The 72089-nt window shown below is 36.2% G+C and overlaps 3 protein-coding genes and 1 non-coding gene across 4 annotated transcripts; all 4 read left to right on the top strand.

Moving 5' to 3' along the window:
- Window positions 1-44309: 44309 nt before the first annotated feature.
- On the top strand, window positions 44310-45346 carry LOC126064010 (olfactory receptor 1094-like). The gene has a single exon (XM_049862567.1). The coding sequence runs from the start codon at window positions 44402-44404 to the stop codon at window positions 45344-45346; it is 945 nt and encodes a 314-aa protein (XP_049718524.1). The 5' UTR covers window positions 44310-44401.
- A 6968-nt stretch (window positions 45347-52314) lies between these two features.
- LOC126063998 (olfactory receptor 8J2-like) lies at window positions 52315-53256 on the top strand. The gene has a single exon (XM_049862557.1). It carries the CDS (start codon window positions 52315-52317, stop codon window positions 53254-53256), a length of 942 nt encoding a protein of 313 aa, XP_049718514.1.
- A 9223-nt stretch (window positions 53257-62479) lies between these two features.
- LOC126063992 (olfactory receptor 8J2-like) lies at window positions 62480-63427 on the top strand. Its single transcript, XM_049862551.1, has one exon. The coding sequence runs from the start codon at window positions 62480-62482 to the stop codon at window positions 63425-63427; it is 948 nt and encodes a 315-aa protein (XP_049718508.1).
- A 210-nt stretch (window positions 63428-63637) lies between these two features.
- On the top strand, window positions 63638-63744 carry LOC126064451 (U6 spliceosomal RNA). Its single transcript, XR_007514526.1, has one exon. It is a non-coding gene; the product is annotated as a U6 spliceosomal RNA (small nuclear RNA).
- The last annotated feature ends 8345 nt before the right edge of the window (window positions 63745-72089 follow it).

The following is a 72089-nucleotide window of genomic DNA, read 5'->3' as shown; positions in this document are numbered from 1 at the left end:
ATTGTGTAGAGTTTATTATCTTTAATATGAAACTATCAACATTAAACATCACTTCTTTTCATATTTCTATTTAGTGGAGAGAAGGTGTTATTAGACCAAAAACCTCATCTCGTATTAAGTGTAACATTCCTCAAGATAAAAAACCATACTTGCTGCAAAAAAGACACAGAAAACCATTAATAGTCATGTGAGTTATTGCTGTGTATGTATAATGCTACTACCATGCAATGGCATGAGTGAGAGTAGTGTGGCAGGTGTTGTAAGGACAGTGTCTAGAAATAAAATGAATATATGACATTTTCAGGAAGGTCAGATATAAGCCACAACCAAGAACTCTGAGACTCACATGAATGAGTCAATTGTTAACTTTAGTCATAAATAAACAGATTAGCTAAAGGTAGGGAAGATAAAATACGTGATGGACATTTCTAATCTCAAAAGACAAAATTAGGTATAATTTAATCCTGTCAGTTTTTATCTTTTTCATGTTAATCGTTAATGTGTTTTTGTTTTTACTTTATTCAGGGTGTGTTTGGCTTCAGCACCTTACAATTACAAGAGTATGTTTCCCATTAGAAAGCTATTTTCTTTGGGTATGGCAAGATGTAGAGAACTGGGATGAAAGGCTAAACTCACATTGCAACATTTCCAATGCTATTTGTAATAAATGAATGAATAAACAAATAGTTGTCTTAGAGTGATTCCTATGCATCGCAACCCCATGTGTGTTAGAGTAGAACTTTCCCAGAAGGTTTTCGATGACCTTTCAGAAGTAGATCCTCAAGTCTTTCCTCTAAGGCACCTCTGGGTAGATTCAAACCACCAAACTTTCAGTTAGCAGTCAAGTACTTAACAATATACAAAATCCAGGGACTCTATCCAATGCAATACACTGGAATACATACAGTTTGGTTGATTGGTAAACATTTTTTTTAAATGAATAAAAGTCAAAATGAGTTTAGTGTTTTTCTACCTTTTAATTTGGTCCACATATATGTATTTCCTAAAAATAATTATGCTATTTTTATATTGCTTTCCTATTGCTTGCTATAACAAATTTAATGTCTAAAAACAACACAAATGTATTATCTCAGTTTTGACAGTAAGAAGTCCATAATGAGTCTAATTGCACTAAAATCAAGGTGTTAGCTAATTGTATTCCTTCAGGATGCCCTAGAGGAAAATGTTTCCTGCCTTTTTCACCTTCTAGAGGCTACAAATATTACTTGGATAGTGGCCTCTTCCATATATCAATCCTATCCCTCTCACTTCTGCTTCCACCTCCTTCTTGGATTCTCCTGCATAACTTTGGTCTTCTAAGAACTCGAGATTAAATTGGGCCCACCTGAACAATCCCTGAACACATTATATCAGCAAAGTCTCTTTTGTCAAGTAGGTAATATATTCACAGTTTCTGGGAATTAGGATTTGGGTATCTTTGAGGCTTCATCAAACTGTCTTCTATATTACATTGAAATGTTTTGTGAAATTAGACAATGTAAAATCTCGCGCCTATCTCATTTACTAGAGCTCAATAAAATAATACCACTAAAATGTACACAATATATATCTGTTTTACTTTATTTAGCTACAAAATTTGTTCTATACAAACTATACACAAAGAACTCTCTGAATTAAGAATGAACAATAACAACAACAAAAAATTTGGCTCAAAGATTGCAGAAAGTGTGTACCCAGATAAACACACACTCACATATCATTTGTTACACGTCTATGGAGAAATTCTGCATCAAGTCAGTTAACCAACCAAGCATATTGGTCAAGTACACATTTTTAACAAAGTAAGATATGAAAAACAATTAATCTCTCAACTCCAGTCTTCTATGGTCAAAGTTCACCCCATGGGGCATTAATACCTACACACTTCCAAGATTCACCTATCTGGGTGCCAAGGCAGTTTCATGGGATCTTGTGCCTGAGCAGGCATAGTAAAACCATGGAGAGGGTGAGGCGAGACATGGGATACATGGCAGTCATGAAGCAATTCACTATCTGGGCAAAGGTGTGAAAGTTAGGAAAGGCTTCAAACAACTGCCAAAGGAGCCCACAGTCTGTACTGCAGGAGAGGCTAGACTCTCACTCAATTTCATAAGGTAGGCCTGCCTGGTCAGACAGCATGGTGAGTGTATAAATCTTGGGTGGAGCATATAATGAATCCCTCCAAGACCCTGAGAATAAGATATTGATATCTACACTCTTTAAAGTTTAAATATTTTGTTTTGACGTTAAGTTCTTCATCAAACAGATAGTGATTTTTATATTATATGGAAAACACATCTATTTCAACTTCAACTATAGTGCCAATTATATTATCAATTAAGATGTCTCTCAGACTCTATTTTCCACTCATCATTGCGTTCTGTGTTGGTGGTATTTTGCTCTGCTACTTTACGCACAGTAGGAACTTATAACCCCTCCTGTGCAATCAATGAAATTAGACATACTTTGTGTAATATCCCTCTGCACTTTGCTATGTCGTGTTCTGACACTCACATCAACCACCTTCTACTCTTCTACTTTGTGAGTTCTCTAGAGATATTCACCACCCTGATTGTCCTGATATTATGGTTTCATTTTGTTGGCCATTCTGAAAGTTCCTTCAGCCAATGGGAGGAGAAAAGTGTTTTCCATTTGTGACTCTCACCTAACTGGAGTGTCAGTTTACCATGAACAATCCTCTTCATGTATGTGAGACCAAGTTCCAGCTACACTTTGGTCATGCCATGATAGTGTCAGTATTTGGCACTGTTGTGACAACCATGCTGAATGCCATTACCTACAGTTTGAGAAACAAAGATGTAAAAGAAACAATAAAAAAATGTGTTAGAGTGAAACAAACAATGAAGCATATTTTTAGCAATAAAAATTAAAAAAGAATCCAGAGTCCAGATGTATGTCTCAATATGAAGAAGATATGACAAAAATGAAATTTTTTTTTAGTTTATTAGTATCTTTCTATTCTTCTTGAACATTTGAAATAAAGACGAGTCAACTCTCAATGTATGCTATTTTAAAATATGTGCAGAAAAACTATGCCATGAATTTGCTTCTTTCTGTGTTCATACTGAGATATATACATGTGTATTTATGCATATATATGTGTATATAGAGATATGTACACACATATAATGGTTCTGATAGACATATATACACACAAAGACATAGAGGTGTATGATCTTTTCTCAGAATATTGTACATTTTTGTTCTCTCATAAATATATACTTGGAAATGAAAAAAATAGTAAAACATTTAGTGTGGTATAATTTAAAACATAAAAATTGGGTATAAAGTTTTAATAAATTTTAACAAATAAATCAGGAGTTGTTTGAGCAGAACCTGTTTTCTTTTTCTAATGAATTTTATATGTGCAGCAAAATCAGTGGACAAGATATAGCTAAATAAATCAATGCGGATAAATCCACAAGCATATAGCTGAATGAAAAAGAATTGCAGAATAAGACACTCAGTATTATGTAAAGTAATTAAAGATATCTTCAAAATTATGTTTTCATGGGTACATAAATACGTATTAACTAATGTCAACAAGAATATCAATAAAAGTTGTGCATAAGGGTTACCTCTGGATAAGGAGACTCTGGGTGGATAATGACAAAAGCTGGTGGTTTGAATCCAACTAGAAGCACCTTGAAAAATCTGCTGAAACTTTGTAGCTTTTGAAAACCGTATAGAACACAGACCAAATCTGTCACATGTAGGGCCAACATAAGTCAAAATTGGCTGGATGGAAACTGGTTGTAGATATTAGGAATACCAAAATGAAGAAGGAAGAGTTGTATCCTGCACTACAGTAATGAATGTCTTAGAGAATGAGATACGACTTGTCATGGTTTCTTTGTCAAAGTTAAAATAATATTAAAGATTGATTATAGCATCAGAAAAAAAAAAATCCTGATGTTTAATTTGACATTTTAGGATGGATATTTCATTCACTCATTCCATCGGTCAGTGAGTTGGATAAAAAATATATTTTGAACATCTACTGTATCCTGGGTATTATTTTAGAAGCTGGTAATAAAAAAGTAAAATAATCAGACATATCCCTTCCTCTTATAAACACTATAGGCTAGAAATGCCCCCGAGAAAGTAAGAAAGAATTGGTGATGACCTTTCATTGCAATATTTATTCATTCTTTGAAAGATGATTTCAGTCTGATGTGAAAAAAAATGCATTTTTTACTCAAATTAATTGAATATAAAAACTGGAAATGATACCAGATATGATTTATACTTCAATGATTTTAATAAAAACTGATATTTAGCCTCTATACGAACTTCCCATTTTGCATTTGGTGTATAGCATCTGGTTTTTACAGTGAATACACCAGAGCTTGACACTGGAAGGGAGGTTTTGTGTTCAGTTCTATCCTCGATATTCACATTAAAATTGCCCATTAGGGTAGAATTTTGTGTGGAACTTTGCTTAAGGAGCATTCAATTTGTCTTTCTTTCCCTGGGGATTCAGACCTTTATCTGGGAAGTCTAGTCCTCATGTTCAGGGACTGGAGCCTAGAAATAGTCATATGTTAGTGTTAGGGTCTTCAGGAACTTCAGATCTTTGTAAAACTCTCCAGCATGCTTCGTGGAGTAAACTTAGGAGTGGATCTCAGCAGATCTCTCGGCACAGGTAAGTTAAACCCAATGTTTTCCCTGTTACGAGGTCTAGATGTGAGGACTAAGTGTCTTGAAAGCTCTATCAATTCAAATCAAACTCAGAACTGAAATGATTCCTTCTCTGTCTTCTTTTCCAAGTGACTACAATCCTTTCCCACTGGTGGCTAAGTTGCAGTGACAGTCGTGTAATGACTTAAGCGTCTTAATAAATTAATAACTGTCTTAATAACTACTGATAAGTGAGATAGAGCATTTTTAAAGAAGATGTGAAAAAAAAATAAAATCAATGACCAGAGTGGGTTATCTAAGAGAATGGAGAAGGTTTAGCATACTGCTTTTTATATATGATGAATTTGATATTTTTAGGGAAGCAAATAGTTACCAGATAGTGTTAATCCAGGTAGAGTTACTGCTAAAAATATCAGCTGTAAATGGTTGCGACAGTGCCATGTAGCATTTGGAGCACAAAATGCAAAGACAATAAACCTTATCTTCTACAAAGAGATTAAGGATAAATTGAGAATTTCATATTATCTTTGTGCAAATGTCAATGTGGAAGAATTTCTTGAGCATTTCTGAAATTCTAGTTAATTATACCCTACATTAGCCACATCTTACACTTGTGTTATTAGCAATTACACGTACAAAGAATGGGAGTAATCATGTGCCCTAATTTCTCCCTTGTGGACAAAAGCCAGGGAGATACGATGATATGGTATAGAAAAAATCATAAACTTTATTCTTATTCACAATCTAAAGCAGTGAATAAGATATTAATTGATAGCACAATGATAACTTTTGAAAATGAATATACATACATATATGTAAAATCTAATACTTAAACTGTGTTTAATAGTGGATAAATAAATAGCTTAGACAAACAATCCAAAAAACCAACCTAAGTCTTTAGTTGTTCTCTGTTCAGTTTGTATTTCTGAAATTCGTGAAAAAGCAGGGAGAAAAACAATTAAGTTCTGGAAATCCTAGGTGTTTGTGAACAAAAGTAAAATGATTTTAAATAAATATTTGACAAGGAATAACCTTCAAAGTACAAAATTTATTTTATCTTCTATTAATCCCTTTCTGTTTTTCCCATTTAAAGACGAAAGCAACACAATAAATGGCTCCAGGAAATCTCACGTGGGTGACTGTTGCTGCAAATTGCGGATTCGAGCCTCCTGCCACAAACCAGTAGTGAGACAAGAGGAGATAAGCAGCAAGAGGGCTTTATTGAACACTGTGTTCAAGAGACAGAGGGGGCAAAGTTTTCCCCAGATTCTGTCTGCCCCAAGAAGGCTACAAAAGGGTTTTATAGGGAGAGGGTCAGGGTTTAGAAATTCCCAGGAATGTTGACTCTTCTTTGAGGGGGACGTAATGATGAAGTGACTTATTGTTGACGTCTTGCAGGCCTCTTTACACCATCCTGGTTTCGGTCACTGGATGGGTCCGGGTTTTGCTCAGTTATCTCGGGTGCTGATGGTATCGCTCATTGTTTTTGTCACCTCGGAGAGAAACATGGTTTAATCAACAACAAAAATCTTGATTGCATTGTTTTTCTACAATGGAATTTGTTTTTCTACTTTGGAACAACCGTGAGACAGATTCCAGAGCAAATAATCGACGTTTTTAAAGACTAAAGATTTTAGTCACAGCTTACACAGCTAAACTAGAAAATATATTCTCTCGTTTTTTTTTTTTTTTTTTTAACACTACAGAGAGTGTACTTTCTCTATTTCATGACTGAGTTCATTCTTATGGGAATCTCAGGCTGTCCTGAGCTTCAGCTCCCCTTTTCTATGTCTACCTGGTGATCTATGGGCTGACTGTGGCTGGGAATCTGTGTATCATCGCCCTTACCAGTGTCGACTCTCGATTTCAAACCCCCATGTACTTTTTCCTCCGACACTTGCCTCTCATCAATCTTGGCAATTCTACTGTCATTTCGATGGCAGTGGGCTTTTTCCCCTAAAATGCTGGTCAGCTTCTTGTTTAAGAAGAAAACTTCCTGTTACTACTTTTGTGCAGCTCAACTTGGCGGAATTTCAGTTTTCATTGTGGCCAAGATTTACATGCTGGCCATAATGGCCCATGACTGTTTTGTGGCCATTTGCAACCTCCTTCTCTATATGGTGGTAGTATCTTGGCAAATCTGCCTTCTGATAGTATCCCTCATATACCTTTACAGTCTGACCACAGCACTGACTGTTCTTGTGTGTTTTCGGTATCATACTGTTCTTCCAATATAATCAACCATTTTTACTGTGAGAATGTCACTTTGTTAGCCTTGTCCTGTCCTGATACTTACATTCCAGAAATAGTAGCGTTTACATTTTCAGGGATCAGTTTGTTTTTCTCCATGATCATTGTTCTAATATCCTACTTTAACATTATCCTTGCCATTTTGAGGATACAGTCCTCAAAGCAGAGACAATAAGTTTTTTCCACCTGTGCTTCTCACATGATGACAGTCACTGTGTTCTATGGACCCTCCTTTTCATGTATTTGCAACCCAGGACCAACCACTCATTAGATTCTGATAAAATGGCCTCAGTCTTTTACACCCTAGTGATACCAATACTGAAACTCTTTCATTTACAGCTTAAGAAACAAAGATGAGAAGGATGGTCTGAAGACCTTCCTGAATAAACCATGCCAATTGCTCAAACTAATGTAAATATATAACTACAACTCTCTTCTTTTAAGAGTCTTAATTTGCTCCTGAAAAACCTGCTGTTAAATGAAGGGTATTAAATGGTTAAAAAAAACTATTATTTTAGTGGACAAAATATTGATACATTTTATCTCAATTCAAAATACTATTCCTATATAGAAAAAATGCTTCAATTACACAATGAAAACAAATTTACATTTTTAACAAAAAACAATTTGAAAGTGAATAAATGTGTATTATAAATAGAATACAAGCTATTAAAATATTTGTTTCTTACACTCTCTAAATAAGGTATTAGGTGGTGCAAATAACGTGTGCTTAATCTACAGTTTAGTGGATTGAGCCCCCCCCCATGGTATCAACGAAAAAAAGATCTGCTGGTGTTTTTCCTTTAAGATTACAGCCATTAAAACCATATAGAACAGTTCTGCTCTGTACACTTGAGGTTGTCAACAGTTAGAATAGATTTGACATCAACTAACAACAACATCATAGTGTCTAAACAGGGAAGAGAAAGCCTGATAATGGGTGGCGGAGATATATGAGAATCATTGCTTGTAAGATGATAGAAAGTCAGATGATAGAAAGTCAGATCACTCTCCTTGGTACACCCACCTGTTATCCAATGACTAGACATTTTTATTATAATTTTATTTTTTCTTGTTTTTTTATACCATATTCTCCATTCATAACCTTTTGCACCATTTTCTCCATCTATCGCTTTTCTTTTTTTAATCCAGTGTTGTCTTGCACTTAAAACAAATTTATAATCCAGAAAACTAAACATGTGGGGGAATAAACACTAAGCCTAGAGTGCTTTGAAAGAGGACAAGTGCCACAGAGGATTGAAATAAGCATATAGCCATTCTACCTTTTTCTTCCTCTCTCTCAACACATGTACACAAAGCAAAAATTAATGTTGAGCTAATCATGACATAAAACTAAAAGTTCTCCAGAGGATATTCTCATACTGAAAACAGTTGTGTAGAGTTTATTATCTTTGTAATAAAACATAACATTAAACAAAACTTCTTAGCACATTTTATTTAGTGTGTTTGTGGATGAAAATACTATTAGACCAAAAATGTCATGTCTTAAAAGATAACAATTCTCAGAAACCCATCACAAAAAATAAATAAATAAATAACACTCATTGGTGTTATACCTATATATATACAATCCTACTAAGATGTGATGGAGTGAGGCCGAGTGAGTATGGCATGTAAGGTACAGGCAGTGTCTGGAAATAAAGTAATATGACATTTTCAGGAAGGTCAGACATAATTCAAAACCAGGAACTGTGAGACTCAAATACGTGAATCAGTTCCCAATTTTGGTCATGAATAAGCAGAACAGCTTAAGGCGAAACCTGAGCCTAAGAATGCCGGTAAATTTCTCTTAGTCCTTAAACTAGGCCAAGCCAGATTTGGTCCACCCCACATGTGCAGAAAGGCCAGATGTGACCATTAATTGACCTCAACAGAGAATGAACGCAGCAATAGGTGGAATGAATCAGAAGGAAAATGATCCCCCAGACCTTATTCCAAGGCCAAAGGTCTGACAAGAACCACGTCATCTCCTATTTCCTGGTCATCTTCTAGAATTCTCCCTCCCCATTATGCCTGCATGGCTGCCATCTTGCAGCCCTGCTTCCCCATAGTTCAGGGAGTCGGTTCTAAGGTGCTTCCCCCAGTTCCTTGCTCTGTGCATTACAATAAAGTTACTTTCTCTTTCTCAAAGACCAGTGTCCAGATCTTTGGCAAGCCTGAGTACACCAGGCAAAGACCCACCTTTCCGAGTTCAGTAACAAATAGACACAAATAAAAATTTGTGATGGATATTTCTGGTCTCAAGAGACAAAATCAGCTATAATTTGATCCCAATAGTCTCTAAGTTTTTTATGTTACTTGCTGATGTGTTTGTTTTTATATTATTATGGGTGTGTTTGACTCTACCAGCTTGCAATTAAAGAGTTTTGTTTCCCAGTAGAAAACTATTCTCTTTGGGTCTGGCTAGAATAATAAAATTGGAGCAAAAGGGTAAACTCACATTACAACATTTCCAATGCAAATAAAAATAAATGAATGGGTAACTAAATAAATAAACAAACAAGTTGTCCTCAAGTGAATTTCAACTCATTGTGATCCCAGATGTGTCAAAGTGGAACTTCCTCAAAGGGTTTTCTATGACCTCTAAGAAGTAGGTCACTAAGTCTTTCTTCTAAGGCACCTCTGGGTACATTCTAACCACCAACCTTTCAAATAGCAGACAAGTGTTCAACCATTTGCACCACCCAAGGACTCCTTCCAATGCAATACATTGCTATATGCTATACGGTTTTGTTCAATGCTAAATATTTTGTTAAATTAATTAAGGTCAAAATGAGAACTGTAGTGTTTTCAACCTTTTAATTTGGTTTACACACGTGTATTTTCTATAAATAATTATGTTGTCTCTTATGTTCGCTTCCTATTGTAACAAATTATCACACATTTAATGACCAGAAACAATGCAAATGTATTATCTCACAGTTGTGGAAATCAGAAGTCCAAAATGAGTCTCATTTCACTAAAAGCAAGGCGTCAGCTAATTGTGTTCCTTCTGGATACCCTAGAGGAGAATGTTTCTTGCCATTTTCAGCCTCTAGAGGCTACAAATATTCCCCAACTAGCAGTCCCCTACAGTCATCTACTGTATCACTTTCACCTCTGATTCCATCTCCTTCTTGAATTCTCCTTCATGCCTTTTAGCCTTCTGAGAGCTCTTCTGATTACATTGGACTACCTGGATGAGCCTTGAACACAGCATATCAGAAAAGTCCCTTTTGCCATATACATATTACCAGTTTCTGGGAATTAGGGTTTGGAAATCTTTGAGTGTTCATGAAATTTTCTCCCACATCACATTGGAATATTTTGTGAATTACCCACCCACTGCCGAATTAGACAATGTAAAACCTTGTACCTGTCTCATTTATTAGACATCAATACCATAGTCTTATTAAAATGCTCACAATTTATACCTAGTTTACATGATTTAGCTATGAAATTTGTTCTATACAAACTATACACAGAGATCTCTTTGAATTAAGGATGAACAAAAATGTATTCGACTCAAAGATTGCAGAAAGTGTGTACCTAGATAAAGATACACTCACATATCATTTGTTACACTTCTATTGAGAAATTGTGAATCAGGTCATTTCAACATCTAGGCATATCTGTCAAGCACACATTTTAAATGAAGTAAGATATGAAAAATAGTATCTCTCTAATCTCCAGTCTTCTTTGCTCAAAGTTCACCCCATTGGGCATCAATGCCTCCAAACATCCGGGTAATTCCTCTCTGTGTGCTGACGTGGTGCCGTGGCATCTTGTGCCTGAGCAGCCATAGCAAAAGCATGGATGCATTCAGGCAGGATAGGAGATACATGGCAGTCATGCAGCAAGTCACCATCTGGGCAAAGGTGTGAATGCTAGGAAAGGCTTCAAACAGCTGCCACAGGAGCCCACAGTTTGCACTGCAAGAGAGGCCAGAAGTCTCTCACCCAGCTCTACCAGGGCTATCCTGGTCAGACAGCATGGCAAATAAGTAAATCTTGGGTGGAGAACACATTGAATTTCTCCAAAAGCCTGAGAATAAGGAAAGTCAATAAACTTTTCCTGATTCAGAAGAATCATAATTATCATTATACAACCTTACAAGCTAAACCCATTTCATTGAAAGTCCCTGTTGTGTTCACTAAAGATTCCTTGAGATATTCATTTGCTTCTGAAAGACTATGATCATGTATGTCATTATTATACATGTATCCCAATTCTCTCCAGTTTTAAGGACTTTTCTACTGCATCAATAACTTAAAAAGAGGGAGAAAGCAGTGAACATGATTCAGCATTATTTTAATCAAAAGCAAAATCAAGGAATTGGAGGGTCTTGTAATTTCTCTCTATCATGATAGAGATGTTCTTGTCCCTTAACGTCTAGATAGGCTTGAGGAGCCTCATCTCGCACAATTGTATATTCCTAGGTAAAAACAACTGTATTAACAATTTCTTAAAAAGTTATTCTAATCATAAAAGCAGTTTGAGCAATAATGGTCAAATTCTTAATGAGTGAAAATAGCATGGTTTCTAATACAGATATATTTCAAAGATTTAATAGAATTTTTTACTGAATAGTAATGGTTATTAATGTTTACCCAATCGTAGATATTATTGATTTAAGACCTGGACTCATGAGATTTTGTATGCAAATTAAACCCTTATGAATTAGCTAAGTAAGATATTTTGATGGTAAGACTGAGATGTTTAAAATATTACTTCTTGGTCACCGAATAATCAATACGGCTACAATCAGTTCTTTCTTGCTGTGGTATTTTCTATTGTAATTATTTTTCTCATTGTTTGATCCTCTCTCATGATTATTCAACATTATATTATGTCCTCTTCTCTATATAGCTAGAATATTTTTGTGTTTCTTATCACTTGAATGATATATGACTTTTAATAAACTCAGAACATACCCCTTATTTACTTCAAACACATTTTAATTTTAGCAACATAGAAATACCACGAATATGGATACCTATAAACCCTTGTGCTATATTCTGGAATTGATATATCACAGTTCCTCTTCCTGTATTTTACCATACGTGTTATTTTTTGCAATATAAAATGGGTTATATTGCCAGTATGAGGACACTGGGTCTCAGAGAAGCCAAGTGCTATCTTACAATTTATTATCTCACGTTAAAGCATATTTTTTCCCTAAGGTGTCATTTTAAATCAGACTCCAAGAACTGTATTCAGTCAACAAATGTCAAGATTTGGTATATTATTCAAGTACAATTTACTTCATTATCATTGAGGAAATCATTATGTTGCTATTTTGAACCAGAAGACAATTGGGGAATATTCCCCTCTGGGAACCTCCTATGGGTTTCATTAACAGCCAAGCAAGTGGATATAAAAAATGTAAATAAAACATTTTCCTGGTGTAGCTAAACCTGCATTTGCTATTCTACAGGTAAGAGGAACTATCAGATCATTTGCAGAATATTTAGGAGATAGAATATTAAGGTAGAATATGGTGTGAAGTCCCCAGTTTTTAAAACTTTATTTCTTCCCTATTGCATTGGTGATTATTACATATCTGTCAAAATCTGATTTATTCAAATTTCTACCCAATAATTTAAAATCCATACTTCCTAGAAAAAAACAGAGAAAATATGAACTATAAGCTTATAAAGGTAAATAAGAGACTCCCAATTGAATGTATGCTTTAATTTTCCTGTTGGAAGAAAGTAGCCCAGTTCAAATAAGAACAATGAGAAGAAAGGTCCAAATTTAATATGTCAATAGAAAGCAGGAATATTTGAATTATTTGACTGTCTGCAGGGTTATATTTGGATATAAATAATGAGGGGGAAATAAATAATTGACTTTATTTTGCTTGCTCTTAAATCTAGAAGTCACTTCATATTATTACTTCATAATATTTCTCTGGTATTGATGACCTAAAAGATACCCAAACACTGCAAGAATGGTGTTTGGCTTTATTTATCATGGCGGAAAGGGCTGTTGCAGAATTAAGACACAGTGTAATAGGAGGCAGTATAAAACCAAAACCAAATCCATTGCCATTGAGTAGATTCAGACTCATAGAGACCCTATAGGACAGAGTGGAATTGCCCCATAGGGTTTCTAAAGAGCAGCTGATAGATTTAAACTACTGTCCTTTTGGTTAAGATCTTTAAGCACTTCCCCACCAGAGATCCAAGAGGCAGTCTAGAAAGTTGGAAAGCACATACACTCTGGGATCAGGGAGAGCTGGGATTGAATCTTGGTTCTGGGACTTATTTGTTGTGAGGATTGCTGTAAACACACTATAAAGTAACATGCAGAAAATTCCATTCTCACATCAAGTGCCCAACAAATATAGTTGTTATTATTTCTCTCCTTTGCATTATAAGTGTTTCAATGTTGGCCCTAAGATATGTAGAATTATCTTCTTTCTCTTAAAATGGTATTTATGGAAGTGACTTTACATTCATTTCTTAAAATCGAGCCTATTTAACTCTTCAAAAATCATAATCGCTTTTTCTTTACCACTTTAACTCCTTTTGAAATGTACTAACATAGACTTAGTCATACTCAGTGTAATTTTTCTTTTGACATATAGCAGAAAAGCTAGTTTCTAGAGAAGTTTAACTCAAGCGCTTAGTATTTCTTCTTCTTCTTTTTTTTTTTTTTTTTTGCTTTTTCATTATCACCCAGAAACCCAGTGGCCTCGAGTCGACTCCTACTCATAGCGACCCTATAGGACAGAGTAGAACTGCCCCACTGTTATGTGACAAATCTAGTTGTTGTAATCTGTGTCAGTTTTATTCTTACCAGTGGACCACACAATTCACAAAATTCCTACTCTCTAAAGAATAAGCTTTTCATATTTCTGAAACTTTACTAATAAAAATTGTACCTTTTTTGATATGAAAAGGCAGAAGAACATGACTAAATCTACCATTAGAGCTCTTTTTAATCATAATATGATTCATTTGGTTTGATCCTGACAAAATAATATTTGAGTGCATATTGATATTAAAAAACAAAACAAAAAATTGATATTACATGTACTTAAATCCCTAGTACATACACTTGTCAATGTTTTTATTAAAACGTGAATTTTGTGACCCAAATTTAATTTTTAAAATAAATACAACTGAAGACAAAATTTCAATTATATTTATCTGTTTCATTTATAACCAACAATTCAAATATTTAAAGGAAATTGTTCTTCATGTGTTTGTGTGTGTGTGTGTTTGTGTACACATATAAAAATTTTGTCTGAATAGCTTGGTCATTAAACTTTTTCACGAATTTAAAGAGGAGTAAGCTTTAGAGAGAAAATCTAACATCACACACAGCTTCTAATCAGAGAACCAAGTGATAAGGGTGTATTTTCAGATTCTAAATCCTATGTTATTCACCTTGTAGCATTGTGAATTCAGGCACAGAGTTGAAGTGATGTCAAGGGTTGTATTAGAAATCACCTTTTTCCTTAGACTCATAATAACATTTTAAAAAATATAATGGATTGATTTCATTCATCATTCATCAGTGTTTGTATTTGATTTTTATTGACTATTTTTATCTTATTTACATACTTTTGTCTCAATATCCCTTTCTATGTGGGCAATGACATTTCTCAAAGAAATCTTTTTAGGAATTTCTAGGTCAGTGAAACAGGTTTTTAATAAAATGATGTATTTATAAACATTTTTGATGCTATAATAGTCATTCAAAAATATTAAGATATTTAAAATAAATGGCTTAGGACTTCTAGTCCGTTTTTTGCCTTAAATTTTTATTTTCAGTAAAGATAATTCAATCTAAAATATATTATCTTCTCCATCAAATTATTTGAGTATTTTTTCCTCTGAATTTATTCTTTATAAAATTCTTAAGGAAGTATCTCTAAATACTGACAATTTTTCAAGAAAATTCTGACATTATTTTTCCAATAATACTGTAGATACAGAGATTTGTTCTCCTTTAATCACTCTAATCTAAATGGTTCTATCTCTTAGAGATCATTATCAATGTGCTAAAACTGGAGCTTGATTTAGATTATTAATTTAAATAGTTTACAGATTATTATTTGTAGCAGATTATGTACCCAGGAGACTGAGTCAAAATTCCTGATCAGTAAGTACAGTAACTTAAGATGAAGTGTGGAGAGAATATGAAAAATAAAAATTGCAATAAAATAGCTTTATACTATATGTCCTCCTACCAGGTAACTCCTTCGCTTCTTATTTGTTTAGCCTTGGGAACTTTCAGGAACTAATTAATTTATTCTTTCCACAATTCATCACTTTCTTTTTAATCTTAAATACTCTCTTATATCTGTATGAATGATCTTTGAAAATATTTTTTTATTAACTTTTATTGAGCTTCAAGTGAACGTTTACAAATCAAGTCAGTCTGTCACATATAAGTTTACATACATCTTACTCCATAATCCCACTTGCTCTCCCCCTAATGAGTCAGCCCTTCCAGTCTCTCCTTTCGTGACAATTTTGCCAGCTTCCCACTCTCTCTATCCTCCCATCCCCCCTCCAGACAGGAGATGCCAACACACTCTCAAGTGTCCACCTCATATAATTAGCTCACTCTTCATCAGCATCTCTCTCTCACCCACTGTCCAGTCCCTTTCATGTCTGATGAGTTGTCTTTGGGGATGGTTCCTGTCCTGTGCCAACAGAAGGTCTGGAGACCATGGCCACTGGGATTCCTCTAGTCTCAGTCAGACCATTAAGTATGGTCTTTCTATGAGAATTTGGGGTCTGCATCCCACTGATCTCCTGCTCCCTCAGGGGTCCTCTGCTGTGCTCCCTGTCAGGGCAGTCATCGATTGCGGCCGGGCACCAACTAGTTCTACTGGTCTCAGGATGATGTAAGTCTCTGGTTCATGTGGCCCTTTCTGTCTCTTGGGCTCTTAGTTGTCATGTGACCTTGGTGTTCTTCATTCTCCCTTGCTCCAGGTGAGTTGAGACCAATTGATGCATCTTAGATGGCTGCTTGTTAGCATTTAAGACCCCAGACGCCGCATTTCAAAGTGGGATGCAGAATGTTTTCATAATAGAATTATTTTGCCAATTGACTTAGAAGTCCCCTTAAACCATGGTCCCCAAACCCTTGTCCTTGCTCCGCTGACCTTTGAAGCATTCAGTTGATCCCAGAAACTTCTTTGCTTTTGGTCCAGTCCAATTGAGCTGACCTTCCATTTATTGAGTGTTGTCTTTCCCTTCACCTAAAGCAGTTCTTATCTACTAATTAATCAATAAAAAACCCTCTCCCTCCCTCCCCCCCTCATAACCACAAAAGTATGTGTTCTTCTCAGTTTTTACTATTTCTCAAGATCTTATAATAGTGGTCTTATACAATATTTGTCCTTTTGCCTCTGACTAATTTCGCTCAGCATAATGCCTTCCAGGTTCCTCCATGTTATGAAATGTTTCACTGATTCGTCACTGTTCTTTATCGATGCGTAGTATTCCATTGTGTGAATATACCACAATTTATTTACCCATTCATCCGTTGATGGACACCTTGGTTGCTTCCAGCTTTTTGCTATTGTGAACAGAGCTGCAATAAACATGGGTGTGCATATATCTGTTTGTGTGAAGGCTCTTGTTTCTCTAGGGTATATTCCGAGGAGTGGGATTTCTGGGTTGTATGGTAGGTCTATTTCTAACTGTTTAAGATAACGCCAGATAGATTTCCAAAGTGGTTGTACCATTTTACATTCCCACCAGCAGTGTATAAGAGTTCCAATCTCTCTGCAGCCTCTCCAACATTTATTGTTTTGGTTTTTTTGGATTAATGCCAGCCTTGTTGGAGTGAGATGGAATCTCATCTTGGTTTTAATTTGCATTTCTCTAATGGCTAATGATCGAGAGCATTTTCTCATGTATCTGTTAGCTGCCTAAATATCTTCTGTAGTGAAATGTGTGTTCATATCCTTACCCACTTCTTGATTGGGTTGTTTGTCTTTTTGTGGTTGAGTTTTGACAGAATCATGTAGATTTTAGAGATCAGGCGCTGGTCGGAGATGTCATAGCTGAACATTCTTTCCCAGTCTGTAGGTGGTCTTTTTACTCTTTTGGTGAAGTCTTTAGATGAGCATAGGTGTTTGATTTTTAGGAGCCGCCAGTTATCGGGTTTCTCTTTGTCATTTTTGGTAATGTTTTGTATTCTGTTTATGCCTTGTATTAGGGCTCCTAAGGTTGTCCCATTTTTTCTTCCATGATCTTTATCGTTTTAGTCTTTATGTTTAGGTCTTTGATCCACTTGGAGTTAGTTTTTGTGCATGGTGTGAGGTATGGGTCCTGTTTCATTCTTTTGCAAATGGATATCCAGTTATGCCAGCACCATTTGTTAAAAAGACTCTCTTTTCCCCAATTAACGGACACTGGGCCTTTGTCAAATATCAGCTGCTCATATGTGGATGGATTTATATCTGGGTTCTCAATTCTGTTCCATTGGTCTGTGTGCCTGTTGTTGTACCAGTACCAGGCTGTTTTGACTACTGTGGCTGTATAATAGGTTCTGAAATTAGGTAGAGTGAGGCCTCCCACTTTCTTCTTCTTTTTCAGTAATGCTTTGCTTATCCGAGGCTTCTTTCCCTTCCATGTGAAATTGGTGATTTGTTTCTCTATCACCTTAAAATATGACATTGGAATTTGGATTGGAAGTGCATTATATGTATAGATGGCTTTTGGTAGAATAGACATTTTTACTATGTTAAGTCTTCCTATCCATGAGCAGGGTATGTTTTTCCACTTAAGTATGTCCTTTTGAATTTCTTGTAGTAGAGCTTTGTAGTTTTCTTTGTATAGGTCTTTTACATCCTTGGTAAGATTTATTCCTAAGTATTTTATCTTCTTGGTGGCTACTGTGAATGGTATTGATTTGGTTATTTCCTCTTCGGTGTTCTTTTTGTTGATGTAGAGGAATCCAAGTGATTTTTGTATGTTTATTTTATAACCTGAGACTCTGCCAAACTCTTCTATTAGTTTCAGTAGTTTTCTAGAGGATTCTTTAGGGTTTTCTGTGTATAAGATCATGTCATCTGCAAATAGGGATAATTTTACTTCCTCCTTGCCAATCCGGATGCCTTTTATTCCTTTGTCTAGCCTAATTGCCCTGTCTAGGACTTCTAGCACGATGTTGAATAAGAGCGGTGATAAAGGGCATCCTTGTCTGGTTCCCGTTCTCAAGGGAAATGCTTTCAGGTTCTCTCCATTTAGAGTGATATTGGCTCTTGGCTTTGCATAGATGCCCTTTATTATGTTGAGGAATTTTCCTTCAATTCCTATTTTGGTAAGAGTTTTTATCATAAATGGGTGCTGGACTTTGTCAAATGCCTTTTCTGCATGAATTGATAAGATCATGTGGTTTTTGTCTTTTGTTTTATTTACGTGATGGATTACATTAATGGTTTTTCTGATATTAAACCAGCGTTGCATACCTGGTATAAATCCCACTTGGTCGGGGTGAATTATTTTTTTGATATGTTGTTGAATTCTATTGGCTAGAATTTTGTTGAGGATTTTTGCATCTACGTTCATGAGGGATATAGGTCTGTAATTTTCTTTTTTTCTAATGTCTTTACCTGGTTTTGGTATCAGGGAGATGGTGGCTTCATAGAATGAGTTGGGTAGTATTCCGTCATTTTCTATGCTTTGGAATACCTTCAGAAGTAGAGGTGTTAACTCTTTTCTGAAGGTTTGGTAGAACTCTGCAGTGAAGCCGTCCGGGCCAGGGCTTTTTTTTGTTGGGAGTTTTTTGATTACCGTTTCAATCTCTTTTTTTGTTATGGGTCTATTTAGTTGTTCTACTTCTGAATGTGTTAGTTTAGGTAGGTAGTGTTTTTCCAGGAATTCATCCATTTCTTCTAGGTTTTCAACTTTGTTAGAGTACAATTTTTCATAATAATCTGATATGATTCTTTTAATTTCAGTTGGTTCTGTTGTGATGTGGTCCTTTTCGTTTCTTATTCGGGTTATTTGTTTCCTTTCCTGTATTTCTTTAGTCAGTCTAGCCAATGGTTTATCAATTTTGTTAATTTGTTCAAAGAACCAACTTTTGGCTTTGTTAATTCTTTCAATTGTTTTTCTGTTCTCTAATTCATTTAGTTCAGCTCTAATTTTTCTTATTTGTTTTCTTCTGGTGCCTGATGGATTCTTTTGTTGCTCACTTTCTATTTGTTCAAGTTGTAGGGACAGTTCTCTGATTTGGGCTCTTTCTTCTTTTTGTATGTGTACATTTATCGATGTAAATTGGCCTCTGAGCACTGCTTTTGCTGTGTCCCAGAGGTTTTGATAGGAAGTATTTTCATTCTCATTGCTTTCTAAGAATTTCCTTATTCCCTCCTTGATGTCTTCTATAACCCAGTCTTTTTTCAGGAGGGTATTGTTCATTTTCCAAGTATTTGATTTCTTTTCCCTCGTTTTTCTGTTATTGATTTCTAGTTTTATTGCCTTGTGGTCTGAGAAGATGCTTTGTAATATTTCGATGTTTTGGACTCTGCAAAGGTTTGTTTTATGACCTAATATGTGGTCTATTCTAGAGAATGTTCCATGTGTGCTTGAAAAAAAAGTATACTTTGCAGCAGTTGGGTGGAGAGTTCTGTATAAGTCAATGAGGTCAAGTTGGTTGATTGTTGTAAGTAGATCTTCCGTGTCTCTATTGAGCCTCTTACTGGATGTCCTGTCCTTCTCCGAAAGTGGTGTGTTGAAGTCTCCTACTATAATTGTGGAGGTGTCTATCTCACTTTTCAATTCTGTTAAAATTTGATTTATGTATCTTGCAGCCCTGTCATTGGGTGCATAAATATTTAATATGGTTATGTCTTCCTGATCAATTGTCCCTTTTATCATTATATAGTGTCCTTCTTTATCCTTTGTGGTGGATTTAAGTCTAAAGTCTATTTTGTCAGAAATTACTATTGCTACTCCTCTTCTTTTTTGCTTATTGTTTGCTTGATATATTTTTTTCCATCCTTTGAGTTTGTTTGTGTCTATAAGTCTAAGGTGTGTCTCTTGTAGGCAGCATATAGACGGATCATGTTTTTTTATCCAGTCCGAGACTCTCTGTCTCCTAATTGGTGCATTTAGTCCATTTACATTCAGGGTAATTATAGATAAATAAGTGTTTAGTGTTGTCATTTGGATGCCTTTTTATGTGTGTTGTTGACAATTTCATTTTCCACATACTTTTTTGTGCTGAGACGTTTTTCTTAGTAAATTGTGAGATCCTCATTTTCGTAGTGTTTGACTTTATGTTTGTTGAGTCGTTACGTTTTTCTTGGCTTTTATCTTGAGTTATGGAGTTGTTATACCTCTTTTTGGTTACCTTATTATTTACCCCTATTTTTCTAAGTAAAAACCTAACTTATATTGTTCTATATCGCCTTGTATCACTCTCCATATGGTAGTTCTATGTCTCCTGTATTTAGTCCCTCTTTTTGATTATTGTGATCTTTTACATATTGACTTCCATGATTCCCTGTTATGAGTATTTTTTTTAATTAATCTTAATTTGTTTTGTGATTTCCCTATTTGTGTTGATATCAGGATGTTCTGTTTTGTGACCTTGTGTTGTGCTGGTATCTGATATTATTGGTTTTCTGACCAAACAATATCCTTTAGTATTTCTTGTAGCTTTGGTTTGGTTTTTGCAAATTCTCTAAACTTGTGTTTATCTGTAAATATCTTAATTTCGCCTTCATATTTCAAAGAGAGTTTTGCTGGATATATGATCCTTGGTTGGCAGTTTTTCTCCTTCAGTGCTCTGTATATGTCGTCCCATTCCCTTCTTGCCTGCATGGTTTCTGCTGAGTAGTCTGAATTTATTCTTATTGATTCTCCCTTGAAGGAGACCTTTCTTTTCTCCCTGGCTGCTTTTAAAATTTTCTCTTTATCTTTGGTTTTGGTGAGTTTGATGATAATATGTCTTGTTGTTTTTCTTTTTGGATCAATCTTAAATGGGGTTCAATGAGCATCTTGGATAGATATCCTTTCGTCTTTCATGATGTCAGGGAAGTTTTCTGTCAGGAGTTCTTCAACTATTTTCTCTGTGTTTTCTGTCTTCCCTCCGTGTTCTGGAACTCCAATCATACGCAAGTTATCCTTCTTGATAGAGTCCAACATGATTCTTAGGGTTTCTACATTTTTTTTTTTAATTCTTATCTGATTTTTTTTCAGCTATGCTGGTGTTAATTCCCTGGTCCTCCAGATGTCCCAGTCTGCATTCTAATTGCTCGAGTCTGCTCCTCTGACTTCCTAGTGCGTTGTCTAATTCTGTAATTTTATTGTTAATCTTTTGGATTTCTGAATGCTGTCTGTCTATGGATTCTTGCAACTTATTAATTTTTCCACTATGTTCTTGAATAATCTTTTTGAATTCTTCAACAGTTTTATCAGTGTGTTCCTTGGCTTTTTCTGCAGTTTGCCTTATTTCGTTTGTGATGTCTTGAAGCATTCTGTAAATTAGTTTTTTATATTCTGTATCTGATAATTCCAGGATTGTATCTTCATTTGGGAAACATTTTGAGTCTTTTGTTTGGGGGATTGGAGAAGCTGTCATGGTCTGCTTCTTTATGTGGTTTGATATGGACTGCTGTCTCCGAGCCATCACTGGGAAACTAGTTTTTCCAGAAAATCTGCTAAAAACAAATGCAGTCAGATCCCTATCAGAATTGCCTTTGGATTATAACTGCCACCTTGTTCCCTGTAAGGATGAAAGTCTGAGATTTGGATCATATATGCTTAGCTGTAGCTCGTTCTGTGTTTTTTGTCCAATTAGGGGTGGATTTTTGGTCCCTGGGTTTTTTTTTTGTTGTTGTTGTTCCTTCTCTCAGGCCGAAAGAGTGTGTTAGGAAAAGACCAAAAGAAAAAAAAAGGGCGGAAAGCAAAGCCGCCGGGGACCTGGAGCCTTCTCCCTCTGGCTCAGGCAATTCCAATGTTAATGAAACCGCCTGGGAAGGGTGGGGGAGGGATCAGAAAGCTAGGCGAGTAGCACCTCAGAATATAGCCAGAGTTGCTTGTCTTGCTTGGAATGTCTATTATATCTGAGATTCCCGCGGGGCATGTCACCTATGTGTGCTGGCTGTGTGGAGATTGCCCCCGGGGGTCTGGCCCTCTGAAGCCACCCGCTGCCAGCATCAAGGTTCCCCTGCTGGGACGCTTTACTCCCGGCTCCAAAATCAGTCCCTGCCTCCCGGGGACTTCTCTTCCCGCCAACCGAGTCTCCGCGCTGCCCCCGCGGACTGGCTGGGCCCCCTCCCGGGGTTCGTTCAGGGGAGTGGAGCAGATCTCCATGCTTGTGCCGTGTCAGCGCCCAGTCAGAATCCTGGTGGGATGGTTCCCCAGCTGGGACGCTGCTCTCCCAGCTCCAAGACCAGTCACTGCCTCCCAGGGACTTCTCCCACCGGCTGCGTGGCCACACCGGCTGCGCGAACGAGCTGGGCCCCCTCCCGGCGTGAGTTCGGGGGGTAGGGCTGGGCCCCTTGTTTACACCGTCAGCTCCCCTGGGCTCTGCCCTAAATCAGGTGTCAAAGGTTACCTGACTGGGACGCTGGCTCCAGGCTCTGAAAACAATCGCTGCTTCCCCGTATTTGTTTGTTTTCTGTCTCTAAATCTGTATTTGTTGTTCAGGGTTCGTAGATTGTTATGTACTTGATCAATTCACTTGTTTTTCCAAGTCTTTGTTGCAAGAGGGATCCGAGGTAGCGTCTACCTAGTCCGCCATCTTGGCCCCCACCTGAAAATATTTTTTATGAACTACTTTAATACCTAGATAATACTTACTTAGCTGGCTTAGCTGTTGTTTCATTGAGTCCACAATCATCACATAAACAATTACAAAAACTTGAAAGAAATTCCCTCATAGGAAAATGCTTTGAAACCATGAATGTCATGATTTCTTTTCCCTTGTTTTTTTTTTTTAATTTTCCAGTAACTTCTTACATTTTCACCAGAAATACTTGAGCGAGTAGAAAAAAATATATAGATTGTCTAAGATATAAATAGTCAAATATGTAGCCAAAAAAAGGAAAACACAGTATATTGAAATTAAGAAAGATGTTTGAATGAAACATAAACTTTCATACGCTTTTTTAATTCAGTTATAGTGAATCTTTCCCTAAAAAGCATCTTGACAAATTCTGTTCTGCAAAACCCAAGAACAACTAATGGAACTGGAGAATATTCAGAGAGTAGCTCATTAAATATTTCAATACCAGTTAGTGCTACTCTATAGTACCAACTCGATTCAAAACATTTTATGTTTTAAATTATCTTAAAGATTAAATTTCATTAAGTTATTTTTCTCTTTCAATGTTTGTCCCAATCTTGGGAGATAACATTAATATCCTCATTTTACATGTGAGAAGATTGTACCAAGTACTTTTACACAATTACTGAAAGAGATAGAAGGTTCTACTCTAATTCTCTGTCTATTGACACACTATCTCAGGTGTTTGATGTGAGAAGGAAATTTTTTTGAATAAATAACAGTCTTTAATAAATAACCTAGTTAACCCATTTATTTAGAACATGACATGATTTTAAAAATGTCTTTTAATAAATAACAGAATTTAATAAATAAATCTGTGATCCCAATTAATTTGGGAATGTCATGATTTTAACAAATAACTAAATGTCTTCTTCTTCCATTTGGTTCTGCAGAGAGTGGTACTGGCTCTTTATTCATTGTCTTGCCATTGTCTTAGGAGTCGCTGCTGAGAAATCACGCATTTCTGAAAAACCAATATAAGCATGGACTTAACATTCCTTTGAGTCACAATATTGTGCAACCCTGTCTTAGAAATACAAATTGTGATTACATGAATATTTTTAAGTTTCTCTCACGAGGTGTCATCATGAAAAATGACACAGAAGTCACCACATTTGTACTGAAGGGCTTCACAGACAATCGTGAAGTTCAGGTCATCTTATTTTTTCTCTTTCTAGCAATCTACCTCTTTACTTTGGTGGGAAATTTAGGATTGGTTGTATCAGTCATTGGGGATTCCAGGCTCCACAACCCCATGTACTATTTTCTGGCTGTGTTATCTTTCTTAGATGCCTGCTGTTCCTCAGTGATAACCCTGAATATGTTAGTAGATTTTATGTCAGAGAATAAAGCCATTTCATTCCTTGGATGTGCAACACAAATGTTTGTTGGTATTACTTTTGGGACCACAGAAAGCTTTCTCTTGGCAGCAATGGTGTATGATCGCTATGTAGCAATCTATAACCCACTGCTGTATTCAGTAAACGTGTCACACAGAGTCTTTGTGCCACTCTTCGCTGCTTCATATGTTGGTGGGATTTCACATGCTACTTTACACACAGCAGCAACTTTTAGCCTCTCCTTCTGTGCATCCAATGAAATCAGACATGTCTTTTGCGAAATCCCTCCACTCCTTGCTATCTCCTGTTCTGACACATCAACCAGTTTCTACTCATCTACATTGTGGGTTCTGTTGAGATATTCTCCATCCTGATTGTCCTGATCGCCTATGGTTTCATTTTGTTGGTCATTCTGAGAATGCGTTCTGCTGAAAGGAGACGAAAAGTATTTTCCACTTGTGGCTCTCACCTAACTGGAGTGTCAATTTACCATGGAACAATCCTCTGCACTTATGTCAGACCAAGTTCTAGCTTTGCTTTGGATCATGACATGATAATATCAACATTTTACACTGTTGTGATTCCCATGCTGAATCCCATTATCTACAGTTTGAGGAACAAACGTGTAAAAGAAGCAATGAAAAAAATGTTTTGGAGAAATCTGTTTTTCAATAAAGTATATTTTTAGCACTAAAAATGAAAAAAATCAGGAGTCATGTCCTATGCCTCCATATGAAGAAGATATGACAAAGATTAAAATTTTTGTCTCAGTTTATTAGTGTCTTTCTATTCTTCTTGAAAATTTTGAAATAAAAGCCATAGTCAACCCTCAGCCTAGGCTATTTTAACACATACAGGAAAACTGAGCCATCAATTTCCTTCTGACATGTTCTTACTGATACAGGTGTATATGTGCAGGTGGGCATGGGCATATATACATATATACATATACAGATAATGATTCTGATTTATATATATACATACACATATATGTATATAATCTTTTTAAAATTATTGTATTTTTTTCTTCTCATAAATATTGATTGGGATATGGAAAAAATAAAGCAAACTTATTTAGAATGTTGTCACTGTCGTTAGGTGCCATCGAGTCCGATCCCACTCATAGCGACCGTATGTACAACAGAATGAAACACTGCCTGGTTGTGCACCATTCTCACAATTGATGTTATGCTTGAACCCATTTTTGCAGTAGCTGTGTCAATCCATCTCTTTGAGGGTCTTCCTCTTTTTCGCTGGCCCTCTACTAAGCATGATGTCCTTCTGGGACTGATCCCTCTTGATAACATCTTCTAAGTGCATCAGTCAAAGACCATTCGTCCTGGTCACAATGGCCTAGGATGGTTATGAGGACATCTGCAACTCCCTGTTTTACATGGTGGTGGTATCTCCACAGATCTCTCTTCTGCTTGTTGTTGTTGTTAGATGCCATCAAGACTTATAGCAACATTATGTGCAACAAACACTAACCCTCTATTTTACCAGGACTAGTGTCTTTCTCCAGGGACTGATCCCTTCTGATAATATGTTTAAAATTTGTGAGACTTAGCCTCACCATCCTTGCTTCTAAGGAGAATTCTGGTTCTACCTTTCCGAGACAGATTTGCTCATTCTTTTGGCAATTCATGATATATTTAATATTTCTTGCTACAGCAGAAATCAAAGATGTCAATTCTTCTATCTTCCTAATTCGTCGTCCACATTTTGCATGCACATGAGGCGATTGAAAACACGATGGCTTGTGTAGGTGCACCTTAGTCTTCGAGGCAACATCTTTGCTTCTTAATACTTTAAAGAGGTCTTTGGCAGCAGATTTGCCCAATGCAACACATCTTTTGATTTCTTCATGAGTGTTGATCGTGAATCCAAGTAAAATGAAATCCTTGACAACTTCAGTCTTTTCTCCATTTATCATGACATTGCTTATTGGTCCAGCTGTGAGAATTTTTGTTTTCTTTATGTTGAAGTGCAATCCATACTGAAGGCTGTGGTCTTTCATTTTCATCGCTAAGTGCTTAAGGTTCTCTTCACTTTCAGCAAGTAAGGCTGTGTCATCTGCATAATGTAGATTGCTGATGAATCTTCCTCCAATCCTGATGCTGCATTTTACTTCTAAGAGTCCAAATTCTCAGATTATGTGCTCAGCATACAGACTGAATAAGTATGGTAAAAGGATACAACCCTGAAGCACACCTTTCCTGACTTTAAACTATGCCCCTTGTTCTGTCCAAATGATTGCCTCTTGTTCTATGCACAGATTTCTCATGAGCACAATTAATGCTTCCGGAATTCCTATTCTTTGCAAAGATATCCATAATTTGTTATGATCCACTCAGTAGAAGGCCTTTGCATACTCAATAAAACAGAGGTAAACATCTTTCTTGTATTCGCTGCTTTCAGTCAGGGTACGTCTGACATCAGTAGTGATATCTCTGGTTCCATGTCCACATCTGAATGCAGCTTGAATTTCTGGCAGTTCCCTGTCGATGTACTACTGTAGCTGCTTTTGAACTATCTTCAGCAAGGTTTTACTTTTTTTTTATTAATGATAATGTTAGATAATTTGCACAATTTTAGGATCACCTTTCTTTGGAATGGGCATAAAAATGGATCTCTTCCAGTTAGTTGTCCAGGTAGCTGTTTTCCAAGTTTCTTGTCATCGAAGAGTGAGCATGACCAATGCGGCTTCTGTTTGTTGAAACATCTCAGTTGGTATTCCATCATTTCCTGATGACTTGTTTTTTCACCAGTGACTTCAGTGCAGCTTGGACCTATTTCTTCAGTACCATCAGTTCTTGAATGTATGCTACCTCCTGGAATGGTTGAACATTGACCAGTTTTTTTGGTATAGTGACTCCGCATATTCCTTCTGTCTTCTTTTGGTGCTTACTGCTTCGTTTAATATTTTCTCCATAGAATTCTTCATATTGCAACTGAAGTCTTCAATTTTTTTCTTCAGTGATTTCAATTTGAAAAATGCCAAGCATAGTCTTCTTTTTTGGTTTTCTAACTCCAGGTCTTTGTACATGTCATAATGATACTTTAGTATTCTCTAGACACCCTTTGAGATCTTTTGTTCAGCTCTTTTACTTCATCATTTCTTCCATTTGCATTAGCTACTAGAAGGTCAAGGGCAAGTTTCCTAGTCTATTCGGACATCCATTTAGGTCTTTTCTTTCTCTTCTGTCTTTTCAATGTCTTCTCATGTATGATGTCCTTGATGCAATTCCATAAGTTGTTGGTCTTAGGTCATTAGTGTTCAACATGTCAAATCTATTCTTGAGATGGCCTCTAAACTGGTGTGGGATATACTCAAGATCATACTTCAGCTCTCATGGACTTGTAATTTTCTTCAGCTTTAACTTGAACTTACATATGAGCAATTGATGGTCTATTCTGAAGTCTGTTCCTGGCCTTGCTCTGACTGATGATATTGGGTTTTCTCATCGTCATATTCCACAGATGTAGTTGATGTGATTACTGTGTATTCCATCTTGGGAGGTCCATGTGTATAATCACTGTTTTTGTTGTTGGAAAAAGCTATTTGCAATGAGGAGGTTGCTGGACTTGCAAAATTCTATCATGTGATCTCCGGCATTCTTTCTATCCCCGAGGCCGTATTTCCCAAATACCAATCCTTCTTTGTTTCCAACTTTCTAATTCCAACCACCAATAATTTTCAATGCATCCTGATTGTATGTTCCACCAATTTCAGACTACAGAATTTGGTAAACATCTTCAATTTCCTCATCTTTGGCCTTAGTGGTGGTGTGTAAATTTGAATAATGTTCATATTAATTTGTCTTTTTTATAGCCCTATGGATATTAATTTTTTTTTATGGATATTATCCTATCACTGACAGAGCTGTACTCCAGGCTAGATCTTGAAACATTCTTTATGATGATGAATACACCATTCCTTCTCAAGTTGTCATTCTTGACATGGTAGACCATATGATTGTCTGGCTCAAAATGACCAATACCAGTCCCTTTCAGCTCACTAATGCCTAGGATATCGATCTTTGTGGGTTCCATTTCATTTTTGACAGTTTCCAGTTTTTCTAGACTCGTACCCCCTGCATTTTAGGCTCCGATTATTAAAGAATGTTTGCAGTTGTTTCTTCTCCTTTTAAGTCTTGCTTCATCAGCAAATGAAGGTCTCAATAGAAGGTTTTCACTGGCTAATTCTTTTCAGAAGTAGTTGGCTAGGTCCTTATTCCTAGTCTGGCTTAGTCAGGAAGCTCAGTTGAAACCCATCCACCAAGGGTAACACTGTTGGTATTTGAATACCAGTGGCATAGCTTCCAACATCGCAACAACACACAAGACCCCACTGTTTGACAAAGTGGCATACACATGGGGGAATATCTGAATAGAACAGGCAGTGTAGAAGAGTAGAAGCTGGTTGATGTGAGTGTCAGAACAGGAGATAGCAAGGAGTGGAGAGATACCACAAAAGACATGTCTAATTTCATCAGATGCACAGAATGAGAAGTTACAAGTCACTACTGTGCATAAAGTAGCATACAAAATATCACCAACATATGAAGCAGTCATAAGTGACACATAGACTGTGGGTGACATATTAACTGAATACAGAAGTGGGTTGTAGAGTGTGACATATTGATCATATGCCATTGCCACCAAGAAAACCATTCTGCTGTTCTAAAAGTGACAATGAGCAGAATCTTTGTTGCACATCCAAGGAATGAAATGGCTTTATCCTCTGACAGAAAATTAACCAACATTTTGGGGGCAAAAACTGAAGAATAGTAGGCATCCAAGAACAATATCACACTCAGAAATAGTGCATGTGGTTGTGGATCAGGAACCCATCATGACTAATAAAACCAGTCCCATATTTCCCACCTGGATAAAAATACAGATTACAAAAAATAGTAAAAAGAGATGAACTTGTAGCTGAAAGTCATATGTGAAGACCAGCAATATAAACACAGTGACTTCAGTGATGTCCTTCAAATGAATCTTGTATGGATCCTGTCATGATGATAGCACTGACATTTCGGTTGATGTTTATAGGTTCTGAATACAATTGGATTCTCTTGTTAGTGCAAAGAATTAACATAGTTGCCACTACCTGAAAATCCAATGGTTCATTTCTACCCAGAGACAAGTCAAAAGAAAGAACTGACAAACTAAAACATCAACCTTTGAAAACCCTGTGGAGCACAATTCTACTCTGACACACTTGGAATCGCCTTGAGTTGGAATCTACTAGGCAACCAGATGACAACTGGTAATTGCAATGCTCTCTTGAACAGAGTGCACCTGATTACATCTTCATGTTTGTTTCTTAGAAGGCCATAATAATATCCTAGGCAATGGAGGGATTAAAAACCAAAAACCAAATCCATTACCTTCTGTCAATTCTGACCCCTAGTGAGCCTGTAGGACAGAGTAGAACTGCCCCATAGGGTTTCCATCTCTGGCACTGCATCTGCCTTTGGGCTACTCATGAAAATAATAGTGTCTTTGCTTAAATTATGTGGATACTCTTGGCGATATAATTTTCAGGCACCCTTGATGATCTGCTCTTGTCTGTAGAGTGAGAATGTGATCTAATGAATGAAAGAATATTTTATACTAAATCTGGTCCTGTTAGAGCAATGATCTAGTTCACTATAGGGAAACGGAGAATTGATAGGGGAGGAAAGCGTCTTCAAATAGACATTTCTGTTAGCTAATCTTTAAGGATATCAGAACTGTGAGTGTTTATGCCAGAGTCCATGAGTGATGCAAATGGTTAAGGCACTCAGCTGCTAATAGAAAGTTTAGAGGATGGAGTCCACCCAGATGTACCTCAGAAGAAAGGCTTGGTGATCTGATTCTGAAAAATCAGCCACTGAAATCTTATGGAACAGAGCACTACTCTGATACATATGACATTGCCATGAGTCAGAGTAGACAAGATAACAAATGGTTGGCTGTTTTTATGGCCAAATGATTTAATGTTAAGACTCTATAGAGGTTAAGCCAAAAAAAAAAAAAAATACAAAAACAGAAAACATTGCCTTCTAGTCGATTCCAACTCATAGTGACCCTATAGGATTCAGTAGAACTGCTCCACAGGGTTTCCAAGGAGTTGTTGGTGGATTTAAACTGCTGATCTTTAGCTGCCAAGCTTTTAACCACTGTGCCATCAGTGCTCCTTATAGAAGCTAAAACCAAAATATCAAACCCATTGTCATTGAGTTGATTCTGAATCATAGAGGGCCTATAGAACAGAGTGAAAGTGACCCACAGGGTTTCTAAGGAAGGCTGGTGGATTTGAACTTCCAAACTTTTGGTTAACAGCTAAACTCTTAATCAGTGTGCCACCAGGGCTCCCTGTAGAGGCTAGGAACACGGAAACATAGATTCTATTTTTTTTTTTAAGAAAACATATCCATCTGTAAGACTAAAAATATATCAGTTCCTCAACTCTCATACAGTCACAAAGCCAGAAAACATAAAGTACCAGGTGTCCATCAGAACAATACTACAAACACTAGGCTTCAGAAGAAAGAAAGCATGATAGAAGCTACCACATATTATTAAGTGGATTCAAGGGGCTAGAAATTTTGTATGCATTACTGTACTGTCTTAGTTATCTACAGCTGCTATAACAGAAATACTACAAGTGGATGACTTTAACAAAAAGAAATTTATTTTCTCACAGTCTAGTAGGCTAGAAGTCCAAATTTAGGGCATCAGCTCCAGGGGAAAGCTTTCTCTCTCTGTCAGCTCTAGAGGGAGGTTCTTCTTGTCAATCTTCCCCTGGAGTAGAAACTTCTCTGCACAGGAAATGCCAGTCCAAAGAATGTATTCTGCTCCCAGTGCTTCTTTCTTGATGCTATGAGCAGCTCAGCTTCCTGTGTTCCTTGCCTTCTCAGTCCTTGGGCCTCATACTTGCATCTGACCTGCTGAGGCAAGTGTTCCAAAGCCCAGTAACTACCAATAAATACTTGGAGACACCCCACTCCACCAAGAAGCCTCCCACGCACAGGCACTCAGCTCTCTCGATCTGTGGATCAGCTCCAACACCATCTGGCAATGGTCTCCTGGTTCTGTTGCTGCCAGTTCACCCTTGCTGCCAGTCCTCTGCTGCTGTTTATCACCATCTGAGCCTTCTCTGCTGTTAACAGTTCTCTGGACTTCCTTCTGAGTCTTCTATTCATTCACAGTTTCAAAACCGGTTCCACATTTTACGTATCTGTTAGAGCAGCACCCCACTCTCAGGGTCCCAAATTCTGTCTTAGCTATCTAGTGCTGGTATTACAGAAATAACCCAAGGGAATGGATTTAAGATAGATAAACTTATTTTTGCACAGTCTAGTAGGCTAGAAGGAAGTTCAAATTCAGGACATGAGCTCCAGGAGAGGCTTTCTGTCTCTGTTGGCTGTGGAGGAAGGTCCTTCTTGTCAATCTTCCCCTGGGCTAAGAATTTCTCTGCACAGAAATCCCTATCCAAAGGATGCACTTTGCCCCTGGTGCTTCTTTCTTGGTGGTGTAAGGTCCCCACTTCTCTGATTGCTTCACTTTCCTTTTACCTTTTATAAGATAAAAGGTGGTACAGCTCACAATTCAGGGAAACTTCCTCTTCATTGAATCAGGGATGTGACCTTAGTAAGGGTATTAAAATCCCGATTGTAATCCTCTTTAGCATAAAATTGCAATCACAAAATGGAGAACAACCACAGAACACTGGGAATCATGGCCAAACCAATCTGTTACATATTTTTGGGTGACACAATTCAAGCCATGACATGTATATAATCTACATAGCAAGCTGAGAACTAAATTATTTAGTGTTGTTTTATAGATAAGAGAAAGAACTGAAGTCTACCTAGACATAAAACTTGACCAATGTCATGCAGATAGTTACTAGTCAAGCAAGGATTCACCCAGATTTCTCCAATTCACTTGACCATATTGCAATCCCATGGTGCCATGTCATTATCTGGGATTATCGACCATTAAAGTAATACGGGGAAAAAAAAAAATTCTCACCTATTTCAATTATTTTTTAACATCATCCACCTTAAATAGACATGAAATTGGAAAATGTCTATGCATCAAAAATGGCTCCTAGAGAAAAATAAGTTTTAAAATAGTTTATATCCCAATGAAGAAAAAAAAATTATCATCGCAAATTAAGCATATAACCAAATGCTGGTTGAAGTTTCATTTTCTTTCCATTTAATAATTTCCCAGACTTTTAAATTTATTGCTTTTTTTAGGTGTCAGGAGTTAATTTCGACTCATAGTGACCCTAAGTACAATAGAACAAAACACCGCCCAGTCCTGGGCCATCCTCATAATCATGTTTTAATTTTTAAATGCATCTACTTAATTTTACTACTCCTATTCTAATTATCATCTGTAAGGAAAATCAAAGCAAATTTCTAATTTACACCTTTATTGACTTATATATGTAAGGGATCCTTTCTGTTTTCTATGTTCTCAGGAAACGTTTAGTTTTTAATACAAGTCTGAATTATCTAGGATCACATAATTCAGATTTAAATATCAAGGCATGTATTCTAGTTGGAAATTAACGGTTCAAACTTCTAAAATATTTTGTATGTGATGAAGTTTTTTTCCTCCTGCCTGTAAAACTGAACTGCTCTCTCAAAGTATGCTATGATTGTTTAGAGTCTTAAACCTGTCTTTTGAGCTCTTGTTGTAGTCCACAGAGGATGCACCAAGGAGAAAAATTGCAAATTCTCTTTTGGGACAGAAAAGAAACAACAAGTAGATAGGTAGATTATAGATAGATTAGATAGACAGACAGATAGATTAGATAGATGATAGATAGATGATAGATAGATAGATAGATAGATAGATGATAGACAGACAGGTAGACAGATAGATAGATAGATAGATAGATAGATAGATAGATAGATAGATAGATAGATAGATAGATAGATAGATAGATAGATTGATGATAGATAGATAGATGATAGATAGACAGACAGACAGACAGACAGATAGATGATAGATAGATAGATGATAGATAGATAGATAGATAGATAGATAGATAGATAGATAGATAGATAGATAGATAGATAGATAGATAGATAGATAGATAGATAGATAGATAGATGATGGATGGATGGTAGGTAGGTAAATAGGTAGGTATGTAGGTAGGCAGATAGGTTCTTAGATAGATGGATAATTTCCTGCAATAACAAGAGAACAGCTCTGGAAAAACGAACTAGATAAAAAAGATTAAATGAATCACTTTGGCCTGTATGAAACTGATCTCTTAGTTGAAAAGATTAAGGTTTAGGATTGGAAAATAAATCTAATAATAGAGAACATATTCCTAGCTCTGATGTTAATTAGCTATGTGTCATTGGTTAATAAATTAAACCCCCTGATATTCAGCTTGCTCCTTCTGGAAATATAACCAGCTTAATTCTCCCTCAATCCTGTGAACACGTATATTATTAAATAATGTGAAAGCAAAACATATGTCAGAATTTGTGATTGTTTAATAAAAATAACTCCATTTCTCATCTTAATTATAAGATCCTAGATTTCTAAGTTCTTTGAGTTTTAGATGTAAGCACACTGAAAGTTTAAAATAAGAGATAAGATATTAGTACACATAATTACACTGTAAACAGGTGGCTAAGAAGTTATAAGAATAGAGAATGTTTCATAGAGATAACTATTAATATTCTATGAGATAGAACATTAGACTATCAGAAGTCTGGCAGAATAAAGATCAAACTTTGATTTGCAGAGGGTTTTCTTGTCTTTGTAATCTCATATACTAATCTACAGATCAGAAACAATGCTGTGTGGAGTCTAATCATAGCAGAGTTAGGCACTCTGTAGCTCCCTGGATAGCAGTTTTTGTAGAAGCACTGTGTATAGGAAAAGCAAATCCATATCTAAGGGAAATGTCTCGCCCAATAAGAACAACATTGCCTTTTCCGTGACGGAAGCTGTCCAATGTAATAAATTCACCATCAGGTAGCTAGCTGGCTGATCACTCAGGGGAATGACATCATACTGGGTACTCAGTATTGATCTCTGCTGCTTGCAGGTTGTGCACTCAGCAGTAGCCATAGCCGGGTTGTCCTTGGTGAGTGGAAATTCATGTCGCTGAACTCATGTACAACCTCCATCACTTCAAACACGACCACTTTGTCCATGAACCCATTGGGCAATGGCAGGAGTGGCGGGACAAAAAAAAAAAAAAAAAACAAAAACACAACAAACCCGTTGCCATTGAGTCGATTCTGACCCATAGCAACCCTATAGGACAGAGTAGAGCTGCCCCATAGAGTTACCAGGGAGCACCTGGTGGATTCCAGCTGCCGACCTTTTGGTTAGCCGCTGTAACACTTAACTACTATGCCACGAGGATTTCCAAAGAAGCTGAGTTTTATACACAGAACAGATCATCCTATTAAATTGACTGTGAAAATCTTCCTTTGCTAAGATCACTCACTGGTGAGTATTCACATGGGACACAAACTGTTGTTGTTGTTGTTAGGTGCCATTGAGTCAGTTCCGACTCATAGCTACCCTATGCACAACGGAGCGAAACACTGCCCGGTCCTACACCATCCTTACAATCGTTGTTATGCTTCAGCTCATTGTTGCAGCCACTGTGTCAGTCCACCTCCTTGAGGGTCTTCCTCTTTTCCACTGACCCTGTACTCAGCCAAGCAAGATGTCCTTCTCCAGGGACTGACCCCTCCAGACAACATGTCCAAAGTATGTAAGACACACTCTTGCCATCCTTGCCTCTAAGGAGCATTCTGGCCGCACTTCTTCCAAGACAGATTTGTTCCTTCTTTTGGCAGTCCGTAGTATATTCAATATTCTTCGCCAACACCACAATTCAAAGGCGTCAAATATTCTTTTGGTCTTCCTTATTCATTGTCCAGCTTTCACGTGCAAATGATGTGATTGAAAATATCATGGCTTGGGTCAGGCACACCTTAGTCTTCAAGGTGTCGTCTTCAATACTTTGAAGAGGTCCTTTGCAGCAGATTTGCCCAAGGCAATGCGTCTTTTGATTTCTTGACTGCTGCTTCCATGGCCATTGATTGTGGATCCAAGTAAAATGAAATCCTTGACAACTTCAATCTTTTCTCTGTTTATCTTGATGTTACTCATTGGTCCGGTTGTGAGGATTTTTGTTTTCTTTATGTTGAGGTGCAGTACGTACTGAAGACTGTGATCTTTGATCTTCATTAGTAAGTGCTTCAAGTTCTCTTCACTTTCAGCAAGCAAGGCTGTGTCATCTGCATAACACAGGTTGTTAATGAGTCTTCCTCCAATCCTGATGCCCTGTTCTTCTTCATATACTCCAGCTTCTCAGATTACATGTCCAGCATACAGATTAAATAGGTATGGTGAAAGAATACAACCCTGACACACATCTTTCCTGGCTTTAAACCAATCAATATCCCCTTGTTCTGTCCAAACAACTGCCTCTTGATCTATGTAAAGGTTCCTCATAAGCACAATTAAATGTTCTGGAATTCCCATTCTTCACAATGTTATCTACAGTTTGTTATGATCCACACAGTCAAATGCCTTTGCATAGTCAATAAAACACAGGTAAACATCCTTCTGGTATTCTCTGCTTTCAGCCAGGATCCCTCTGACATCAGCAATGATATTCCTGTTTCCATGTTCTCTTCTGAAACCGGCCTGAGTTTCAGGCAGTTCCCTGTCGATACACTGCTGCAGCTGTTTTTGAATGATCTTCAGCAAAATTTTGCTTGTGTGTGATATTAATGATATTGTTCTATAATTTCCACATTTGGTTGGATCACCTTTCTTGGGAATAGGCATAAATGTGCATCTCTTCCAGTCAGTTGGGCAGGAAGCTGTCTCCCATATTTCTTGGCATAGACGATTGAGCACCTCTAGCATTGCATCTGTTTGTTCAAATATCTCAATTGATATTCCATCAATTCCTGGGGCCTTGTTTTTCACCAATGCCTTCAGAGCAGCTTGGACTTCTTCCTTCAGTACCATCAGTTCCTGATCATATGCCACCTCTTGAAATGGTTGGATATCGACTACTGCTTTTTGGCATAATGACTCTGTGTTTTCCTTCCATCTTCTTTTGATACTTCCTCCATCATTTAACATTTGCCCCATGGAATCCTTCACTCTTGCAACTCAAGGCTTGAATTTTTTGTTTAGTTCTTTCAGCTTTAGAAATGTCGAACATGTTCTTCCCTTTTGGTTTTCCATCTCCAGTTCTTTGCACATGTCATTATAATATTTTACTTTGTCTTCTTGAGAGGCCCTTTGAAATCTTCTGTTCAGTTTTTTTTTTTTTTTTTTGCTTCATCAATTCTTCCTTTTGCTTTAGCTGCTCGACACTCAGGAGCAAGTTTCAGAGTCTCCTCTGACATCCATCTTGGTCTTTTCTTTCTTTCCTATCGTTTCAGTGACTTCTTGCTTTCTTCATGGATGAAGTCCATGATGTCATTCCACAACTCATCTGGTCTTAATCACTAGTGTTCAATGTGTCAAATCTATTCTTGAGATGGCCTCTAAACTCAGGTGGGATATACTCAAGGTCATATTTTATCTCTCCTGGACTTGCTCTGATGTTCTTCAGTTTCAGCTTGAACTTGCATATGAGCAATTGATGGTCAGTTCCACAGTCGGCCCCTGGCCTTTTTCTGACAGATGATATTGAGCTTTTGCATCGTCTCTTTCCACAAATGTAGTGAATTTGATTTCTGTGTGTTCCATATGGCGAGGTCCACGTGTATAATTGCCATTTATGTTGGTGAAAGAAGGTATTTGCAATGAAGAAGCTGTTGGTCTTGCAAAATTCTATCGTTCGATCTCTGGCATTGTTTCTATCACCAAGGCCATACTTTCGAACTATTGATCCTTCTTCTTTTTTCCCACCCACGGAAGACAGGTTTCTGCTAAGCTTCCAGACTAAGACAGACTAGGAAGAAGGACCCGGCAGTTTACTTCTGAAAAGAAGTAGCCAGTGAAATCCTTATGAATAGCAGCTGAACATTGTCTGATATAGTGCTGGAAGATGAGCCCCCCAGGTTGGAAGGCACTCAAAAGATGACTAGGAAAGAGCTGCCTCCTCAAAGTAGAGTCAAACTTAGTGATGTGGATGGAGTAAAGCTTTCGGAACCATCATTTGCTGATGTGGCATGACTCAAAAGGAGAAGAAACAGCTGCAAAACAGACACTAATAACCGGAACCTAGAATGTACGAAGTATGAATCTCGGAAAATTGGAAATTATAAAAAATGAAATGGAACTCATAAACATTGATATCCCAGGTATTAGCGAGCTGAAATGGACTGGTATTGGCCATTTTGAATCGGACAATCATATAGTCTTCTATTGTGGGAATGACAACTCGAAGAGGACTGGTGTTGCATTCATCATCAAAAACAACATTTCAAGGTCTATCCTGAAGTACAATGCTGTCAGTGATAGGATAATATCCATACGCCCACAAGGAAGGCCAGTTAATTCAACTATTATTCAAATTTACGCACCAACTGCTAGGGCCAAAGATGAAGAAAAAGATTTTTATCAGCTGCTGCAGTCTGAAATTGATCAAACATGCAATCAAGATGCATTGATAATTACTGGTATTTGGAATGAGAAAGTTGGAAACAAAGTTAGGACACAAATATCTTCACATTTTTTGCCCACTCAAAAAGAACTATTCCCATACCTCTTCTCCAGACATCCCTTTCATCAGTTTTCCAATTACGTTCCTTCCAAGTACCTGACCAACCAAACCATTGGCCACAATTGCTACTTTGTCTATTTTTTTTTTTTTTTAAGCAAAGAAACTACCTGGTCCCTACATATATGGTGGATTTTCTATAATTATATTAAAAATCGATAGCCTTGACTTTAAAAACTAACTGTTAAGTAAATTAATCTTTTCTTCAGAGCAGCTGTTACTTTTACAGAGTAGATAGTGACAAGAAGATAGCATGAGAGAGGCCTCTGGGTTACTGAGTTCCATAGATCTAGAACAACATGGATTGACACAGTGGCTGCAATATTGGGCTCAAGCATTGTAACAATTGTAAGGATGGCACAGTATTAGGCAGTGTTTCGTTCTATTGTGCATAGGGTCTCTATGAGTCAGAACCGACTGGATGGTACCTAACAACAACACAATAGATCTACAAGTCTTGGCTGCCAAAGGGATATTTTGCACTTTAGAAAGTATGTTGTTGTAGCTGTCTTTTCTGAGGCTTATGTCTTCGAGAACACCCCCTTCTCTTCTTTGAAAAGTTCCTTTCCTGTCTTTCCTGCCTATTCAATTTAAATTCTCCTCTCAGTTTTTTTTTTTTTTTTCCTCATGATGAAAAGCCTTATCCTTTTTGAAGGAATTGTGTGACGCTTACTTCTGAGATCTTCAATGTCCCAGAGAATCACTTGACTCTCCAGAAATCCTTTTGTGATTCTTTGCTGTGGGTTCGGGTGAGGATGGAGGAGTAGTCATCCACCTGCAGTTGGGAGCCTGAACGCTTTTCCCATTTTCCCTGGTTGATATTGCTGAGATCCCCACTCTACTTTCAGAGTCCCGTTATGAAGTTTCCAGAGTTAGTACTAACCCAAAACCAAACCTGTTGCTGTCAAGTCAGTTCCAGCTGGTCCTATTACTACTTTCCTTTTTGATTACCCTGTGGCTGCTGTTGTGGGTGCCTTAATACCTGAAAGTTCTTAAGCTGGGGTTAACGGGGTTCTTTTGTGGTTTAATTTTGTTAAAGTCATCTTTTCTTTTTTTTTTCTTTCACTTCCCTCTTTGCTGTTTGCATGCAATTTTTTAAGGCAGTGTTCTGGAGGAGATTCTGGGTTTATTAATGAGAAATTTCTTTAATTACCTTCTGCTTACTAAAAATTTCCCTTTAGTATTTTATTTATTTATCTATGTATTTTTTGCTGTTGTTGATGATTCATTTTATGGCAAAGGATTTACTCAAATATAATCTCTATTGTCTGTGCATTCTTAAAAGTGAAAGGAATTCTGAGTGTCATGTTGTATCGTTTTATTCAGATTTTGGTTCCTGTGTCCTCTAATCATAGAGGCTCACACTACATCCTCTGAAAAATATATCTGGGTCCCACAATGCCTTACTTTATTCCTTGGCTTGGCTTTGCTTCTCTTCATAGTGTTTATAGTCTGTCCTTGTTTATTTGTTGTGTTTTTTTGCCACATAGAAATCTTTCAAAGAGAAGTTCGAATAAACACGTGAATGGTTATACAAGTTAGTTCACTACTCCAGACTTCAGCTTTCACTAGATTTCTTGCTTCCAACGTGGCTGCCCACCCGAATCATCTGGAGAATTGTAGACAATTAAAGACTCTATTGGCCCTTGCTCATCTCTCAGTGCTAAATTTCTCTTTTGTCCTGCACATGGGTGCATGTGAGCATGTATGTGCCTATTCATTTAGCGTGTACGTACTAGTGTTTAGGGTTTGTGTGGGAATCTTTGTGTGTGATAGTATTGGAAGAAATTATTATTTCTTTAATGAGGCATTGCTTTAATTTTATTCTGCTTACTTTGTATCAGAGTCATTTAGTTCTTTTTTAGTATTTATTTATTTTGTTTCCTCTTTCATTATAGAGTGTTTACTCAAATGTCGTAATCTCTGTTGTCTGTGCTATTTCTATTTCGTCTGAGTAAACCATAGATTAGTTTTTGCTGTTCAGGAATCAAAAAATTGTTTGATTTATGAAGTATTCCAGATCTTTAAATATTTAATGTCTCCTTTTCTATGTAACTATTATGTTTTTGCACTTTTTTATCTCTTGAATTGTATGCCTTTTAGTAAACTCAAAATCTATACCTTATTTATTTCAAAGGCTTTATAATTTGAACAGTGTAGAAGTATAATGAATACAGATGACCATAAACCCTTGTGCTAGATTCAACAATTGATATATTACTGTTTTACCAATATAAATACACTTTATATTGTAACAAATCAAGAAATATAGTAAAATGTAATAAGGTAAAACAGTAATATGTCAGTTGTTGAATCTAGCACAAGGGTTTGTGGTCATCCATATTCATTATACTGCTGGTATGAGGACAATGGGTCTCAGAGAAGCTAAGTGCTAACCCAGTGTCAGAGCTATAAGATTTTGTCTAATATCTTACAATCTATTATCTAATATTAAAGTGTAATTTTCCCTGTGACATCATTTTAAATCAGAATTCAAAGAACTATACTCATTCAACAAATGTCAAGATTTGGTATATTATTCAAAAACAACTTAGTTCTTTATCATTAAATTATTATGTTGCTGTTTTGAACCAGAAGTTAATTGGGGAGTATTCCCCTCTGGGCATCTCCTATGGGTTTCTTTAACAGCAGGGTAAGTGGATATAAAAGACCTAAATTAAATGTATTGATAGTGTACCTAACTCTGCATCTGCTATTCTACAGGTAAGGGAAAATACCAGATCATTTGCAGAATATTTAGGAGAAAGAATTTAAAATATCAAGGTAGAATATGCTGTGATATCTCTAGTATTAAAAAACTTTAGTTCTTCCCTATTGCATTGGTGATTTTTATAGATCCATCAAAATCTTATATGTGCAGATTTCTACCCAATAATTTAAAACCTATACTTCCTAGAAAAGAACAGAGAAAATAGAAACATTAAATATATGCTTGTAGGGGTAAGCAAGAGCCTCCAAAGTGGGAGTATGCTTTAATTTTCCTGACGAAAGAAGATAGTCTAGTTCACAGTAAGAACTATGAGAAAAAAGGTCAAAACTTAATATAGTAATAGAAAACAAGAATGTTAGAACTGTTCAACTGCATGGGGCCTTATATTTCGGTATAAATAATGAAGGGAAGATAATTAAAGTTTATTTTGCTAGCTGTTAAATCTAGAAATCACTTCAGATTTTCATTTCATAATATTTCTCTGGTATTAATGACTTGAAAAATACCCAAACACCGCAAGAATGGTGTTTTGTTTTATTTATCCTGGCGAAAGGGGCAGTTGCAGAATTAAGCATAAGTGTAATAGGAGGCAGTATAGAAGGATGGAAAGAAAATATACTTTGAGATCTTGGAGAGCTGGGATTGAGTCTTGGCTCTGATACTTATTGTTCTGAAGTTTGCTGTAAAGGTATTATAAGGTAATGAGCAGAAAAGTCCATTCATACAGCAAAAGCTCAACAAATGATACCAACAAACGATAGCTGTTATTATTTCTCTCCTTTGTATTATTAGTGTTTCAGTGTTGTGCCCAATATATCTAGAGTTACCTTCTTTCCCTTAAAATGATTCTTATGGACGTGACTTTACATTAATTTCTTAAGATTGATCCTATTAAATTGTTTACTAATCATAACACTTTTTCTTTATGACTTTGATGCCTTTCCAGACTTGCTAATATTGACTTAGTCATACTCAGTATAACTTTTGTTTTGACACATAGCAGAAAAGCTGGTGTTGAGAGACATTTAACTCAAGTGCTTAACTTTTTTTTTTAACATTTTCTTTATAGAAAGCCAAATTAACCACACTGTAATTGAACAAAAGGCAATGTTGTAACGTTCATGTGATTTTATTGTTATCAGTGGATCACACAACTCACAAAATTCCTTTACCCTCTAAAGAATAAACTTATTTCATACTAATGAAACATTGCTAATAAAAATTATACTATTTCTGTGAAATGAAAAGGCAGAAGAAAATGACTGAATCCACTTTTATACCCCTTTTTAATCATGATTCATTTAGTTTGATCCTGACAAAATAATGTTTGAGTGCACATTGATAATCACAAAACAGGTACATTAAATGTGTTTGTCTCTGGGGACACACATTTTTTCAATGCTTTGACTAAAATATTGTTACTCAAACTTGATTTTCAAGAAGAAATACATCAGATAAAATAAATTCAATTGTATTTATCTATTTCACTAATGACCAAAAATTGAAATATCTAAAAGAAATTGCTCTGCATATTTAATTACTGTGCCTGGTTCTACGTCTGCATGAATGTGTCTGTTTGTGTTTTATGGGCACACGCGTCCAAATTGTGCCTGAATGGCTTCTTCATTAAACTTTTTTGCCAATTTAAAGAGAACTAAACTTTAGAGAGAAAATCTGACATCACATACAACTTCTAATCACAGAACTGAATGATGAGCATACATTTTCAGATCCTATACCCTATGTTATTTATCTTGTACCGTTGTAAATTTAGGCACATCTTTGAACTGATGTCAAAGGTTGTATTACAAAATCACCTTTGTCTTTAGACTCCTAATAATATTTTTAATAATGTAACAAATTGATTTCATTCATCATTCATCAAAGGTTCCATTTTATTTCCATTGACTCTGTATTATCTTATTTACATAATCACCTTTGTCTCAATATCCCTTCAGTTAATATCCACGTTTACCTCTCCCCTACCAATGACATTTTTCAAAATAAGAAATATATTTAGGAATTTCCCAGTTAAATCAGTAAAACATATATTTTTTTTTAATTAAATGGTAAATTTAAAAGCATTTTATAGTTCTGTAGTCACTCAAAAGTATAAGGTTAATTCAAGTAGATGGTACAGGACTTCTAATCTGTTTTGTCTTAAATTATTATGTCCAGTAAAGAGAATTCAATTTAAAATATACTACCTTCTCTGACAAATCATTTCAGTATGTTTTTCCTCTAACTTTATTCTTTACAAAATTCCTATGGAAATATGTTTGATAAATATTTACAATTCTTTTAGGTAATTCTGATTTTACCTTTCCTAGAATAAAAAGTTTTTTTTGAATATTCTATAATTATATAGAATATTCTATATGTTATATAGAATATTCTATATATTACATAGAATATTATATAGAATATTCTATATATTATATAGAATATTATAGATATTTGGATTTATTCTCCTTTAATTGCTCTAATCTAAATGTTTCTTTTACCGAGAGATCCATATCAATACACTAGAACTGGAGCTTGTCTTGGATCATTGATTTAAGTAGTTACAGATTAATATTTGTAGCAGATTAAGTACCCATAACGCTGACTCAAATTTCCTCATCGGTAAATTAGAGTAGTTTAAGATAAAGTGTGGGGAGAATATGTTAAAAATATTTTATTAAAATAGTATTATAATACATATCCTTCAAACAGGTGGTACACTATGAGCTAATAATTTAAATAATCAGTAAGAGAGTTGGTAACTCTTTAACTTCTGAGTTGCTTATCCATGGGGCCATCCAGAAAATAGTTAATCTATTCTTTCTACAGTCCATCTCTTTCTTTATTTATAATCTTAAATCTTATATCTACATTCAAAGGAAATTTAATTTTTTTTTTTTACTTACTACTCTAACGGTAAGATAAAAACTACTTAATTCTTATTTCACTGAGTCCACAAGCAACAAAACATAAACAAGTATAAAATCTTGAACAAAAATACCTTGGAAGAAAATAGTTTGAAAGTATGAAAGTCATGATTTTTTTTTTTAACATCTTCAATAATTTCTTACAGTTTCACCAGAAATATTTGAGGAAGTAATAAAGCATATAGATTGTCAAAAACACCAGTGGCCTAATATATAGCCAAAAAAGGATGATACAATACCATGAATCTAAAAAAGCTCTTTGAAGGAAACATAAGATATCACGTAATTTTTTAATTCGTTCATGGTGAATCTTTCCTCAAAAAACAATTTGATAAATTCCATTCAGAAAAATCCAAAAGTTGGTAATGGAACTGGAGAATACTCAGAGAGTAGCTTATTAGATGTCATAATACAGGCGGGTGCTACTTCCTAAGACCAACTCCAGTCAGCATATTCTGCTTTAAATTATTTTAAAGATTAAATTTCATTAATTTAATTATCTATTTTAATGTTCATCTGAATCTTGAAAGATAAAATTAATAACCTTGTTCTGCAGGTTAGAAGATTATAGCAAATAATTTTACACAATTCCTGAAAGAACTAGAACTCTGGTGTTAAATTCTAACCCTCTGCCCATTAATATATTATCTCAAGTGTTTGGATGCGAGAAAGAAATTTATTTAAATAAATGACTTGTTTTAATAAATAAACCAATTACCTGAATTGTTTTGGTAATGACATGTTATTAACCAATGAGTAAATGTCTTTATCTTCCATTTAATTCTTCAGTGAGTGCTACTGACTATTCATTCACTGTCTTGTCATTGTCTTATGAGTTGCTGCTGGGAAATCATGCATTTCTGAAAAATCAATAAGAGCACATAGTTAACATTCCTTTTAGTCACATATTCTGCATCCCTGTCATAGAAATAAAAATTGTGATTTCATGTATATTTTCAAGTTTGTTCCATGAAGTGTCAACATGAAAAATGACACAGAAGTCACCACATTTGTATTGAAGGGCTTCACAGACAATCGTGAACTGCAGATCATCTTATTTTTTCTATTTCTAGCAATCTACCTCTTTACTCTGATTGGAAATTTAGGACTGGTTGTATTGGTCATTGGGGATTCCAGGCTCCACAACCCCATGTACTATTTTCTGAGTGTGTTATCATTCTTGGACGCCTGCTATTCATCATCTGTTACCCCAAATATGTTAGTAGATTTTATGTCAAAGACTAAAGCCATTTCATTCCTTGGATGTGCAACACAAATGTTTCTGGATATAACTTTTGGGACCACAGAATGCTTTCTTTTGGCAGCCATGGCTTATGATCGCTATGTAGCCATCTACAACCCACTTCTCTATTCAGTTAACATGTCACCCAGAGTCTATGTGCCACTCATCATTGCTTCATATGTTTCTGGTATTTCACATGCTACGTTACACACAGTAGCAACTTTTAGTCTCTCCTTCTGTGCATCCAGTGAAATCAGACATGTCTTTTGTGATATTCCTCCACTTCTTGCTATCTCCTGTTCTGACACTCACATGAACCAGCTTCTACTCTTCTGCGCCGTGGGTTCTATGGAGATATTCGCCATCCTGATTGTCCTAATCTCCTATGGTTTAATTTTGTTGGCCATTCTGAAGATGCATTCTGCTGAAGGAAGACAAAAAGTGTTTTCCACTTGTGGCTCTCACCTAACTGGAGTGTCAGTTTACCATGGAACAATCCTCTTCATGTATATGAGACCAAGTTCCAGCTATGCTTTGGATCATGACATGATAGTGTCTATATTCTACACTATTGTGATTCCCATGGTGAATCCCATTATCTACAGTTTGAGGAACAAAGATGTAAAAGAAGCAATAAAAAAAGTGTTTGGGAGAAATTGGTTTATCAATAAAGTATATTTTTAACACTAAAAATAAAATTAAAAAAATCAAGAGTCGTAGCCTGTGTCTCAATATAAAGATATGAAAAATTGAAAATTTCAGTTTTAGTTTATTAGTGTCTTTCTGTTCTTCTTGAATATTTTGAAATAAACAGTCAACCTGTAACCTCTGCTATGTTAACAAGTACAGAAAAATCATGCCATAAATTTGCTTCTTACTTTGATCATGCTGATATATGTACGTATGTGCAGGTGTGTATGGGTATATATATATACATACATATGTATACACATACATACAATGATTCTGTTATATATACATGTGCACATATATATATGTACAATCAGTATTTTTTATATTATAAAAAGTACAATCTGTTCTTCTTATACTTTATTTTATATTATATTTTATTTTTATATTATATTTTTATATTATTTATCTCTTGCTTATATTTTGGGAAATGAAAAAATAATAAGGCAATTATATAGTACAGTGTGGTCTCAGACATTAGAAAATTTGAGAATTAGTATTAATTATTTTTAAAATATGAATCTGGAGCAGATTAAACAGCACATTTTCCTTTTTCTAATGAATTGTATATATCCAGCAATATCAGTGAACAATGTATAGCTAAATGAATCAACTTGGATAATTCTACAAACATTCATCTGAGTGAAAAAAAATTGCACAATGAGATACAGTATTATAAAAGTAATTAAAGACATCATCAAAATTATAATATATTTTGATAACGAATGAGTGAAAATATAGTTAACTTATACCACAAAGCATGTCAATGAAAAATTGTGGATTAGTGTTACCTCTGGTTAAGAAGACACTGGGTGCATAATGGTAAAAGGCTGGTGGTTTGAATTCACCCAGATGACCCTCTGAAGATCTTCTGAATGACGACAAGCATAGAAAACCACATGGAGGGCATTTCTACTCTCACACACATAGGGGCCACCATTAGTCAGAATTGGCTGGATGGAGACTTGTATTAGATATTACCAAAAAACCAAAAGAATACTTGCGTCCTGCCCTAAAGCAGTGGAAATTTTAGAGAATGAGATGAAAGTTGTCATGGTTTCTTTGTCAAAGTTAAAATAACATAAACATTGATTGCAGCACTGGAAATAAAATTCCGATCTTTGATTTCAGATTTTAGGATGGATATTGCGTTCATTCATTCATCCCATCAGTCAGTGAGTTGGTTACCAAATATTTTGTGGACATGTACTCTACCCTTTATACTGTTTTAGAAGCTTGTAATAAAAAGGTAAGATATTTGGACATATCTCTTCCTCTTACAAAGGCTATAGGCTAGAAAACGTCATAGACAGAATAAGAAAAGATTGTTATTGATATTTAATTTCAAGACTTATACATTATTTGAAAAAGTATTGCAGGCTGATGTGAAAAAATACATTTCCACTCAAATCAGTGGAATAAAAAAGCTAGAAATGATACAAGGTGTGATCTGTAATTTGATAATTATAATAAAAAGATGATATTCAGTCTCTTCACAAACTTCACATTTTCAATTTGGTGTATATCATCTGTTTTTTTACAGTAAACACACCAGGGCTTATTCTTCATTCTACAAGGGAGGCTTTGTGTTAAGCTTTATCCTAAGTATTCACATTAAAAATTTTCATTGGGCCAGAATCCTGTGCTTTCCAACTGTACGATTTTCTTAATCCAATTGCCAGGGCACTACCCAGATCATATAAAGGTACATTAAAAGAAAAAATATGAGTGAATCATTCGATGTATTTGTTATTTGGTGTGATCATCTAAGCAAGTCCCTAGGCTATCTCTACATTTTTAATCTTGGAGTGAAATTCTGAGTGGAGACTTGCCCAAGGAGCATTCTATTTGTCTTTCTTTCCCAGGGGAATCAGACTTTTACCTAGGAACCCTAGTTCTCATGTTCAGATTTTGGCTCCTAGAAACAAACATATTTTAGTGAGAAGGTCTGCAGGGACTTCGGACCTTTGTAAAACTCTATAGCATGCTTCCTGGAGTAAACTTAGGCTTGGATTTCAGCAGATCTCTCTGCGCAGGTATGCTAGACCAAATGTTTTACTTATTACTAGGTCTAGTTGTGAGAACTAAGTATCTTGAAAGCTCTATTAATTCAAATCACACTCAGAACTGAAATGATTCCTTCTCTGTCCTCTTTTCCAAGTGACTCCAATCCTTGCCCACTGATTGCTAAGTGGTAGTGACAGCCATGTAATGCCATAAATAACAGTCAAACATTCCGCCTGATAAATGAGACTCAGCATTTTTACAGAAGTTCGAAATAAAGATGTGAAAATTAATGATCACCTCTGAGTATCTAAAAGAATGAAGATTTAGCATATTGCTTTTGATGTATGATAATTTGCTATTTTTGTAGAAGCAAGTATTTAGCAGATAGCCTTAATCCAGGCAGAGTTACTGCTAAAAAATATCAGCTGTAATGATTTGTGATACTATCCTGTAGCATCTGGAACAAAAAAATTGAAAGATATTAAACCTTATCTTCTACCAATGAGATTAATGATAACTTGAGAATTTCATATTGTCTCCATGCAGATGTCAATGTTGAAAAATTTTCTTGAGTATTTTGAAATCTTCGTCTTATTATACCCTATGTTTGGCACATTCTTATATTATTAGTTTGGTGTACAAGAATGGAAGTAATTATGTGCCCTAATTTCTTCCATTGTAAACAAAACCATGAGATGCAATGATATGGAACAAAAGAAGCACAGATTGATTTTATCCACAATCTAAAGAAGTGAATATGATATTAGATAACACAGCAATGACTTCTTGAAATTAAATATATATATACATATGAATATTTATGCACACACAGATATGTGTGTATGTATATATAAATGTTTAAAGCTACACACATCTTTATATCTTACACAATAGCATGTAGGAATTTTATTTAAATAGTAATGAAATATTGCCTATTAAAATCTATCTTTCGTATAAAAGTAGTTCAAATTAAGGAAATTAAAGAAGAAATAAGAAAATGATAGTACTATCAACGTAAAAATATGGCAGAAAATGTAAAGGCATTATCTAAATATTGTAAGTTTGAGAATCCCAGCTCCAGAACAGTATAGAATAATGAATCCTTATTTGCAGGGAGTATATGTTGCCTTAGCATGAAGAGAAATGCTTTCTGCTTTAGAACTGGCAGAGCCGATGGATGTTTTAGGCGGCACTCTATATCACATAAGTGACACAATGGTTAAGTTCTTGGCTGCTAACAGAAAGGTCAACAATTTGAACCCACCACCCACTCTGGAGCAGAAAGATGTAGCAGTCTCCTTCCATAAAGGTCACAGCCTTGGAAACCGTGTGGGCCATTTCTACTCTGTCCCATATGGTCTGTGGTTCAAAATCAACTCAACGGCAATGGTTTTGGTTTAATTTCTAGTCTATACTTTTTTTTTACTAGACAGGAAAGTACTTCAGTGCTCCTGAAATTTAAAAGTCTACATTTCTGAGAAACAGCTACAATATTACTTAGCCAGAGATTTTTACCCTTCTTGATTTTTGCTTTGCCCAGGGTGATAAACTGTAGGATGAAAAGATTTCCTGGTGCCAACAGTTAGTCTATTTGTCCTGGTGGCCACAGAGATATCATACTAAGAAGTAATTTTTGTACTTAATGCAACACACCTCCAAATAAAAATTGCTGCAGAGTCAATTCTGACTCGTGGAGACCATATGGGACAGAGTAGAGCTGCCCATAGGTTTCCAAGAAGTGAGTGGAAACCGTGGTGGCTAGTGGTTAAGAGCTAAGGCTGCTTACCAAAAGGCTGGCAATTTGAATCCACCAGGCACTCCTTGGAAGCCCTATGGGACAGTTCTACTCTGTCCTTCAGGGTCACTATGAGTCGGAAATGACTCAAGGGCCATGTTTGTTGTTGTTGCTGTTGTTGTTGTTTTTTCTTTATGTGAGTAGATCTATAAAATATATGTATTCAAAAATGATTTAAAATCAAGATTATTTGGTAGAAAATTAAAATAACTTTTCAGGGATAAATGTTAAATCAGACAAGGTGCAGGAGGGAAAAAAACAGGAGAAATAGGGGGTTATTCTACAGAAACTTTATTTTTCTGACATGTACTCTTTGAACAGCCCTCCTTGTTCATCAATTGTATTTCAATAGAGGAGGGAATTAACAATAAGGATATATACAAACCCTCTCCCTCCTCAAAGCTAATTGCACTAATGCACAGTAGATAATCAGTAATTGGTATTCTTGTTGCTGATAATCTCGCTCTTGTTAAAGTAAGGATGTATTTATAAACTATATTTCAGAGTGAACAATGTACTGAATAGCATTATGTATAGCAACCTGACAGGAAATATTTTGATCCAATTGAATGTTGCTCTGAGGATTTCCAGGGTAAACTTTCCTTGTTATAAAACTTGGCATTCTTTTTGGTTTCATGGCAGGAGACAAGAGATATGGGATAGTTGGTACAACAAAATCAGATCAGCTTATCAGATACATATTTGACATACCTTTAAATGAAAAAAAAAAAAAAAAACCTTGGAAGAGTTGTGTTGTGTGTGGAAGAGCATGTTTTGTTTTGTGAAAGATATAGCTGAGTATCAGGTGGCCCAATGTCTGCATATACCAAAACCAAAAAAACGAACCCATTGCAGTTGAGTCGATCCCGACTCCTAGGGACCCTAAAGGACAGTGGAACTACCTCATAGGGTTTCCGAGGTTGTAAATCTTTAGGGAAGCAGACGGCCACATCTATCTTCCACAGAGCAGCTGGTGGCTTTGAACGCCCAATATTTCAGTAAGTGGTGGAGAACTTAACCACTGTGCCACCAGGAGCACTTATTTTACATATAGAAAATTATAATTTTATTGCTATTTCTTTTTCAACTATAAGAGTCTTCAATCAGGTAGAATGTGACACTGATCTTAAAATTAAAAAAAAGAGAAAAATTATTAACATCACTCATAATAAGCTAATAATAATAGTAATAACTACAGGTAACACCTATTTTGAAATCATTAAGTGCCAAGCTTTGTGCTTACTAACCTATATATGTGCATTACGCTAGTTAATTTGCACTACACAAAATAAGAATATTTGAGCAAAAGCGAAGAGGTAGTGTTTGGTGGAATAAAACAATATCAACAAGGGCAAACCAAATTAAAAAAAAAAGAATGCCTTTATCCAGTCAATATCCTATGTGGCCTGTAACTTAACTTCGCTGAGCCTCAGATGTCTCATCAGGTATGAAAATATTCACATGCATGCCCCAAAGCTCCAATGCAGAATAAGAGATAATTATTTCAAAACATTTAGCTTAGTTCTCAGCACATAATGAGAGGCCCCGGGTGGCACAAAATGTTAAACACTTGGATCCTAGCAGAAGTGATGGCGGCTCAAACCCACCCAGGGGAGACAGGCTGGGTGACTGGCTTCAGAAAGGTCACGGTCTTGATAGCCCCGTGAAATAGTTCTGATCTGACACGTGAGGTCACCATGAGTCGGAATCTGCTAGATGTCAACCAACAACAGCAACGAGAAGCACATAGTGAACACTATATAAGAGTTAGCATTCTGTCCCACTCATTTCTCTGTAGAAGTAGAGTAAAATGATTGAACTTTTAACAAATCAAAACCGCAAGTAATAAAACTTAACTATAAAAACAATGACAAAACAGGCTTCAAACAGTTTAAGGAAAAGGAGGCTAAACTGGAAAAGGAAGGGAAGCCTGCTAAAAAGTAATAATAGAACGTAATCTAGGAAACAAATCCAGTGACAGTCCCGGTGTATTTGGCAGAAAAAAGAAAATGTGATTAAGAAGAAGGATGCAGTCTTCTGGCACCTACAGAAGGAACAGTATCGAGATGCAGGTCTATCTGTGCGTAGCAGAAACAGAGAGATGTGGTAAAAATTGTTAAGGAAAAAGCCACAGTTCTGGAGGGGTTTCCCACAGAGATACTGAAATTCGTAAAATATCCAAGGAGATGAAGCAGCATGGACTGGAGAGGAGGCCTGTGGCAGTTAAGCTGAAAGATAACTAGAGATCACTCTGGCTCATCAACTCCAACTCTGTAAAGGCAGTTCTTTTTCATCACTTAAAAAACAGTGGTAAAGAAAATATGTACATCTCGCCCAATAGCAATGAAAAAAAAAAAATATATATATATATATATATATATCTCCAAAGCAAATCCAGTGCCGTCGAGTCGATGCCAATTCAGAGCGACCCTATAGGAAAGAATAGAACTGCCCCATAGAGTTTCCAAGGAGTGCCTGGTGGATTTGAACTGCTGACCCTTTGGTGACCAGTCATAGCACTTAACTGCTACGCCACCAGGGTTTCTATATATATATATATATATAAACTAAAAATATTTTGTTGTTAGGTGCCATTGATTCGGTTTGGAATCATAGCAACCCTATGTACAACATATATATAAATATGTATATGAAATTCATTATATATAATTTGATATTTATCCTTCTATGTACAATATAGAAAAACCTCATTGTGTAGTGGTTAAGAGGTAAGGTTGCTAACCAAAATTTTGGCAGTTCAAATTCATCAGGCACTCCTTGGAAATCTTATGGGTCAGTTCTACTCTGTCCTATAGGGTCCTATGAGTTGGAATCAACTTGAGGTCAATGGGTTCGTTTTTCTTGGTTTGTTTCATTGTATGTATATATATGTATATATATATATATATATATACACACACACACACATACAATTCAATATCTGAACTATATCCAACAGTAAAATAGTTTTCTGATGATTTTTTTTTTGAAACTTCTGAAAATGTGGGAGAAACAAGATCTGAAACTCCTAAGTATGAACAAAAGTAATCAGATTTTAAATGAAACTGTAACAAAGAATAATCCTCTAACAGCAAAATTATTTTTACCTTTTATTAATTTCTTTCCACTTTCCCTATTTAAAGGCAGAACAACACAATAAATGGCTCCAGGGAATCTCACATGGGTGACTGAGTTCATTCTCATGGGAATCACAGACCTTCCTGAGCTTCAGGTCCCCCTTTTCTTTGTCTTCCTGGTGATCTATGGGCTGACTGTGGTAGGGAACCTGGGCACCATCATCATCACCAGTGTGGACTCCAGACTTCAAACCCCCATGTACTTTTTCCTTCGACATTTGGCTATCATTAATCTTGGCAATTCTACCACCATTGCCCCTAAAATGTTGCTCAACTTCTTGGTTAAGAAGAAAACCATCTCATACTACTGTTGTGCAGCTCAACTAGGTGGATTCTTAGTTTTCGTGGTGGCTGAAATTTTCATACTGGCCGCAATGGCCTATGACCGTTATGTGGCCATTTGCTATCCCCTGCTCTACATGGTGGTGGTACCTCGGCGGATCTGCCTTCTGCTGGTATCCCTCACATACCTCTTCAGCCTGAGCACAGCACTGACTGTCTCTTCCTGTGTGTTCTCTGTGTCATACTGTTCTTCCAATGTAATCAACCATTTTTACTGTGATAACACCCCTTTGCTAGCCTTGTCCTGTTCTGATACTTACATTCCAGAAACAGCAGTGTTTACATTTTCGGGTATCAACCTGTTTTTCTCCTTGATCATTGTTCTAATATCCTACTTCAACATTGTTCTCGCCATTTTGAGGATACAGTCCTCAGAAGGGAGACAAAAAGCTTTTTCCACCTGTGCTTCTCACATGATGGTGGTCACTGTGTTCTATGGGACCCTCCTTTTCATGTATTTGCAACCAAGGACAACATTAGATACTGATAAAATGGCCTCAATCTTTTACACCCTCGTGATACCAATGCTGAATCCCCTCCTTTACAGCCTAAGGAACAAGGACGTGAAGGACGCACTGAAGAGATTCCTTAATAACCCATGCAAATCGCTCAAACTAATGTGAATATATAACTACAACTGTCTTCTTTTAACAGTCTTATTTTGCTCCTGACAAAGCTGCTTTTAAGTCAAGAAGTATTCTAAATGGTTAAAAAAAAAACTGTTAATTTCGGTGGGAAAACTACTGATGCATTTTTTTCCCCATTCAAAATATCAGTCCCCCTAGAGGGATAAAGGTTTCAATTATACAATGAAAACAAACTTACATATGTAATAAACAACAACTTGAAAATAAACAAATACATACTATAAATAAATTACAACTTGTTAAAAGGTTTGTGTCTTATACCCTCTAAATATGGTATCTGTTGCTGTTGATATGTGCCATAGAGTTGATTTGTACTCATATTGACATTATGTTCAACAGAAGGAAACACTGCCTGGTCCTGAGCCATCCTCATGATCATTGTTATGCTTGACCCCGTTGTTGCAGCCACTGTGTCAATCCATCTCCTTGAGGGTCTTCAACCTGGGTGCCATATTTGTTTGCAAATGAGAAGACATAGCTGTAAACAAAAGGTACCTAGGTGGTACAAATTGTTTTCAGTAATCTAAATTTTGGAGAATCAGAAACACCCAGCAGTAAGAAAAGGCCTTGTGATTCTCTTCCTTTAAGATTACAGCCAAGAAAACACTTTGGAGAGTTTCTACCTTGTAACACTTGGGGTCTTCACGAATTGAAATTGACTTGCCGGCAACTAACGACAACAATGTAGTCTGTAAACAAGGAAGAGAAAGCCTGATAATGGGTGATGGAAGTGTATGAGAGTCATTGCTTGAAAGATGATAGAAAGTCAGATCATTCTACTTGATACACTCACCTTTGCCCAAGGACTAAACATTTTATTATAATTTTACATTTTTTAATACCGTATCCTCCATTAATAACCTTTTGCACCTTTTTCTCAGTCTATCACATTTGTGAACCCATTGTTGTCCTACACTTAAAATAAACTTATATGAAAGTAAACATGTAGGGGAAAATAAAAACTAAGCCCAAGAGTGCTTTGAAACACGACCTGTGCCATAGCAGACTGAAATAAATATATAAGCATTCTGCATTTTTCCTCCTCTCTCATAGACATGTGCACGAAGCAAAAAAATTCTGTTGAGCTAGTCATGTTTTATAATTAAATTATTTCCAAATGATATTTTCATACTAAAATCTGTTGTATACTTTATTATCTTTAATATGAAACTGTCAACATTAAACATCACTTCTTCTCACATTTTTATTTAGTGTGGTGAAAGTGTTATTAGACCAAAAATGTCATCTCTTAAATGTGGTAACAATTATCAAAAAACTTACTACAAAAAAGAAAAAAAAAGTTAACAGTCATGTGAGTTATTGCTGTGTATGTGCAATGCTACTAACATGCAATGGCGTGAGGGAGAGTAGGTGTGGCATGTGACGTAAGGACAGTCTCTGGACATAAAATAAACTTATGACAATTTCAGGAAGGTCAGACATGAGGCACAACCAGGAACTCGGAGACTCACAGAAATGAGTCCATTTCTAACTTTGGTCATAAATAAACAGAATAGCTGAAGGCAGGCAAGATAAAATATGTGATGGACATTTCTGACCTCAAAAGACAAAATCAGCTATAATTTAATCCCATTAGTCTGTAAACTTTTCATGTTAATTGCTAATGTGTTTCTTTGCTTTTACTTTATTCAGAGTGTGTTTGGCTTCAGCAGTTTACAGTTACAGAAGTGTTTCCCATTGGAAAACTATTTTCTTTGGGTATGGCTCCATGAACAGAATTAGAGCAAAAGGCTAAACTTACTTTACAACATTTCCAAGGCTGTTTAAAATAAATGAGTGGATAAATAAATAAACCTGTTGTCTTAGAGTGATTCCTACACATTGCAACCCCATGTGTATCAGAGTCGAACTTTCCCAGAAGGTTTTCAATGACTTTTCAGAAGCAGATTGCCACGTCTTTCTTCTAAGACACCTCTGGGTGGATTCAAACCACCAAATTTTCAGTTAGCAGTCACGTACTTAACAAATATATAACATCCAGGGACTCTATCCAATGCCATACACTGAAATACATATACAGTTTGGTTGATTGCTGAACATTTTGCTAAATGAATAAAGATCAAAAATGGGAAGTTCACTGTTTTCTACCTTATAATTTGGTTCTCATATATGTATTTCCTAAAAATAATTATGCTGTTTTTATATTACTTTCTTATTGCTATAACAAATTACCTCAAATTTAATGCCTAAAAACAACACAAATGTATTATCTCACAGTTTTGACAGTAAGAAGTCCATAATGAGTCTAATTGCACTAAAAGCAAGGTGTTAGCTAATTGTATTCTTCCTTGGATGCCCTAGAGGAGAATGTTTCCTGCCTTTTTCACCTAGAAGAGGCAGCAAATATTCCTGGGATAGTGACCGCTTCCAGTTATCAATCCTATCACTCTCACTTCTGCTTCCATGACCTTGTCGGGTTCTCCTGCATACATTTTGTCTTCTAAGAACTCTTTTGATTACATTGGGCCCACCTGGACAACCCTGGAACACATTATATCAATAAAGTCCCTTTTGTCATGTAATATATTCACAGTTTCTGGGAATTAGGATTTGGACATCTTTGAGGGTTCATGAAACTGTGTTCTACATCACATTGGAATATTTTGTGAAATTAGACAATGTAAAATCTTGCACCTGCCTCATGTACAAGAGCTCAATAAAATAATCCCACTAAAATGTACACAATATATATCTGTTTTACATTGTTTAGATACAAAATTTGTTCTATACAAACTATACATTAAGACTTCCTTGGATTAAGAATGAACAACAACAGCAAAACATTTGGCTCGAAGATTGCAGAAAGTGTGTACCCAGATAAACACACACTCACATATCATTTGTTACACTTCTATTGAGAAATTCTGAATCAGACAAGTTAACCAACCAGGCATATTGGTCAAGCATATATTTTTAATGAAGTAAGATGTGAAAAACAATTTATCTCTCAACTCCAGTCTTCTACTGTCAAAGTTTACCCCATGGGGGCAGTAACACCTCCAAACTTCCAGGTTATGCCTGTCCGGGTGCCAAGGTGGTTCCCTGGCATCTTGTGCCTGAACAGGTATAGTAAAACCACTGAGGGGATCAGGCAAGATGGGGTGCATGGAAGTTTTGAAGCAAGTCACCACCTGGGCAAAAGTGTGAAAGGTAGGAAAGGCTTCAAACAGCTGCCACAGGAGCCCACAGCCTGTACTGCAGAAGAGGCTAGAGCTCTCATCCAACTCCATAAGGTAGGGCTGTCTGGTCAGACAGCATGGCAAGTGTGTAACTCCTGAGAGGAGCACATATTGAATCCCTCCAAGAGCCTGAGAATAAAAAAATAAGATATTGATTTTGCTTTAACACTAAGTGCTTGATCAAACAAAAAATGTTTTTTATATGATATGGAATAAACATCTATTTCGACCTCATCTATATTTCCAATTATATTATCAGTTAACATGTCACCCAGACTCTATGATCCACCCATCATTGCTTTCTACGTTGCTCGTATTTTGCTCTGCTACTTAACACACAGTAGGAAATTTTAACCTGTCTTGTGCAATCAACGAAATTAGACGTACTTTGTGTAATATCCCTCTACTCTTTGCTATGTTGTGTTCTGACACTTACATCGACCAACTTCTTCTCTTCTATTTTGTGGGTTCACCACCCTGATTGTCTTGATACCCTATGGTTTCATTTTCTCGGCCATTCTGAAGATTCCTTCTGCTGATAGGAGGTGAAAAGTGTTTTCCATTTTTGGCTCTCACCTAACTGGAGTGTCAGTTTACCATGAACAATCCTCTTCATATATGTGAGACCAAGTTCCAGCTACACTTTGGGTCATGGCATGATAGTGTCAGTATTTGGCACTGTTGTGACAGCCATGCTGAATACCATTACCTGCAGTGTGAGGAACAAAGATGTAAAAGAAACAATAAAAAAATGTGTTAGTGTGAAATATACAATAAGGCATATTTTTAGCAATAACAATTAAAAAAATCAAGAGTCAAGATCGATGTCTCAATATGAAAAAGATACACAAAAAAGAAATTTTTGTTTTAGTTTCTTAGTGTCTTTCTATTCTTTCTGAACATTTGAAATAAAGATGTCTTAATGTATGCTATTTTAAAACATGTGCAGAAAAACTATGCCATGAATTTGCTTCTTTTATTTTTTTTATGTTCATACTACCTCATGAAATGGTTGAACATCGACTAATTCTTTTTCATATAATGACTCTGTGTATTCCTTCCATCTTCTTTTGATGCCTCCTACATCGTTTAATATCTTCCCCATAGAATCTTTTACTATAGCAACTTGAGGCTTGAATTTTTTCTTCAGTTCTTTCAGCTTGAGAAACACTGAGTATGTTCTTCCTTTTAGTTTTTCTGTCTCCAGCTCTTTGCACATGTCATTATAATACTTTACTATGTCTTCTCCAGCCACCCTTTGAAATCTTCAGTTCTTTTACTACATCATTCCTTCTTTTTTTTTAGCTGCTCGACATTCAAGAGCAAGTTTCAGAGTCTCCCCTGACATCCATCTTGCTCTTTTCTTTCTTTTCAATGACCTCTTGCTTTCTTCATGTATGATGTCCTTGATGTCATTCCACAACTTGCCTGGTCCTCAGTCACTGGTGTTCAACACGTGAAATCTTTTCCTGAAATGGACTCTAAATTCAGGTGGTACTGAAGGCTGAAGTCCAAGCTGCTCTGAAGGCATTGGCGAAAAATAAGGCTCCAGGAATTGATGGAATATCAATCAAGATGTTTTAACAAATGGATGCAGAGGTGAAGGTGCTCACTAGCCTATGCCAAGATATATGGAAGACAGCTTCCTGGCCAACTGACTGGAAGAGATCCATATTTATGCCTATTCCCAAGAAAGGTGATCGAACCAAATGGGAAAAATATAGAACAATGTCATTAACATCACACAGCAAGCAAAATTTTGCTGAAGATCATTCAAAAACAGCTGCAGTAGCATATCAACAGGGAACTGCCAGAAACTCAGGCTGGCTTCAGAAGAGGAACCAGGGATATCATTGCTGATGTCAGATGGATCTTGATTGAAAGCAGAGAATACTAGAAGGATGTTTACTTGTGTTTTATTGGCTATCCAAAGACATTCGACTGTGTGGATCATAACAAATTATGGATAACACTGCAAAAAAGGGAAATGCCAGAACACTTAATTGTGCTCATGAGGAACCTTTGTATAGATCAAGTGGCGGTTGTTTCAACAAAACAAGAGGACACTGATTGGTTTAAAGTCAGGAAAGGTATGCATCATGATTGTAGCCTTTCACCATACGTATTCTATCTGTATGCTGAGCAAATAATCAGAGCGGTCAGACTATATGAGAAGAATGGAGCATCAGGACTGGGGGAAGACTCATTAACAACCTGCATTAAGCAGATGACACAACCTTGCTTGCTGAAAGGCACGTACTAATGAAGATCAAAGATCACAGCCTTCAGTATGGATTGCACCTCAACATAAAGTAAAAATCCTCACAACTGGACCAATGAGCAACATCATGATAAAAGGAGATAAGACTGAAGTTGTCAAAGATTTCATTTTACTTGGATCCATAATCAACAACCATGGAAGCAGCAGTCAAGAAATCAAAAGACGCATTGCATTGGGTAAATCTCCTGCAAAAGACCCCTTTAAAGTGTTGAAAAGCAAAGATGTCACCTTGAAGACCAAGGTGCACCTGACCCAAGCCATGGTATTTTCAGTGGCATCATATGCATGTGAAAGCTGGACGAAGAATAAGGAAGACTGAGGAAGAATTGATGCCTTTGAACTGTAGTGTTGGCGAAGAATATTGACCATACCATGGACTGCCAAAAGAATGAACAAATCTGTCTAGGAAGAAGGGCAACTAGAATGTTCCTTAGAAGCAAGGATGGCGAGACTGAGTCTTACATACTTTGGACATGTTGTCAGGAGGGATCAGTCCCTGGAGAAGGACATCATGCTTGGCAGAGTACAGGGTCAGCGGAAAAGAGGAAGCCCCTCAATGAGGTGGATTGACACAGTGGCTGCAACAATGAGTTCAAGCAAACAACTATTGTAAGGATAGTGCAGGACCGGGCAGTGTTTTGTTCTGTTGTGCATAGGGTCGCTATGACTCCATGGCACCTAACAACAACAACAACATGTTCATACTGGATATGTATATGTGTATTTATGCATATATATGTATATACATATACACGTACACATAATGGCTCTAATATACACATATATACACATGAAGACATACAGGTATATGATCTTTACATAGAATATTGTGTATTTATGTTCTCTTGCTTATACATATGTACTTGGAAATGAAAAAAATAGTAAAATGTATTTATTTAGTGTGGTGTAATTTAAATAATAAAAATTTAGAAGTAAAGTTTCAATAAATTAAAAAAAATGATTCAGGAGTTGTTTGAGCAGAACTTGTTTTCTTTTTCTAATGAATTTTTTTACGTGAAGCAAAGTCAGTGGACAACACATAGCTAAAGAAATCAACATGGATAAATCTGCAAACATACATTTGAGTGAGAAGAAAATTGCAAAATAAGACACTCAGTACTATGTAAAATAATTAAAGATATCTTCAGATTTGTGTTTTGATGGGTGCATAAATATATAGTTAATTAATAACAACAAGAATATCATTAAAAGTTGTGGATAAGGGTTACCTCTGGGTAAGGAGACTTTGAGCTGGTGGTTTGAATCCAAGCAGAGGCACCTCGAAAGACCTGCTGAAACCTCATAGCCGTTGAAAATGGTACGGAGCACAGTTCTACTCTGACGCATATGGAGCCACCCTGAGTCAAAATTGGCTGGAGGGAAACTGGTGTTAGGTATTAGGAATACCAAAATCAAGAAGGAAGAGGTGTATCCTGCACTATAGAAGTCAGTATCTTAGAGAATGAGACACAACTTGTCATGGTTTCTTTGTCAAAGTTAAAATAATATTACAGATTGATTACAGCATGGGATACAAAATCCTGATGTTTAATTTCACATTTCAGGGTGGGTATTTCATTCATTCATATGTTCATTCATTCATTCATTCCATCAGTCAGTGAGTTGGTTAGCAACTGTCTTTTGGACATCTATTCTGGGTATTATTTTAGAAGATAGTAATAAAAAGGAAAACTAATCAGACACATCCTTTCCTCTTATAAAGGTTATAGGCTAGAAAATGCCCCAAGAAAGTAAGAAAGAATTGGTGATGACATTAAATTGCAATATTTACTCATTATTTGAAAGAAGATTGTACGCTGATGTGAAAAAATACATTTTTTACTTAAATTAATTGAATATAAAAACTACAAATGATACCAGATATGATTTCTACTTTAATAATTTTAAAAAAAGTTGATATTTAGCCTCTTTATAAACTTCACATTTTGAATTTGGTGTATATCATCTGGTTTTTACAGCAAATATACCAGAGTTTGATATTGGAAGGCAGGTTTTGTGTTATCCCCAATATTCACATTAAATTTATCCATTGGGGTAGAATTCTGTATTTTCCAACTGCTGGATTTTCTTCATCCATAACCCAGGAGCACAGGCCAGAGTATTGAAGGGTATATTAAAAATAATAATAATAATGATGATACAGAAACGCAGCATGTGTTTCTTATTCAATGTACTCATTTAAACAAGTCCCTAGGCTATCTCCACATTCTCATTGTTTGGGTGAAATTTTGAGTGGAGCTTTGCTTAATGAGCTTTCAACTTGTCTTTCTTTCCCTGGGGAACCAGACCTTTATCCGGGAATTCTAGTCCTCACATTCAGGGACTGAGGCCTAGACACAAACATACATTAGTGTTAGGGTCTTCAGGAACTTCAGGTCTTTGTAAAACTCTCCAGCATGCTTCGTGGAGTAAACTTAGGAGTGGATCTCAGCAGATTTCTCGGCACAGGTAGGTTAAACCAGATGTTTTCCCTGTTACTAGGTCTAGATGTGAGGACTAAGTATCTTGAAAGCTCTATCAATTCAAATCAAACTCAGAACTGAAATGGTTTCTTCTGTGTCTTTTCCAGGTGGAAACTCTGGTGGCGTAGTGGTTAAGTGCTATAGTAATTAACCGAGAGGTCAGCAGTTCAAATCCACCAGATACTCCTTGGAAACTACATGGGGCAGTTCTACTCTGTCCTCTAGGGTCACTATGAGTTGGAATTGACCCAATGGCAGTGGGTTTGGTTTGGTTTTTGGTCTTTTCCAAGTGACAAGCAATCCTTGCCCACTTAGAGCCAAGTGGAAGTGACGGCTGTGTAATGACTGAAGTGTCTTTAATGACTTAAGTAAATGTCTTAATAAATTAATAACAGTCTTCATGACTACTGAAAAATGAGACTGAGCATTGTTAAAGAAGATGTGAAAAAAATAACAAAATCAATGGTCAGTGTTGATTTTCTGAGAGAATGGAGAAGATTTAGCATATTGCTTTTTACATAGTTACTGCTAAAAGTATCAGCTGTAATGAATTGTAACAGGGTCATGGAGCATTTGGAGCACAAAAATGTAAAGTACTAAACCTTATCATCTTCCAGTGAGATTAACAATAAATTGAGAATTTCACATTTTCTCAATGCAGATGTCCAATTTGAAGAATTTCTTGAGCATTTTTGAAATTCTAGTTATTGATATCCTACTTTAGCCACAATCTTACACTTCTATTATTAGCAGTTAGGGATACAAAGAATGGAAGTAATTATGTGCCCTTATTTTTTCCATTGTGAATGAAAGCCAGAGAAATATGATATGATATAGAAAAAATCATAAACCTGATTCTTATTCACAATCTAAAGCAGTGAATATGATGCCAATTGATAACACAGTGGTAACTTTTTGAAATTAAATATATATGTAAATATATGTTAAATCTAATATTGAAACTATGTTTAACAGTGAATAAATAAATAGTTTAGGCAAACAATTCAAAGAAACAACCTCAGTCCTCAGTTGTTCTCTGATGACTTTGTATTTCTGAAATTTGTGAAAAAACAGGGAGAAAACTAAGATCTGGGACTTTTAACTCTTTTCGAATGGAAGTAAAATGACTTTAAACAAAACTTTGACAAGAAATAACCCTCTAAGAGCAAAAATTTTTTTGCCATCCACTAATCTCTTTCCATTTTTCCCATTTAAAGACAAAAGCAACACAATACATGGCTCCAGGAAATCTCACATGGGTGACTGAGTTCATTCTCATGGGACTCTCAGACCATCCTGAGCTCCAGGTCCCCCTTTTCTTTGTCTTCCTGGTGATCTATGGGCTGACTGTGGCAGGGAACCTGTGCATCATCACCCTCACCAGTGTCGACTCTCGACTTCAAACCCCAATATACTTTTTCCTCCGACACTTGGCTATTATCAATCTCAACAATTCTACTGTCATTGCCCCCAAAATGCTGGCCAACTTCTTGTGTAAGACGAAAACTATCTCTTACTACTGTTGTGCAGCTCAGCTTGGTGGATTTGTAGTTTTCATTGTGGCAGAGATTTTCATACTGTCCACAATGGCCTATGACCGCTATGTGGCCATATGCAACCCCCTTCTCTACATGGTGGTGGTATCTCGGCAAATCTGCCTTCTGCTAGTATCTCTCATATGCCTCTACAGTCTGACCACAGCACTGACTGTCTCTGCCTGTGTGTTCTCTGTATCATACTGTTCTTCCAACGTAATCAACCATTTTTACTGTGATAATGTCCCTTTGCTAACCTTGTCCTGTTCTGACACTTACATTCCAGAAATACCAGTGTTTACCTTTTCAGGGATCAATTTGTTTTTCTCCATGATCATTGTTCTAATATCCTACTTTAACATTATCCTTGCCATTTTGAGAATACAGTCCTCAAAGGGGAGACAAAAAGCTTTTTCCACCTGTGCTTCTCACATGATGGCGGTCACTGTGTTCTATGGGACTCTCCTTTTCATGTATTTGCAACCCAGGACACACCACTCATTAGATACTGATAAAATGGCCTCAGTCTTTTACACCCTCTTGATACCAATGTTGAATCCCCTCATTTACAGCCTAAGGAACAACGATGTGAAGAACGCACTGAAGAGATTCCTTAATAACCCATGCAAATCACTCAAACTAATGTAAATATATAACTACAACTGTCTTCTTTTAAAGTCTTAATTTGCTCCTGAAAAATCTGCTGTTAAGTGAAGAGGCATTAAATAGCTAAAAAAAAAAAAACTATTAATTTCAAAGGGGAAAATATTGATGCATTTTTATCCCAGTTCAAAATACCCGCTATTCCTAGATAGAAAAATGCTTCAATAATGCAATGAAAAAAAAACCTTAAAAACAGTGCCCACTTCAACAACACATACACTAAAATTGGAATGATAGAGAGAATATTAGCATGGCCCCTGGGCAAGGATGACACTCAAATTTGTGAAGTATTCCATAGTTTTTTGATTTGTGAACTTTCACTAAAAGCACAACAAAAAATTTTTTTTAAACTTACATTTGTAATGAACAACAATTTGAAAGGAAAAAATATGCATTATAAATAGAATACAAGTTATTAAAAGATTTGTTTCTTATTCTGTCTAAATAAGATATCTAAAAAAAAAGATATCTAGGTGGTGCAAAATGTTCGCCCTAACCTAAAGCTTTCTAGATTGAACCCCCTGTGGTACCAAGGAAGAAAATGCCTGCTGATTTTTTTCTTTTAAGATTACAGCTATTAAAACCACATGAAAAAGTTCTACTATGTACACATGGGGTTGTCAAGAGTTAGAATTGACTTGACGTCTATTAACAACAACATCATAGTCTCTAAACAAGGAAGAGAAAGCCTGATAAAGGGTGGTGAGATATATAAGAATCATTGCTTGTAAGACGATAGAAAGCCTGATCATTCTCCCTGGTACACCCACCTTTTGTCCAAGGGCTGGACATTTTATTATAAGTTTACTTTTTTTTTTTAATACCATATTCTCCATTCATAAACTTTGGCACCATTTTCTCCATCTATCACATTTTTTGTTCATCCATTGTTGTCTTGCACTTAAAATAAATTTATAACCCAGAGGAGTGAACAGGCATTAAGCCTAGGGTGCTTTGAAAGGCCACATGTACCACAGCAGACAGAAATAAACATAGAAGCATTCTACCATTTTCCTCCTCTCAACACTAGTACACAAAGCAAAAATTTATGTTCAGCTAATCATGACAAAATTAAAGGTTTTCCATAGGATGCTCTTATACTAAAAACTATTGTGTAGAGTTTATTATCTTTATAATAAACCATAACATTAAACACAACTTCCTAGTACATTTTATTTAGTGTGTTTGTGGGTGAAAATATTATTAGATCAAAAATGTCATCTCTTAAAGGTAACAATTCTCAGGAAACCTATAGCAAAAAAAAAAAAATTAAAACTCATAGGAGCCATATCTATATATGTACAATGCTACTAAGATGTGGTGGAGTGAGGCATAGTGGATAAGACATATGAGGTAAAGACAGGGTCTGGGAATAAAGCTACGACATTTTCAGGAAAGTCAGACATAATTCAAAACCAGGAATTGTGAGGCTTACGTAAGTAAATCAATTTGTAACTTTAGCCACACATATTCATAATTTGTATTCCTTCTGCATCTTTAAGAAAAACATTATAAGACATGTTTAAAGAGTTCTGCCTTCATCATCAGATATAAAACTTGGATTAAGCTGCTGTAGAAAATTCTGAATATTACAGTAATTTATGGAAAATTGAAGCATGTACTCAACAAATAGTGTACCTCAATCCTGGTTTTTGAATGTAGGCAATAAAAAAATTACAGTGAAAGCTGAGGAATTGCACATCAAAGGTTTCCTCAATAGGAAATCAAATGTATCCTGGAAAATTAACAAACACCCGATGGTATTGCTCCCTGTTCTCAAATACTTCAGGATTAATGAAAATTTGTGTTCTAGCTCCATGGGGAGTATCTCAAGGGGAGAAAAACAACAACAAAAAAATCCCAGTGCTGTTAAGTCAATTCTAAATTCTTATGATTGCAGTAAGATTAGGAAGCACTTGGGGGAACAAGAACTTATTTCTCATCTTAGGCGAGTAGATGGCACTGATCTGCATGTTTATCAATGCGCTCCAGTCATTATTCTTGACCCTTGGTTTCAATTTAAATTATACTCATGAGTATAGTCAGCAAAGTCAGACTCAAGATACTATACTGTGTCTACTAATAATGTCTTAACTATGTTATCATGTGTTTTTACCACCATTATTATGTTCTTTGAGGAAAGCAAAAAACTTCATTTCTATTTGTTATGATTTCCATATTGATTCTGGAATGTTCTGTGTATGTGTGTTAGTTGCCATCAAATTGGTCCCCACTCATAGAGACTCTATGTAGAACAGAAAGAAACACTGCCCAGTCCTGTACCATCCTCACAATCCTTGCTGTGCTTAAGCCCATCATTGCAGTCACTGTGTCAGTGCATCTCCTTGAGCTTCTTCCTCTCTTTCGTTGATCCTCTGCTTTACCAAACATGATGTCCTTCTCCAGGGACTGATCTGGTCTGATAATATGTCCAAAGTATGTGAGATAAAGCCTAGCCATCTTGCTTCCAAACAGTGAATATGCTGAGGGCAGATAAGCATTGTTTGAAAGCTTCCCCTAGAATGTTATTTAGACCAAGACTCCATTGGTCAAGTTGAGGATAATGATGCTGAGTGAGTGTTCATGTCTCAAATACTATTAGTTTAATGATAGGGATTCCTGTTATTCAACAATGCAATAGTATCATCATATCCTGTTTTCATGCATTTACACAATTTCCTTTGTGATGAGAATATTTCATTTGTGGTTGCATCCAAAAATATTACACAAGAGACTGAGATTGTCAAGGTTTAAATGCCCCCATAAGCAGATCCTAGGCTGAAGACTAGATTATATTTTTATTTGGCAGGGGATTCCAGGAATCGTAATTGAGGAAATGGAGAATAAGAGACAGAGAAGGGAGAAAATCTAATGGTGTAAAGAGCAGGTTACTGTTGGAAGCAATCGTATAAATTGCTTGAGATATTTTGAGATGTCCTGCAAAACCTTCCTTGGAATTGTCCTAAGACAGGAAAGCCAGGGGTTTTGGGTATTTATTCACTGATTCTTGTAACTTATTAGTTGAGAATTGCTCATCGACATATGAAATGCTGGGAACTTCCGCATTGCCTTTCGTATGGTCTGAGCAAGCTCCCAAGGCACTGACAAAAGCCCCGCAGGCAAAGGAGTAAAACACTTGAAGTGGAAAACTGCCAGCAAGCCAGAAAATATCTACAAGGGCTACAGTCAGAGGTAGCCAAGGTGATGGGGGTGAGGAAGTACACATTTTTCTCTGTGGTGACATTTGCCATTGAAAGTTGATGGCAAAGCCAAAATAAAATATTAGACATCTTGCCTTAATATACTCATCTTGCTGCAGTAATAGCATGCCTGGCACCTACTGTCTATCTTGGTATTACATTTCCAGGTTCTTATTCATAAGGCAGTGAGGCTAAGGCTTAGAAGCATCTCCAAATATATTTTTAATTAAGGCTGAGTTTTAAATCAGCACAATTAAAAGTCCAGGGATTGTCAATCCTCGGAAGAACTATAAATCAGATATATGCATTCAACTTTCAGTATTGTTGATCTTCCAACGCCCCGTGTATCCAGGCTTGGGGATTTCTTTTCTCCTCTCATTCACTGAGGGGAGTTTTCATCCTGAGCTGTTCTCCATGTCATAAATTTCTCATGTTGAAAGTGAATTGAGAAAGCTATATTTGGAGGATGGGAACAAGTGGATAAGAGACTTTCTCATAACTCCCTTAAAAAAAAAAAAGAGTCAGTTATAATGACATGGGCACAATGCAAATCTCAGCCTATAATGTTTTTTTTTTTTTTTCCATATATTTGAGAATTGGGCAATTTGTTGCTTGGGTTGTTAGGTGTAATGGAGTCAGTTCTGACTCATAGCAACCACGTGTACAACAGAAGGTTCTGTCGTACATATGGTTCTGTGCTACCCTCACAATAGTTGTTATGTTTGAGTTCATTGTTCCAGCCACCATGTCATTCCATCTTGTTGAGGGTCTTCCTCTTCTTTGCTGACCTTCTATTTTAGCAAGCATCACGTCCTTCACTAGGGGAAGGTCACTGGTGATAATATGTGGAAAGTACATGAGACAAAGTCTCAACATCCTTGCTTCCAAGAAGCACTCTGGCTGTATTTCTTCCAAGACAGACTTCTTTGTTCTTCTGGAAATGAATGGTATAATCAATATTCTTTGCTAACAGCATAATTCAAAGATATCAATTCTTCTGTCTTCCTTTTTCATTGTCCAGTTTTCACATGTGTATGACACCACTGTAAATATCATGGCTTGGATCAGGCATACCTTGGTGCTAAAAGTGACATCTTTGCTTTTTAACACTTTAAAGAAGTCTTTTGCAACAGATTTGCCCTACGCAGCGCTTCATTTGATTTCCTAACTGCTGCTTCCGCAGACATTGATTGTGGATCCAAATAAAATGAAATTCTTGAAAATGTGAAACTTTTCTCCATTTATCATGATGTTGCTTATTTGTCTACTTGTGAGAATTTTTGTTTTCTTTATGTTAAAGTTTAATCCATACTGAAGACTGTAGTTTATGATCTTCATTAGTAAGTACTTCAAGTCCTCTTTGCTTTTAGCAAGCAAGGTTGTGTCATACGCATGTTGCAGGCTGTTAATGACCCTTCCACCAATGCTGATGCCACATTGTCCAGCTTCTCAGATTATTTGTTCAGCATACAGATTGAATAAGTGTGCTGAAAGGATGCTACCCTGATGCACGCTTTTCTTGGTTTTAAACCATGCAATATCCCCTCGTTCTGTTGAACGACTTCCTCTTTGTCTATGTATAGGTTCCGCATGAGCGCTATTATGTGTTCTGGAATTCCCATTCTTCACAATATTGTCTATAGTTTGTTATGATCCACAGAGTAAAATGCCTTTGCATAGTCAGTAAAACACAGGTAAAACATCTTTCTAGTATTCTGCGCTTTCAGCCAAGATCCATCTGACATCAGCAATGATATCCCTTGTTCCAGGTTCACTTCGAATCCTGCTTGAATTTCTGGCAGTTCCTTGTCAATGTACTGCTGCAACCGCTTTTGAATAATCTTCAACAATTTTTTGCTTACATGTGATACTAATGATATTGTTTGATAATTTCCACATTGGGTTGGATCGCCTTTCTATGGAATCGGCACAAATATGGATCTCTTCCAGTCTGTTGAACAGGCTGTAATCTTCCAAAATTCTTGGCGGAGACAAGTGAGCACCTCCAGCACTGCATCTGTTTGTTGAAATATCTCATTTGGTATTCTCTCAGTTCCTGGAGCCTTGTTTTTTGCCAATGCCTTCAGTGCAGCTTGGACTTCTTCCTTCAGTACCATCGGATCTTGATCGTATGCTATGTCCTAAAATGGTTGAATATTGAACAATTCTTTTTGGTATAGTGTCTGTGTATTTCTTCCACCTGCTTTTGATGCTTCCTGCATTTTTCAATATTTTGTTCATAGAATCTTTCAAAATTTTAACTCAAGGCTTGAAATTTTCCACATTTTTTTTCAGCTTGAGAGTTGCTGAACATGTTCTTCCCTTTTGGTTTTCTAACTCCAGGTCCTTGTACGTTTCGTTATAATATTTGACTTTGTCTTCTGCAGCTGCCCTTTGAAATCAACCATTCAGCTCTTTTACTGCATTTTTTTTTTCCTTTCACTTTAGCTACGCTATGTCCAAGAGCAAGTTTCAGACTCTTTTGATATTTATTTTGTTCTTTTCTTTCTTTCCTGCCTTTTTGATGACCTTACGTTTTCTTCATGCATGATATCCTTGATGTCTTCCCACAACTTGTCTGGCCCTTGATATTTAGTGTCAAATGTGTCACAAATTCAATGTGTCAAATCTATTCTTTAGATGGTCTCTTAATTCCGGTGGAATATACTCAAGGCTGTACTTCGGCTTTCATGGACTTGTTTTAATTTTCTTCAACTTCAGCTTGAACTTGCATATAACAAATTGACGATCTGTTTCACAGTCGACCCTGGCCTTGTTCTGAGTGATGATATTGAGCTTTTCCATTGTCTCTTTCCACAGATGTATTCAATTTGATTCCTGTGTAGTCCATCTTAAGAGGTCTACTTGAATGGTCACCATTTATGTTGTTGATAAAAGGTATTTGCAGTGAAGAATTTGTTGGTCTTTCAAAATTCTATCATGCCATCTCTGGCATCGTTTTTATCACCAAGGCCATATTTTCCAACTACCAATCCTTCTTTTTTTTTTTGCCAAATTCTGCATTCCAATCACCAGTAATTATCAATGCACATTGATTGCATGTTTGATCAATTTTGGACTGCAGAGGGTGGTAAAAATCTGTAATTTCTTCATCCTTGGCCTTAGTACTTGGAGCATAAATTTGAATAATAGTCATATTATTCAAATATGGTTTTCCTTGTAGGCTAATGAATATTGTCCTATCACTGGCAATGGTGTACTTCAGGATAGATCTTGAAATGTTCTTTTGATGATGAATGCAATGTCATTACTCTTCAAGTTGTCATTTCCGGTATGGTAGTTCATAAGATTATCTGAATCAAAATGGCCAATACCAGTCCATTTCAGCTCACTAATGCCTAGGATGTCAATGTTTAGGAGTTCAATTTCATTTTTGATGACTTCCAATTTTCCTAGTTTCATACTTCTTACATTCCACGTTCTGATTATTAATGGATATTTATAGCTGTTTCTTCTCATTTTTAGTGATTCTTTATCTGCTTGACTCCACCCACATCATTAAGGCTGACCTCACTTCCAGGAGGTAGTTCTTCCCCAGTCATATTTTGTATGCCTTCCTACCTGAGGAGCTCATCTTACAGCAGTATATAAGATAATGTTCTGCTGTTATTCATGAGGTTTTCACTGGCCAACTGTTTTTTCAGAAGTAGACTGACAGTTCCTTCTTCTTAGCCTGCCTTAGCCTGGAAGCTTTACTGAAACCTGTCAAGCAAGGGTGACCCTGCTTGTATTTGAGATAGCAGTGGCAAAATCTTCCTGTATCACAGCAACCTGCAATCTACCACAGTACAACAAACTGAAAGACGCATGGTAGTTTGATTTGTAGCAGATCAAATCTTTCTGTGGAGAGAACTCGTATGGCAGCACTTCCTGTAAGAATAGCTGATAAGGCGATTGGCTTAAAAAAGATATATATATATATATATATCTTTCTTAGTTTGGTTACAGTGTGGTATTTACAAGGGCATTTGATGGGGGGGGATCACAGTGTAGTTATGTCATCATTACCAGACATTTCTCACTTAGGGGTGTCACATGTTAGTTAAAACAAAAAACCCAAACCCAGTGCCGTCGAGTCCTTTTGACTCATAGAGACCCTATCGGACAGAGTAGAACTGCCACACAGAGTTTCCAAGGAGGACCGGGCAGATTCAAGCTGCTGACCCTTTGGTTAGCAGCCCTAGCACTGAACCACTAGGCCACCAGGGCTAAATCATCTGTATCAGACATTCTTCCCTTAGAAACAGCAGGGAAGATGACTGCCACTAGAGAGAAAACGGCACCAGCTAACAAGGATTTGCACCAAAACTTCAAGACAGCCATTTCAGACTTTTTCAGGTACCTCACTTTTTGAATTTCCCTTACACAGGTTTAAAGATCTTTATCTCAAGATCTAAAAGATATTGACATCTACCCTCTTTAGAGTCTAAATATTTTGTTTTGATTTTAAGTGCTTGATCTAACTAAAATTAATTTTTACATGATATAAACGTCAGTTTCAACCTCTTCCGTAAGGATAATTATATTATCAGTTAACATGTCTCCCAGAATCTATGTGCCACTCATTATTGCTTATGTTGGTGGTATTTTTCATGCTTCTTTACATACAGTAGCAGCTTTTAACCTCTCCTTCTGTGAAAGTAGAAATGCCTTGTGTGATATCCTTCTACTTCTTGCTATCTCCTGTTATGACATTCACATCAACTATCATCTGCTCTTCTACTTTGTGGGTTCTGTTGAGATATTCACTGTTCTGATTGTCCTGATCTCCTGTGGTTTCATTTTTTTGGCCATTCCGAAGATGCGTTCTGCTGAAGAGAAGCAAAATGTGTTTTCCGCTTGTTGCTCTCACCTAATTAGATTTTGTGATAACTGTACTGAAAACCATCCCATACAGTTTGAGGAACAAAGGTGTAAAAGAAGCAGTAAAAAAAAAAAAAAAAAAAAGTGAGAAAAATTGGTTTATAAGTAAAGTATATTTTTAGAGCTAAAAATTAAATTGAAAAAAAAAATTAAGAGAATGGCCTATGTCTCGATATGAAGAAGATATGACAAAAGTGAAATTTTTGTTTTAGTTTATTAGTTTCTTTCAATTCATCTTAAACATTTTGAAATAAAGGTCAGGGTCAGCCCTCAAGATATGCTGTTTTAACATGTGCAGGAAAAAAACGTGCCATCAATTTGCTTCTTACTATGCTCATACTAACTTATGTATGTGTAAGTGTGCATGTATATATACATATATATTCATTTGTATATATACACATAAATAGCATGATTCCTATGGACATATATACACACGCACATATGTGTATATAATCTTTACTTAAAGTGTTGTATATTTTTATTCTCTTGCTTATAAAAGTGTGACCGGAATAAGGTTCTTGCCTCTCACTGATCAAGAATGAGCAGGTAAGTCACGTAGT

Source organism: Elephas maximus, chromosome 20 (assembly GCF_024166365.1).
Source record: "Elephas maximus indicus isolate mEleMax1 chromosome 20, mEleMax1 primary haplotype, whole genome shotgun sequence".
Lineage (NCBI taxonomy): Eukaryota > Metazoa > Chordata > Mammalia > Proboscidea > Elephantidae > Elephas > Elephas maximus.
Note: the sequence above shows the minus strand (reverse complement) of the source record. Positions and strands in the feature narration are given on the sequence as shown.

Coding starts and splice junctions, on each gene's coding strand:
- LOC126064010 (XM_049862567.1), top strand. CDS start 44,402: ATGAAAAATGACACAGAAGTCACCACATTTGTATTGAAGGGCTTCACA.
- LOC126063998 (XM_049862557.1), top strand. CDS start 52,315: ATGGCTCCAGGGAATCTCACATGGGTGACTGAGTTCATTCTCATGGGA.
- LOC126063992 (XM_049862551.1), top strand. CDS start 62,480: ATGGCTCCAGGAAATCTCACATGGGTGACTGAGTTCATTCTCATGGGA.